Source organism: Aythya fuligula, chromosome 1, assembly GCF_009819795.1.
Source record: "Aythya fuligula isolate bAytFul2 chromosome 1, bAytFul2.pri, whole genome shotgun sequence".
NCBI classification, from domain to species: domain Eukaryota; kingdom Metazoa; phylum Chordata; class Aves; order Anseriformes; family Anatidae; genus Aythya; species Aythya fuligula.
In genome coordinates, this window is record NC_045559.1 from 100952407 (window position 1) to 101024495 (window position 72089).

Consider the following 72089-nt stretch of genomic DNA (forward strand, 5'->3'; position numbering starts at 1 on the left):
ATTAAGTTCCGACTGCTCTGAACTTTTTTGGCTTAGACGGCTGGCAGGATAGAAACCAACACCTTATAGAAGCAAATCACCAGGGAAAATTTCCAGCCAGACCATAAATAAAGATTTATTGACTTGACAAAATAAATTGGAACATGACAAAAACAGTTTGATCAGCACAGATAATGAAAAATTACCAGCAGTAAAGTTCAGATTCAGTTGTGGTCATACATATGTGTAGATGGTGTTAAATGAGGAATTAACTGAAAGTTTTAAAAGCCTGAAAAAAAATTGGCCAGCATCACGTCAAATCTGCAACTTATCAATAAGTAGCATAAATACTTGTTTCATATTAGTACAAAGAGTCGCAGGCTAAATTTGAATTCCAGGGAAAGGGAGAAGCAGGGATCTGTTACCAAAACAAACAAAGAGAAAGAAAAAGAAAAAGAAAAAGAAAAAGAAAAAGAAAAAGAAAAAGAAAAAGAAAAAGAAAAAGAAAAAGAAAAAGAAAAAGAAAAAAAGAAAAAAGAAAAGGAAAAAGAAAAAAAAGAAAAAAGAAAAGGAAAAAGAAAAGGAAAAAGAAGAGGAAGAAGAAGAAGAAGAAGAAGAAGAAGAAGAAGAAGAAGAAGAAGAAGAAGAAGAGAAAAAAGGAAAAGAAAAAGAAAAAGAGAAAGAAAAAGAAAAAGAAAAAGAAAAAGAAAAAGAAAAAGAAAAAGAAAAAGAAAAAGAAAAAGAAAAAGAAAAAGAAAAAGAAAAAAAGAAAAAAGAAAAGGAAAAAGAAGAGGAAGAAGAAGAAGAAGAAGAAGAAGAGAAAAAAGGAAAAGAAAAAGAAAAAGAAAAAGAAAAAGAAAAAGAAAAAGAAAAAGAAAAAGAAAAAGAAAAAGAAAAAGAAAAAGAAAAAGAAAAAGAAAAAGAAAAAGAAAAAGAAAAAGAAAAAGAATAAATCCTTTTTTCTTTGTAAGCATTAAAAAAAAAAAAAAAAAAAAAAAAGAAAAAATAACATGAATTAATTCTTTTGGTTGAAAAGATAATTCATAATGTTTTTTCCAGTGAGGTAAAAATGGCCCAGTGAAACTGCTTGCTGAAATACTGTATGTAATATAATAAAAGTCAGAAAATTGTGGAAAAAAAACAACCATCAGTAGACTTATAATTGGTTTTAAATAGTTGATGTTCTGGCACTACATTTAAACCTAGAAATAAATAGAACACATTAGTTTACATTTTCAAATAAGCCCTAAGAGCTGTGTGTGTGGCAGGCACAATTTATGACATTCATAAATCCTTTTGTGGAATGTTTTGAAAAATTGACCTCTTTGGGGCTAATGGTGACAAAAAACAATTTAATGCAGATATATGAATAGTTCTGATAACTTTGATGAGTATCAAAGGTTTTTAACACATCGTGCAGTATGAGAAATGAGAAGAAAAAGAGCAAAGTTAAGCAGGAGTGTGTATTTGTGAGTCTGTCATCATGTGTTCACATGGATGAAAATGTCAGCAGTGGGTGATTCCTAATGGACTTACCTCAACTTAAAAAGACAACTTTGACAAGCCTTTAGCAAACACGATTATTAAACAAAAATAATATTTAGTGAATAAAAAGTGATAAAACAATGTAAAAGCTTCATAAATAGAGAAAACTATCATAATGAACTAGAATAAATGACCAGTCAGCTAGAAGAGCTATGAAGAATATAAGAACGTGAAAAAGGGATATAATAGGGTTAATAGGGTTTTACTATTACTAACTATTACTAAGGAATTATCAAAACTATTATTTGAAAAATAATTTCTCTTTGATGGAAAGTACTCCATATGCCTAGAATCATATAATCACAGAATATCCCAAATTGTGAGGGACCCACAAGGATTATTGGGCCTCAAATCCTGGGTCCACACAGGACAACCCAAAAATTAAACCATACATCTAAGAGCATTATCAAATAACAGATTACTGATGCCATAGCCTTTGGAGAAAGCACCATAAAGTCCAGCTCAACTTCAGTAGAATCACGTTGTAGAATCATATCATAGAATCATATCATATGGATTTTTCTTAATGACCACGAATGTTCACTCCTGAACTACATGAATTTCATAAGCAGTATGTTGTGTAGTTGAAGCAGCAGTGACACTTAATTGTTTTAAATGCTGAAGCTAGGGTTCTCTGGAAGTACGACTATGAAAAGAGATTAATCTTAAATCAATCTTAGTGAAGCTAAAGGTCAGTCTAACAAACTGACATTAAAAAAATAATAATAATAAATAAAGTAAACAGTCTAGAGACTTGGAGACTTAAAGTAGTATTTTAAAGTAAAATATTAAATATTTTAAATATTATTAAAATAATAACTAAATATTAAAATAATAATTAAATATTATTAAAATCATCGATTAAATACTATTAAAAATTTTAAATATTATTTAAAATATAATTTTAAATTAAAGTTTTAATTTAGTAAAAACCTACTTTCACTCTACACTATAGTTATGAACTCAGTTAAAGCTTATTGCAGTAAATAGTTGTTTTCACCTTGTTTACACATATGCACCCAGTAAGCAAATACAGAATTTGATCTATTGGACTTAGCAGAAATTAGGGGGGAAAAAAAAAAAAAAGTAAGTAAAAAAAAAAGTGAGATTATGTGGTTCAAATTCCAAAACCGTTACTGGCACCAGACAGGAATCTGATCAGTTCTGCTTTCAGTGAGATAGTGAACTCCTATCCCATAACTCGTAATGAAAATTCTCCCCTAATTCTTGTAACAAATTTCATAGGCCTCCCTTTATGTTTTAATCTATCCTATTCCTAGGTCCAAAATACAATCTCCACCATTTTTTTTTTCCAGCTGTGATGTTATATTTTACTATTTTGCACTTCATTTGGGGTTTTCTTTTCTAATTATCACACTAAGTAGATCCGTCTCTCTTTCTCACAGCTTGATCACTTTTTTTCATGTGTGATACCATCTGTCTAATAGGCTTTCTTATCTGGCTTAAGGGGGGACTGCTATTGTAGATTCTGCTGTATATCCCCAGAGGTCTTAATCCATGTTTTCTTATCACTAAAAGAAAAATCCATTCTCATTTTATAGCTGATTTCAGCAAGAAGTATTTTAGCCTCATGTAACAGAATATGCCTTTCTAAAGCATACACATACAAAGCTCATAACAATGTTCCTTACACAAGACTATAGACAGTTACAAACTTTTTTATCCAAACGTGTACCTCCAAGAATTAGTCAACATATGCATGTCCCAAAATAAACGTATTTCCTTTATTTTGTCTACTAGCAGGGCAAAAATATCACCTGGCAGAAATCAGTGTAGATCTGATTGATTTTAGAGATTTTAATAATGAGAGCATGCTGAATAATTTTACGGTGATTGTTTCTGTTAGACAAATTAATAATAGAAATGTTCCAAGGAATTAAATACTCAGCTGCCAGTAGGGAGTGTGGGTGCCTGGGGCTGAATTGAGATGAGCCTGTGTAATTTTGTATCCCTTTTGGAGGAAAGATTCCACTCTTTGTGTTCAACATTTTCTGTAGTGTAAGAGCCAGAATATCACCATCTAATTTACTTACTGTATGATTCATTGATTAATCATTTCTTTGCATTCAATGATACAGAATACTATACAGAAGGAATCCGAGAAAATATTTGCTAGACAGACAATAATTGATTTGATTGGCAAATAACTTGTTCTACAAATTTTACTTTCAGAAGGGATTTCTTTGTGTTTGATCTTGTGAAGGATATTATAACTGATACTTGGAGGTAAAGCAGAATATAATTAAATCCACAATAGGAAATGGGAAAATAAAGATGCGGTGTCCTTACTTTCTGAGGCTGCCATCAAAGATTAACACAGAAAATATTATTTTACTTTTACTCACACTTTATGAACCCTGACCCTCCCCCCCCCCCCCCCCCCCCCCCCCCCCCCCCCCCCAAATGTCATGGAAAAGCACATCTTGATTTCTAGAGAGCAAGAATTCTACCTATATTGTGCCACTGATATGTTGAAATCTGTGTTTTCAATGACATTATGCTTATATTTAAACTGTGTTAAGAATATGGGTGCTATCATCTAACTTCAAACTGTTGAGCCCTTATCTTTTTGTCTCTGATGTTCTATTTGTTGTTAAATCATAAAAGCTAAAAAGCTACAGGTCAAAACACTAGGTTAGCAAGTAACTTGAAATTCCAGTGACTACTCTGACTTTATCTCAGCAAGGTTAGGCCCAATTTGTTGGGTCATATCAAAACACATAGCCAAGGAAATGGAACAACTTAGAAAAATACCAATTTATCACATCAATGGACAAGCAGCAAAAGAAGAATGACGGAAGCCTTCTCTGTCATTCTGATGGATCAGATCTGATGGATCAGATAAGGCGTCTGTAATTGTTGAAATTTCAGTCGTGTGGCAAGCATCTCACAGATGCTTGCTTTGATTAAGTTCATAACATAGGTTAATATTAACTCCTTACCCTTGACTAGTAGGTACGTGTAGAATAATAATTTTCTGTTTAGATCAATGCTTTCACATTCAAAGAAATCCACGTAACACACTAAACACAGAGTTTTTGCCATCATTGCTATTTCAGCTGAAATCAGCCACTTTGAATAGAGTCATACCTAATGATAGACAGGATGATCTGATCCAAACAGCACAGGGCAGTTGTAGGGACTGCACAAGTATTCGATGAAACTACTCATTTCTTTTCTTTTGGTTCACCTTAAGTGGAAACACAGCTTTGCTGCAGCCAATTGAGTGCACTGCTGCTTGAGCTGAAATATGCTCCACTGCATGACATAATTATTCTGCCATCTGCACAATGCCAGTACATCTAATGCACAGGGAATTTAGATATGGCCACAAATACATTAATTGCAGTAGTAAACCTTTTTCACAAATCAATACAGTCTCAGCAGCTCCTCTATCCTACCCTGAACGCAATACAATAGAAACTGGTAAATCTCAGTTATTCATTAATTCTGTCATCAAAGGTCCCCTACATACCTCCATTTTCATTATTGTTGCTTTATTTGATATCTCTGTGGATTCTGAATAGACTCTCCTGAGTACTCTGGTACACTCTACTGAATTGTTTGATCCATGTTTCTTAAGAGATTCTAGTTTGACAATATCTATTGCCTGTAGCTTAGCTTGAGCACCTGTGAAAGATATTCCTTCATTTGGGTTTGACTGAGGAGCCAGTTAATTTTAAAAGAACTGCACTGTGAGTAGGACATCTGGAAAGATACATCACAGTCATTTCCGTGATTTGAAATACCGACCTTCTATATGTATAATACATGATGGTTAGGTCCATCCCATTATTTAATTGATCCATCATTTTCCAAAATATTTCACACAATAAAAAAAAAAAGAAAAGGTTTGTTTTGTTTGTTTGTTTGTTTTTCTGTCTCATCAGGAAGAATGGTTTGCCAAAAACTTATAGATTGGAGAGGCTAAAATAGGCAGAGATAAAATAAAATTATAAAGAAAGCATAAGAGAGAGGAAAAAAAAAAAAAAAAAGGATATCTTAACAATAAAACAATAATAATGTTAATAATAATAAAGGAATGAGGGACAATAGAGAAGAGAAAGAAAAAGATAAGAGAGAGGTTACCAGCTTCTGTAAAAATAAAATGGTTCAAATGACATTGAATAAGTTTATTATTATATATATAATAATAGGTTATTATTTATAGGTTATTATTAAAAGGTTATTATTATATATATATATATTTTTTTTTTTTAAATAGGGAGGGGAAGGGGAGGGGGGGGGGAACCATATGGGGAGATTCTACTCATTCTACTACCCTACATGAAAATACTACTCCCTCTCTCAATATTTAATATCAGTACTACTTTGTAGGGTAGAAGTAAAGTTTTCCTAGGAATGTCTTAATTTTAAAAGCCCTTACAATTTAAAGAATGATACTAGTAAGTATGGTATTAGCAATAACAACTAAAATGAAAAGAAAAAGATAAAATAGCTTTTTTCTTCCACAGTTTCCTGTCTAGTTTACCTACAAAATACTCTGTTTTATTTCCTCTCCTTCTCTGCTTTGATATACAAGTAAATGTTGGAGACAATGACAGCTACAAAATGGATGCCTGTTTAACTAATGACTGCTTTTTAAGTACAGGATTTTTGATTTTTTTTTTTTTTTTCCTTGATAGACTTCCTGAATTGTCTGATTGGTTTCATGTACAGAAGCAACTATCACCTACTCCAAACAGGGAGAAGGTCAGATAAAAATGCATCTTCTGAACCTGAAGAAAGCTATTTATTGTGAGAAGCTGCAGTCATTTTATCTCCAATGCAGAACAGTTACATCAAGGTCTCAGATCTTGGAAGATTATCAGATTAAAAGCTGATAATTATTAGCTTTTGAACCTACAGTTGAGAAAAGTTTCCTTAGGTCCTTACCTAGCTCAGAGAAAGATGGCTATATGATTCATATGACTCAGTCTTAGAGACCTGAAACACCTGAGATTAAACCTAAATCATCAGTTAAAATATTTCTAAGGATCTTAATGAAGATGAACGTGAAAGGAAAAAATAATCAAAGACATTATATCTTTATGATATCTATTTATAATATATTCAAAGCTAAAACAAATGTTTGATTTTCAGCATGATTTTTGCTGGAGGAAACTGCAGAACTTTTTAATGTTTACTCATGCAAGTTAATAACCTGTCCAATCTAAGGGAATCCTAGAATCAAATCTCCAACAGCAATATAAAAGAAAAAATGCATAAGGCTGACAGTAGGCACCATGCTAACAACTTAGACCCTGAAGTCAGTGCTTAGCAAGAATAACAACTACCTGGAATGAATGAGTACTGCCAGACATGTTGACATTCCCTGCACCAACCCAGACTGAGCAATCCAGTATCTACTGCTGACAACCAAGATCCAGAAGTGTTCCTCTGAAAATGACCTTTCTCAGGAAAGCACCTCTTAGCGAATCAGAGCACTTCACATACACACACCAAAAATTGTAACCAAGGATGTATGTGTCTTTGATATCAAAGACCACAACATATCATAATTAACCTAACCTAACAATTCAAACACTAGAAACAGAAGTTAATGTAATGTGTTGTTTTTTTTTTGTTTGGCTGTTGGTTGGTTGGTTGGGGTTTTTTTTAAGGGTTTTATGATTTTTTTTTTGGTGGGTTTTCTGGGAATTTAAAAAAGAACTCACTAGTTCCAATAGACAGCATCCAGATTAAGAGGGTGGTCTGGAATGGAAGCGTTTCCTCCTTTCCCATTAAAGCTCTTTTTTAAGCTGTGGAGAGAGAGAAAGGCCTAATTGAGCCAAAGACAGGCATTGTGGTTTGGTGTGACCAAGGAGATAGTGGTCCCCTGGGCTGCTCTATGCCATTTATCATCAGAGTGTCTTTTGATACTGCATAGACTATCATTAAAAAGGAGGGGGGTTTGAGGGAGTGGGGAGGGAGAGGCAGAGAGAGAGAGAGTGTCAAAACTACTCCCCATAAGCCTCTTCAACATTGCACATGGTAGTCACATACCTACATTCTTCCTAAATCCCTAACTTGAGACTCCCCTATGTCATGGGTATTTTGCCATCAAAATATATGTAAAGAAAAATAAAGCAATTATAAAATGTAAGAACCAAAATGAAATCTGTTAGCCTAATGGATTTTTGTCCAGCAGAAAGAAAGAGCACACATAGTTATGTGATAGATACTCAAGTAATTTCCTAGTAAAAATATATTAATCAACATATATGTACCAAGAAAAAATGTCAAAAAATCTGCCTTTTTTTTTTTTTTTTTTTTTTTCCCAAGGGAGACTAGTTTTCTAAGCATCCTAATTTTTACTATGTACCTTGGGCAAAATTGTAACATCTCTACCTGCCTGTAACATCTGTAACATCTCTACCTGCCTGTAACATCTCTATCTGCTCAAGGCCTTCCCAGCAGAGATTGTCTTTTAGTAATTATATAGCTAGGTCATCTGTGACTTTTTTTTTTTTTGGAGGGGGGGGGGGATTGCGGGGGATGTACAAAGTAGAAGGAGCAGGGGGGAAGGGAGAAGGGTTTTTGCAGCAAATTGCATTCAGCCTCAAAAATTTGGATTAACTAATTTTTTCATTCCCTGCACCTCTGAAAGAGTTCATTCCTGTATCAAACAGCCAACAACTCTTCACTTCTCCTCTGTGTGGTGTTCTGACATATTTCTCAGTATTTATGGATGAACTTTTAAAACATTTTAAAATCTGACAAACTCTGGAACACAGAACTAATTATAGTTCTGGCATTATTTATAAGATTATAGTCTCTCTTCCAGGTGGAATTCTTCCATTACCAGTTAGTCAGGCATTTGAAAAGATTTCACTGGTAAGTGCAGAACAGAAGTGCTGTCATCCAAGACCAGAAGTGCTGAGAACAAATTTATTATTTAAAATAGGGGAAAAAAAACATATATAGTTTAATTATTTTATTATTTGACTGTATTAAAGTAAACTGTTAATAGATAGATTAGATAGGTAGACAAATAGATAGGTAGGTAGGTAGATGCTGTTCTGATTCCATTTAGTTTAAGGACTAAATGGAGTAGTCATTGCTATTAAGTTTCTTCAAATCATTCTATGTATTATATGTATTATAGATCAGATAAATGGGCCCACTTCCTGGATTCCCCATCACACACAAATGGTAGATGTGTCGTGTTACCATAGTAATGGAACTGCAACACAGAAAGAGCCATATAATCATATCTGTGTCTTGAATGAAGACACACATAACTATGCATAAGAAACTGGCATGCTGGGATTGCTTCCTAAAATTATGATGGGATTGCCTCTAAAATAGCTGCTTGTGATATCTGCAGTGTTTACAGTGGCTGATTTGAAAGCAGAGTACAAAGAGGAAACAAAAGAAAACCTTCAGTAAGAGTAAAGACTTATACAAAGTATAAGCATGGGGGAGATAGGAAAATGCAGTATATGTAAATGTAACAAACAATATGCGCTAGATTCAGCAAAAGAGATGAAGAAAAAAAAGTAATTAGAGAATGAGAATCTGAAGAAATTGTAAGACTGGAAAGAAACAGCAACAAAAAAAGCAGAAGAAAAAAACAAACGTCAGAAAGGGAAACAGGAAAATGAGAGGCAGGGCATGAAAGTGAATTAAAAAAATAATAAAAAATAAAAATAAAAAGGTAGGGATGAGAATAACAAGGAGAAAATCCCTAGGAGAAAATGTATGGAAAACAAAGTAGTAAGAAGAAAAGCAGAGGAGGAAATGTCAAGATTTGAAAGGAATTTTAGCACAGGCATAGTAAATAAATAAATAAATAAATAAATATCATAGTTTGAAGGCATAAACCACAGATATTTATATTTTTTCTTAATGTTGATAACAAAGCAATATTGAATCTCAGAGTAGTACTTTTTCAACGTTCACTAACATTAAAAGATAGAATAAGCAGAGATCATGAAATTTAGTAACGTTTTTAATTTCTGGAAAAAAATCATCTAAGTTTTACATAAGAATTGTTCGTGTCCTTTAATTCCATTAATTTCGTTTGCAGGTATTTCAGCACTTAAAAGCAAACAAATTAAAAACAAACAAACAAACAAAAAAGATTTAAAAACCAAAAGCAAATTAAAAAACAACAACAAAAAATTCTAAAACCTCATTCAGATACTAGGTACTTGGCTGGCTTTTCAAATATTCAAAGGACTCTCATAGCAGTTGACAACAAGAACAGCACTTCTGAAATCCTGATTGTTTATTTTACATTTTACATTTTACATTTTATTTACATTTACATTTTATTCACATATGTAGATAAGATACATGGTGTACTTTTTTTTTTTTTTTTTTTTTTTTCCCTTTAGTCTCACATGGACAGTTCAAAAACACAGAAACATTTTCACATAAGTAAATAAATAGTAAATTAAGAACTAGTATGCCATTAAACTTTATTCTTATTACAATTTATACCCTACTCTCAAACTTTGGAAAATGATGTGGTTCTGATTTTTTTAGTTTTTCTTTTATAAATTGTCTGTGTTTGGTGGTGGAAGAGAATGTTACAGTTAATTCACTTTTAGTTTAGTGAGACTCTCAGATTTTTAGCCATAAAGGAGAATTATTCAATCTGTTTTAGAAGTTTTTTTTACCTTTTAAATGTGTGTCTTGATGAAATATGTCATCATAAGAGGACATTTTTAAAGAACATAATCTGAAATTATATGTTATGTAAATTTATAAACATTTTAAAAAATAGTATCAAGAACTAAATTAACAATCGGCAACTTACACAATTTTATTTAATCCAGCTCACTTAGTTAGCAAGCTCAAAAATATACATGTATGACATTAAATGACCATACATATAAATGCTTTAATTCTACAAAAGTGATCATGTTATATCATTCTTACAAAAATGTATTTCCGCTTCCTTATAATAATTTAGTCTTGTTTTGACATAGAGTAGTATGGAAATTAAGTCTGGAATATCAAACAATGACAAATTCAGGATTAAAGTATATATACCTGAAGGCCTGACAAATGATAAATTAGAAAGGGAACCAATCTGCTAACTTCTCCCATGTTACACTCAGGGACAAATCTCTGAAGGCACTTCCACTATTGTCAAAGTTTCATTAAGACACAACATCCTTCCTAGGCTTCTTTAGGTGCCAGTTTGATGGATGTGTACTAAGCAATGCGTGTTGGGCACTGAAGGAGGTTGAAATACCTGCTATACAGCTGTCAGGTTCTTATTAACTTCAGCGCTTAAACAAAAACGGCCATGTAAATACAGAACAAAAATGCAGAGTAAACAAAGGCTTAAACTGCAAAGGAGAAACAACACCTGGAGAAGCCCTAAGTCTGGAGAATTAAGGCTTCTGTATGAAAAATCAATTTTCTGTTTCCACTATATTCTTAAGACTTTCAAAAACAGAGTTTGCAACAATTCAGTTTTTAGAAAACAGAATTCATTTGCAGTCCAAACTTAATACTCAAAAGCCTGAATTGACCATTGCTCCATTTTTATCCTGTTATAGGCTTGTTATGAAAACAAAAATATGTGTAACAAAAGGTGCTAAAATATTAAGCATAAGTTACCAGTCATTTTCCACAGCGTCAGGTTCAAAAATAAAGTAACAGAAGAAAAATCAGGCTAACAATACATAAATCTCTTTGTAATGTTAATTACCTTACTAGTAATATAGTCTCTCAATTTCTTCAAAAAATACAGTGATAATGAGGTTTTGACCTTCTCTTATATAACCAAATATCTAAAAACAATATTCTTTTCCTCCCTCGCCTATTATTTAAAGGCTTATAATTGAAAATACATTTGGTCATTTAAATAACATGGTTTCATTATTGAAGGTTGAATGAAAAATCTTATAAAAGACAGTACATCAGTAATATAGTTGTCATCAAAATTCCCTGTGAATAAAATTAATTGCAATGCATAAATTAATTTGTAACTACTGTAATCAACAACATCCCAGTGAAATCACAAATATATTGGGTAAAATTAGCAACTCTGAAATATATAGGATTATATTAGTATCCATGTTATTCAATTAACATGTAGGGTGAAATGAAGTGAATATTTAGCCTATATATAACTATTTATAAGATCTTAACTTTTACTTGTAACAACCTGTAAGAATAAAATTCACTCCAACTTAACATGTGAATAACAGGTTTAAAGAATGCATATTATTCTGAAAAACCTTTGAACTTTTAAAGGTTTAAATAGGTACCCATGGCATATTAAAAAAAAAAAAAAAAAGTTTACAGAACATGCTAGTAATCTCTACAGATGAAATATGTCTATTGGTACCACATAAAATGTTTTGTTTATTATCTATTTATATGTTTGGTGGTTAAAGCTACACAGTAGATATAAATGCATATACTTCAACTTTTTGGAAAGCAAATACAGACACTTTTGCTGAAATTAAACTTTAGCTGAGTTAAACACTCATTTCCATTTTATTTAGCTGAAATATTCTGCTGCAAGTTCAGAATCAAGAAAATGGAAAACAGGCTGAAAGGGACCTTCTCCTGCTTTAGGGGAGTACATCAAACAGTTCTTCTGCAGTCTTGCAACACAATTCATATTGAAGACAGTTAAATTCACACTACCTATTTTATCCTGTCTCATTGGTCAGAGGGTTTGAAAGCTGCTTTTAATTTCTAGCATAAATTCATATATGCTGAGGTTATCTCAATTTGTCCTTTGACAAATGTTATCCTTTAGCTGAGAAGAATTTCCCTTTTCTCCATGCTTGTCTTTTATACATTTAAACACAGCTTTTATTTTGCTAGGTCTTTTCATTGCCCCTATAAGCAAGGCTCCCAGTTCCTAAATTCATTTTTTTACACTTTCACTTAATCTTTCTGAACACAGGCAACAAGAATTGCACGCGGTGCTGGAACTGATATCTCTTCTGTCTTCTGTATGAAAGAGTAAGAATGCTTTATTTATGCTGGAAATGGCTCATTCACTGCATCTCCCATAATGTCAATCCTATCAGGGGAAACAACCTCCCCTTGCTGCCAGTGGCTTCAATTCAGAGATAAGGATCATGAAGGTCTCAAAATGCTGTGCAAAACAATCCCAATGACCTCATAAGGTTTTGTACTAGCCCCTGAATTATTAGCTCTGTCTGCAAGTATTTTCTTCCTCTCTGCTTGTCTTCTGTCTTCTTGAAATTGCCCTATGAAACATCAATGTATTTCTTCTACATACAGGTTTTTAATCCTGTCACACAGTACTTTGCTGCTGGTGCAGCCTCCCTATTCATGGTGAATGCCTGCATGCTATTTCTATGCTTCTTCCATGTGTCTCATATCATGTTAATTACTGTGATTAATATATCTGACTTCCAACCTCTTCAGTTCTCAGGCGGTTTTAATATATATATAAAATATAAATTAAATTGTGTATAAATTAAAATAAAATTGATGTTCCAAAAGTCAGCAAAATATTACGTTTACCTTATTTTTTATGTGTTAATTCTGTACTCTTATACTGCTGTAAGTGTTCCTTCTTCAGCAGATAACCAACAAATCTGATGGGACATTTGTGTGTATTTTATTATCATGTAGTCTTGAGTCATTTTTGGAATATCTGTTCATCTTGCAAGCTTTATGCTTTTACATGTGAGATGACTTTAACCGTAAGAAACTCTCTTCTTAAAGAATTACATTTAGAGAAATTTCTTCAAATGCCTATGCTGCTACATGGACCCAGTTAATTAAGAATTCTGAGCTCAACAAATTATATCACAATATTCACATGAGAAATATAAGACAACCTGAGCAAAATAATCTGTATTTTTCACTATTTACATGTATATATATACACGTGTGTGCATGCATGTACAAATATTTGACTCTTCAATTTTAGTTCGGAAGCTTTTAGCTTTGCTATTTCTTCATAATGATATCAGTTAAGGAAGACTTCTTCAGGAAACTGAAATTATTCTGTCATGTTTATTTTTACCTTGAAAGACTAAAACTGGATATGTTTTAAACTGTCTACAGTATTCATATTTGTATCACACTACTTACTGAAATTAAAAGTAAATCCTAAATCTTATACTGCTCATTAGAATCCACTATAATCATTCACTGGAAAATATTTATTGGGAGGAATCACACTTTCCTCTCAGGAAATCTACTTGCAACACCTGAATTCGTGATTCAACTTCTGTAACACAAAAGGATGTGTTATGTGGTAGGGCTGGGAAAGGGGGAAATCTCATTAGTCAGTGCAAAGCACATGGTTTTTAGTCACTGGCATCCCCAAATCCATCCCCTCAATTACATTGATCACTGGCTGAAAATCATGTTTGAGTTGACAAAACTCTTCCTAGCACCAGAGGGGAGGAGATAGGGAATGCTCCCATTCCTCCAGTCCTCCTGCACTCTGTGCTTACTAGAACAACTTTGAAACTAAAATTAGATCAGGGAAGATCCAGGATAATAAAAACTTTTCCACTTTTGAGCAAATCCTCTAATCACTACAGAATTAGATAAGGTTTTCTTTACATGTATAAAATATGTATGCTTATAACCACTCCCATCATATTTTTTTAGCAGTGGTCTCATTTTAAAGGGAAATGCGTTACATGCTTATAGCTGTGGATATGAAATGCAGAGGGTTAGGATCCATTTTGGCTTGGGTGCCTGGGTAAGAGGATATGTACACTTAGAATATATATATATATATATCCTCTCTCTCTATATATAATATATTTAGATTTAGATATTACCTACATCTATCTATCTATCTATATAGATATAGATATAATTATAGATTATATAAATATAGATAGATATAGATTATTATAGATATATTATGGATTATTATGGATATATTTTATATATCTATCTATATTATCTATCTGTCTAACTATTAATGGCCTTTCTCAGCTTGTAGGAATGGCAGAGCTAGGCCATATACGAGCAAATAACAGCTCTGGCCATTAATAGTGTCTCTGACTAACATCATTCCCTCATCCGCTCTAGATTCCCATTTCCAGAACCGAGCAGGTGTGGCACTAAAGGTGCCAGCTGACTGTGGTGCCCAAGACATGCTCATGGACGTGCCTGCCATATATCTGTCTGGACTCTGTTTTGGCATTTTATCCTCAACTTCAGCACCATTAAGGCCAAATACTGAGAAGATACATGTTGATACATACCAAGTAGATGCCTGAATCTTTAATTTTCTTTAGCCCTGGGATGTGTGTGGTTGGGGATATTTTACCCCTAACAAGTCTTCACATACAAAAATGATCTATGCTTCATGAAACAGTTTCTTCCTTATGAAAGCAAAAAAGCTGCAGGGCAAAAAATGTTCTATTTCTTTGAGAACTTACAAAGTGTGATTTTCTGCAGGTGATAATTTTTGGCAGAGCTGTAGCCACTGCATACCCTGAAGAAATAAATCCCCAGCCAAAGCTCATGCTTTATACTGTGTGAATGAAAATCTATTTTGCCTTCTTTATCCTTTACCCAAAACAAAATTTTAAAGGTGCCTTAACTCAAATACTTAAACATGCCTTATGCATACATCTAAAATTCCCCAGTAAGATGCTCTTCAGAGAGTCTCATTAGCCAGTAGAAAACAGAATTCCATACATCAAATTTTAAAGAAAATCTAAATTTCCTTTACATTTTTCCCTGAGAGAAGGACAGTTTGACATTGGTATTAAAATTATGCCTGTCTATTTTTCATAATGATTAGTCAACACAAAAAATGTTCATAGGCTGAATTGCAACTGGTCTTTCCCTTCTATACTCCCATTTCAATGTAAGCATAAGGATAATGGTTTTGGAAAGTAAAATATCTGTGGCATTTCTCCATGACTCTTCTACTGTTTATTTTCAAGCCATTGTACATTTACTATAAAATAATAAAATTAAAAATATAGTAAACCCTGCTTTGAAAGACCATTCTCATAGCTTTCTGAATAAATAATCTGAATCAGATGCAGTATTTTACAATTCAGTAAGAGAGGAAGAGCAATAAAATTGATAAGAAAACTAAGAAATGTGGGAATATTTTGTCCTGTTACAAACTCATCACAGTGGTTCTTTGCATGTTGATGTTACCAAGTTTTAAGGAAGTGACATTTCTATTCAGGCAATAAAGCAGAGTCGATTTATGCCAGCAGGTTTTTCTGCCTTAAACAAGGATGAACGTTTGAATTCAAATCCTGACTTAAGTATATCAAACACAACACACTGCAGATTGAGTCAGCTGCGGGAAATTAGAAGACCTAAATCATGACAAAAACGTGATTAATTTCACTCGTTATGGAGAAGAAAAGTTACTTTCTGAAACAAACAAACAAAACTAAACAAACAGAAAAAGGACAAGAAATCACCCCGTGAATTACTTTCTTTCTGAAACTATCACTGGAGCCTTGGATAAGAGTTGGCAGTACAATCCAAAGAGTGGTCCACAGCAGTTTTCAGCTTTACTTTAGCTTTACAGACACTTTTGCTTCATGTTCTACAATTCTATATATGGAAATCAAAGGCAAAAAAAGAGAGAGAAAGAGAGAGGAGAGAGAGATTAAAATAATGTGATGTTGTGTATGTTCTATAAAAAAAAAAAAAATGTAAATTGCTTGAAAATGTTACTTTCACTCCTTTTTTTTTTTTTTTTTTTTTTCTATATATATATTTAAATAAAGTAGTTATTTTTTTTTATTATGTTTTGGAGTATGCTTTAATAAGATATTAGTTAATAAAACTGTACTTGAAAGAGAATGGCAACATAACACTCCCTTTGGTTTTCCTGTAGATGTGCCCTTCCCCAAGACTGAGACTGCAGACCACTGTAAATTTGCTTAAAAATTTACAAATGATAATGCAAGGAACTATTCAAATGGAAGGAATGAGATGTGAATATGATAGGAATATTAGCCTATTTATAGAATATTTTTATGCAAAACAAGAAAGTTAAGAAATAGTGATAGAATCAAATGTTTTATTTTGATATTAGCTTTTCCTCAATTTTTATTGAAAACCAAACACACCTTTAAATATATATTTAATTAAATACAGATTTAACTACATAAAATATGAAATGAAAGATTTTTGGAACTATGTGTTTATAATGTAAATGGGAATAAAAAATTGAATGGACTTAACTCTGTGTTTGCAATATTAGATTTGATGACGATCTGATTTAGCACACAAAAATTAAAGGAAGAGAAGATTTTTTTAAAATTATGAATTCATTTGTAAGTACGTAAATAAAATAGATTTATAACTAAATATATAAATATAGATAAATAGATAAATAATGTATATAATAAATTATAAATATATAAAAATTATAAATATAATTCTTATTTTAATCCTCACATCTATAATATCATCACTATCATAAACTTTGCTTGGAAAATATTGAATGTGTGAAGGCAAACATATAGTAGCACTCATAGGGAAAATACATGGAGTTCTAGATCCTTTCAAATATATATTTGCATATATACATATATATACACACAATGTATATAAATGATTATACCTGTATGGCATTCAAGGTCCTGCTTAAAAATTGGTTCAAGAATTACCTCTAGACTATCTTTTTGAAGACTTAAGCCCATGTTTCAGATGGGTCTGATTTGAGCTGTGACCAGAGAAACAGAAGCCACCCTCTGCACTGGAAAACAAATCCGATGCTCATTTGCAGTGGCTTGTAGTAGCCCATAAAAACCTGTTCCTTTATCATTAAATTACAACAAATATAGACATTAACTCAAGATTCAGCATTGTTATTTCTGTTCCACTACTGTGAGATCATTATCTTCACTCTCAGTTTCTTCATTCCCATCTCCCAGGCTTTTTTACTGCTGAGCCTCATGGATTTTCCTATAAGGGTGAAGGAGCAGAGCAGCACCACTTTTCTATGTCAACCTCCTATATTCTATTCTTCTATATTCTATTGTTGATCAGCCTTCCCAGGTCAGTGAGGATTAATAACAGAATTCAAATCACTCCACATCCAAGTCTCAAGCTATGGCATATGTCAGAACAAAACCAGTAAATATTAATATTAAACTGCCTGATAATTCAATGTGTCTGTTCATAAATGAATTATTAATAAATAAAATATATAAAATTAAATGGGTAACAGTACAAAGTTATTAATTATAGTATTCATAACCATTTAAAAATCATCTGGAAAAAATATATATTTTAATTATGTTCGGGGGCTAGAAAACTAAATATAATGATTTTATAATAGAAGAGAATAATCCAAGAAATTAAAAAAAAATAACATTAAAAATAAAAATAAAACAAAAATAAAAATTCTTGTTTACAGAAAAATCCTGATGGTTGTTTGAATAGACAAATTAAGAACATGGTCTAAAGCATAAAAGTTCGATAAATAAGTGAAGAAACCATTAAAAGAATGCTAGTATATGAACCACAGAAAGCTACAGTAGGTGTCTGAAGGAGTTGATGATGTTCAAAAGAACAAAGAGAATGTGAGGGTCCATTAATAAGTCTTTCAAGAGAGCTGGACTTGAGCCACATAGTGCTTGGTCTGCAAATACTATGTTTAAAAATCAATCCTTTGCTTCACAGGAAGCCAATGTACTTTTGTCAAAATTAGAGCTATGTGAACATCTTGTCTTGGAGCCAGTTAACTATCTCACTGCTTGTACTTTTCTATTTTATTCTTTACCCCCATAAGAGGGGTAAAATTAAACTTCCACAGAAACCCAAAGATTAGTACATTTCCTGTGGTATGTCTGTACTCCATGAACACACAGTGATAGAAAATTCAGTGCAAAACAGGACTCAGGACACCATGTTTCAAAGCAGTAACTAAAGCCTGAACAAAGTTAGAAGCAATTAAAATATTGAGAATAAATGAGAAATTAGAAGCATGGGCTATTATTTCATGCCTTCAAAAGTTACATTTTAAAATATTTCAAGTATGTTTATTAGGAAGTACTGACTAACAAAACGTTGATGATAGAATATAACTGACATTCTCCAGTTTCAGTTAGATTTTCTTCCAAAGCAGGGTTTGAGAAAAAGCATTTTGTTGTTGCTTTTTTTCAAAATATAAATTTAACATTGTCAGAAGGGTGAAAGGGAAAAGGGGAAGGGGAAAAGAAAACTGGGATTCCTACCAGGAATACTTTTTACTTTTAATATATTTCTGTGCATAGTCATCACTACCCAAAGGATTAAATGACTACTGCTGCAACCACTGCTGAACACTCTCTTTTGGGAGAAACATGCATGCGGATGCAGGTGCTTTGTACAAGGAAGCAGAATAAGGCTCAGCTTTGCCTTCTGAATTCTGCCCTGGGGACCACCTGGCTGAATACTTGCATCATTTGGCTGTCATTCTGACCCTGCTACCTTCCAAAGGGCAGGATTTTGCCCTAGCTCCTTATAGAGTCCTTTTGATGCCTTGTAAAATATCTGATTATAGTGTCATTTAGTAGAGAGACATGCAAGTGAAACATTCCTCCAGCAAAGCTGTCACACTGGGAACTGGAAGGTTGCGCCCTGAGCCTCACTCTGGTAACAAGTCTTGAAACCCTGCAGCAAGCTGCAGATTAAATACCTCAGTCTCAGAAGAGCAGACACATCACGGATATTGTGTGACCCGCTGGATATCCAAAAGGAAGAGATGAGATGCTACATCCTCAAAACACATCAAATTCTTATGCAACACTGCCTGGCACAAACTAAAGTTTGCAATAGGCACTGCCACTTCTGCCAAAGGCATGCTAGTTCCCATTTCCTCAGCCCTGGTAAACCACAGATACTTACACACCTGGGAAAGTATCTGTCAGGAACCATTCAGTGCACTCTTATAGGGCAGATTTCATCTTGTGTTATTGGCTACAATAAATAATATTTCAAGCTCTTAAAAGAAAATTACCATATCTTAAGAATAAAGTACTATATAGGAAAAGGGGAAGGGGAAGGGGAAGGGGAAGGAGAAGAGAAATAAAGCCTTAACACAGAAGAAACAGCTATTGGCTGACTGTCTCAACTGGCCCTTGAAGCTAAAAGAAGGTAAAAGAACTTCACGGACATTTAAACTCAAGATTAATCTAATGATCATTTTCAACATCATTTTCTGTTTGCTGCTAGTAAGCAGTTGAAATTTTGGTCTTTTTCAAGCCTATGCAAAGAATAATAGGACTGAATGGGGATTTTGGTAGTTTGCACAGACCTTTTCTCTTCCTCAAGGGACTGAATACCAAACAACACACTAAAAGTCATCAAGCTCCATTTTTCCCCATGCATACATGCTGAAGAAACCTTTGCAGTACACTGATCATCAGATTATCTCATGTGGAAATAAGTTTATGCTCCCGTTCCTGTACACAAACTCTTCTCAGGTAATAAAGACAGACAGGAGGAAGCTGAAAATAAGGACTCCTTGGCTGCTTTAGCACAATTGTGCTGTTTTATGGTAAGGAATAATATTTCCATTTCTTTCCTTGGTGATAGTTCATTAATCATTTTAAAGTAATCTTTGTAAGTTAAAATTCAGTTATATCACACTTTGTATGAGAGTCCCAGAACTCTAGAACTTGGTGAAGTAAAAGTCAATAGTAAGTTTTATTATTTTTTCCTTTACACTTCACACAAATAAAAGGCACTTTAATAATTAGAGAAAGCAATAAACAAGATTGAAAGAAATGTGATTATGACAAATTGTCATAGGATATGGAATACTGTTACATTGATATAATTAAGGACCAGAGATAAGGATACATCAAAATAGCTTATGCTAATTATTTCATTTGAGATTTGAGAAATATTGCATATGTATCTAGATCCATATTTGTATCCTTATTTACATATTTATAGCATTTTAACTATACTAGGACAATGGCTATTTCCATTCTGCTCCTTACAGAGCCTCCCTGCAGTGCTAATCAAATCCTGACGTCTGACTCTAACACTAAGAGTTTTAAGATAATTAAGCACTTTAACCTAATGAACTTGCATTTTAATCCACTGTATTTGTTTAGGGAGGACCCAGGAGACTAGTAATGGGATATGGAATTTTACACACATTTAGACTGAATGTTCAGATTAAGCCCAGGTCAGGACCAAGACAGATCTGCAATTTCATCTTGCAGGCAAAGCAAAACAAAGTGATGGCAGAGTACATTACATGAAATTAGATTTTTCTTGATGAAATAAAAATGTATTAGTTGTTTCAATGCTTTTCTTGCTTATGGATCCCCAAAATATCCCCCCACTGCAATCAACTTTAATTGATGCTCTCAGCAGGCCAAATATTGAATGGAAATGGAGCCTGTGCGAGGATTTTATGACTGTGACTGTGAAAGGAAAAGGATAAAGCATGCAGTTGAAACAGCAAAAGGAAGTTTGCAACTGCCTATGCTGTGGCTTTGGGTATCATCCCCAAAGTCTGTTTCATCAGCATTGCATTCCTTTACACAAAATGATATTGCCCAGAGCTAGGGGCAGGCCTCCAGTGTGCTCAAATCCATGGTAGCAGACAGAGTTATCAGGTATAGAGCTCCACAGGGAAATGAATTATCCACCTATTCACAGCAAACCTTACCAACAAGAGGGAATATGAGGTGGCCATGTTTTCTCAGCTTAATAAAGGTTTACCTCTCCGTGAAGAGAAAGAGATCCAGGAAAGAGATTCATTTGCCGTCTCTGCCTAGCTTTTTATTCCTTACCCCACAAGTTTTAAAATTCATATATTCTTTTGTTGCTCTGAAGGAAACCAATTCTATTGAAAAGGAAGATAAGAGATTCTCTCCTTTCCAACTACTGCTCTGTGTATGATTCAGAGAGAGGAGTTCAACCTTAATCTACATCTTGGAGGCATCGCATAGCCTACAAAACTTATTTATTCCAGCACAAACACTTTGGAGATTTCTTCTTTGGAGCTGTTCTTTCCTTGTAATAAATCACTTTTCATCATCATGGACTCTGTAGCCCAGCAACACAGTAATGCATAGGAGACTAAAGCTGAAGTCATTGCAGCAGCAAGGTGGGATGATTCCTGCGGGACAAACCGTGACATCTACTTTGCTGAACACCCAACAGCATGACAACTAGAGTACTCCCCTGGGCTACAGAAGACAGCTTTAAGTTACTGTTCTGCTTCAGCATATGCTTTTTTGGCAGCTGATGTGCCACTGATAGCATGGAAAGAAAGACACCAAATTATAATGCATAGCAATACAGCTTCTAACCATTCAGAAATAATGAGCTATTCCTTTCTCCCTAAATATCCTTGTTATCTCTCATGGTTTTCTTATTTCTTGATTTTTAAGGTAACATTTTCAAAACATTCACCACAACCATGAATAGTGGAAGATATGGGAATTTCTGCATTTGTCAGCTAAAGAAGTCAAGCAATACCTTGATTTTCCTGGATAGACTTTTATAAAGTCTCCTATTGTTTTAGAGTCTCTAAAGAAAATAAAGACAGAAATGTGAACTGGCAACACTGAACACAGAGTTTCTCCTCCAGCAGCATACCACATACATGTCACGTGTGGGAAGAAATACAACACAGAAGCAATCTTACCAAGGGATGACCATGTGGTCAACAACCCTAGAGAAAATCCAGCTCATCTGGGGTGTGGTTCTGGTTACATTCAAATTCAATAAATTGACAATACAATATGATTTTCTCATTCATTTACTGTGGTACAATTTCCTTTATTAATTTTTGGATGAAAACCGCATAATAATAAAAATGTTTTTGATGGGATAACAGTCAAAAGAATTTTTCCCATTCTGTTCTGATAGATCACAGAAAATTAATAAAATAAAATGAACATTTAAGATTGTTTTAGTATTGTTTTAGTATTAATTAGTATTAAGATTGTTTTAGTATTAATTTTCTTTACAGTTATGAGATTAATTTTACTGTTCATTTTTGAAATTCCTTTGTTTTTCTGAAAGATTAAAATACAGTATATATCACTTTCAATTCTTTGTGCTCAATACTTCACATGATACCAGTTTGTTTTGTTTCTTTAAGTCTGTCTTTCACAGCTAAGCCTAGGTACAAGTCTGCCGCTGAACAGTCCCATAGTTAAAGATCCACAATGGTAATCATAAAAGTAACCACAGCAGTGGTAAATTGTCCATCAAAAATTAAGTATTTGTACATGTAACTTGTTAAGCCAATGTTAATTGTTTTTCTCACTGTTAATGTGATCACTGAGTTTTTGGTAGAACTGTAGCCTACTGAGATCACTACAAAGAGCTAAGAGCTTCTGATAAGAGCACTTACGTGGATTTTTAGCTCAACCATTTTTAGCTGAACCAGATAGTTTAATAGAAATATAGTCAAAGGACTCTCCTGCCTGAGTTGCTTAGAGATTTAAACTGTGTTCTTTTGTTTTGTTTTGTTTTGTTTTGTTTTGTTTTGTTTTTCCCCCTGCTTCAAAATCATATTTTTTTCTGATGAAATCATAGAAATCTGGTCTGTTTCCAGATTACTGTCCACCATCACCCCATCACCACTGCCACCAGCTTGCAAGGTTAACTCAGACATGCACATGATCTCCAATTTAATGTTTATGTGGAAAAAGTACTTTAAGAAGCACACATCAATACATGTTTCCATAAAACATGCATTAATTTTAGAAAAAAAAAAAAAATCAAATTATAATTCCTCTGTTCAAAAACTCAAGATCCCACAACATATTTTTCCTTACATTTCTTATGAGAGATAAGGTGATTTAGTGCTAAATAAGAAAAACTGGATTCAATTTAATGTATATATTAAAATTATAGATGTGAATTTACAAAGTGGTTGTTACATATATACACATATTTGTACACTTGATGTAGTTTTAGAAGTCATTTGTCTTCTCTAGTCAAAATCCACAGATAAAAGTTGTTTTTCATTAAATTTGTAACACTTCCATTTTTGCAACAAAATATTGTACTAATAAAACTATGTTATCTTTTATTGACTTTTACATTAAACATCAAATTAAGACAAGTCAATGCTATATATGAACAGATTAGTACTCACTATTTTCAGACAAACTGTAGAGAAGATATTTATCTTTCCTCTAGAGCAGAGGAAAGTATTTCATTAACTTCATATAGATTAATGATGTGGCAAACAGTTGTTTGTTTCTGTTTGATGGTGATCCCATGAAACTGTTAGAGGTCCAGCTCCAGCTATTAGTCACAATTCAGTGGCAACTGAACTCCAGAAAATCCAAATGCAACACATCTCTGTGTCATGCTGATGAAATATTAATCACTCAGGCACCACATGCAAAATGTAACAAAAAAAAAAGGAAATCAGAACAAGAAAAAAAGCACAGCAGGGGTGCTGTATATTAGCATCAACAAGACACTTTTAAAAGCTAAAGCAAAATGCAGCAACCCTAGTCCCACATGTTTGTAATTTTAAAACTCTTGTCATAGCTAAGCAATAACATGGCCACAGCAGGATGCACCAAAATTAAAGGTAAAAGCTCTCCTAAGGGGTGAAGAGAAGAGGTAATAGTGCTAGTGGTCACTGAAAAAGCCATTTATCTTTTTTTTTTTTTTTTTTTTTTTTTTTTTTTGAGAGGGAGAGAAGGAGGGAGAGAGGGAGAAAGCAATTGAGAGAAAGCTCAAGGAAGAAGTACTAGATTCATTACAAAGATTCATTTAGTAAGAAATAGATGAGAATAGATGAGACTCTTACACTTACAACAAAATTCATTATAGGTAGAGGAAAGGAGAGAGCTTGTTTTTGTTTTTGTTTTTGTTTTTTGTTTGTTTTTAGCTATAAATCTAAATGTCTGAATTTCACTGACCACTAATTCTTTCCTTCTCATAATTTTGTTGATTTTGTTTGTTTGTTTTATTATTAAATCAGACTAGGATTTTCAAATGTGCAGAAAAAAAAAATGAAAAAAGAAAGAAACAAGACAGTTAAATAACAGGGTTTCATATCTTTCCCATTGTGTGGCATCAGTGCGGGAATCCAGTGTGTAATACAGGAAGTGTAAGAGCAGAGGCGCATCACAGCTGGACAAGTAATATTTGAGGAGCGTGCTGAAAAATCAAGTTAAATTGAAGACAACAGTCTTCAACTGAAAATTGAAATCCCAATTTTTCTCTGATACCAGGCTTCCTGTTTTGTAATCACTGATTATGAAGCCTTGCTGCATCTCATACTGGATTGATTTTTATGCCACATGTGTGAATTAAACGGAAGCTTTCAAAAGAGGGAAAGGATATCAACCAGAGATCAGCAAAAAAATCATTTAAATCCCCTTTTTCTCTAAATTGAAACTCTGCTACACAAGGCACACTAAAGGCCCTTGCCATTTGACCTCCACCCTCTCTGTCAATACTGAAACATTTAGATATTAAGCCAAAGCCCAGAGATTTTGCAGGCACCTCATAGCCCAGTAAATACAACTCTTTTACACTTACTAAGAAAAGGTCCCAGACTTTTTACTGAGCTGGCAGGTTGGGGCCTTAGGAATTGCATGGGCTCACTCTGGGTTACCTGGCTGTGGGGCCACAGCCACTGCAGCTTTTGCTTCTAGCAGAGTTGAGGGCAGGGCTCTGGAAGACAAGGCAGTGTGGAAGAGAGCAGACCCAGGAGGATGCCAGTATCCCCACCTGCAAATACAGAGAACAAGCCATTATGAAGAAAGTGCATCCCCATCAGTCAGGTAAAAGCAATTTTAAGAATAACTAAAACCAAAAAGTGATCATAAAGTAGAACTGGGTAACAATGGGGAAAATGCAGGTTGTGCCAAGGAGAACTACAAAATAATCCCAGTGCTGGAGGAGGAGGAAACCCCAGCACATACACCATACTACACCTGGAAAACGGCTCAGGATGCCGATAGCTTGCCGAAACCCCATGTCCCCATCCCGATGAAACTTTGCCCTCAGGGACGAGGAGGACATTGCAAGGGTGACCACAGCCCCAGGGTAAAAGATGCAGATATTAGAAAAGTTTTGTATAAAAATTTAAGCTGCATTATCAAAGAGGTTTTTATATATGAGGAAGAAGATTTGGCTGCAGTTGTTGGTATCATTGCAGGCAGAATGAAAGTAACTGTTTGGATTTTTTTTATTAATCAAGTTGTTAAGATTTTAATTAAACTTATATCCACGTATAAGCTGTGTTCTCTTTTGTCATAGCAAGACTGTGAATTTTACATCCCTTCCCACTTTTCATTTTTACATGATAGGGTAATGTACCATCATTTACTGTTTTGCTACTCTGTCCTCCCTTTCATTTCGCAAATGTCACTTGTCAGCTCTGCTTTTAAGATTGAGATAGCATATCTCCTCTAACAGACCATACAGGAGAATTGTCCTTTTAGTGCCTATAAAAATTAAATGGTTATTATTATTAGTGGAGGTAACTTTAAAAAAAATAATAATAATTTATGTGCTTTTACATTGATGTGAATTTCTTCCAAGTTCTTTGGGTTTCATTTTAATTTTTTTTTTTTTTTTTTTTTTTTTTCTTCTTGATGAAAACATGGTCCCATACTTTTGAGGGAGACATTTATACCAAGAGATTAACTGCAATGACACCTATTTTATAAACAAAGAAAAGGTTACTAAACATGCTAGCCTCCAAACTAGAGCTTGCAGGAAAAATCTTTTTTTTCAAATTGCTGTCAGCAAAGACAATAGAAATAACAGTTCTAGAATTTATCCAGAAATTGAGTCTTTTTTTTTTTTTTTAACATTTGAGTAGTAAAACATACCAAACAAAACAATAAGCTACTTATAAACTTATCACAGATCATTGTGTAAATGGTGAATGAGATTCTGTAATGTGTTAATCCTACAGGTAGTTCAGACCTTCCCACATGGAGTCTGAGCATTCTGAAACATCATAGATTCAGTGGCATCAAAATTGACTGTTTTTCTGTGGCAAAGATTTTAGATCTCTCTCTCTTTTTTTTTTTTTTTTCCAATTTCATCATAAAATAACAGCAACTTACAAAGTAAAATGCATCTTTATAACCAAAAATTACCTCAATTCCTCTTTTTCTTAGTATACACTAAGTTAATCTATCATGCTCCTCATATTAAAATTACATACATATCTATGAATACCTGCAAATGAATTATTTACTTTATAAAGTTCAATTATTTACTTTATAAAGTTTATAAATTTCTTTATAAAGAACTCTATGAACAACTGAAAATGGTACATAAATTCTTACAGGTGCTCCTTTATATACTGATTCACACTACATTCAAGTACAAGCTTAAACATGTGCTGTACATACTATTATTTAATAATAGTTTTGCATCTAGATAGTTGTTTACTATATTAATAACCCCTTTACATGATTTTGTGATTGGTTTCAAAGTACCATTCTCCTGATGAAGACTGAAAAATTCTAATCACAGCAGTAAGAAATCTATTGACATGGAACTCTCTCCACCAGGAATATGGGAAATCTCACAAATTATTTTGTTAGATGAATCAAGGCTATGTAGCCTACAGTGCTGGGCAATGGTGCAATTAACCACTAAGACAGATAAGAGATATATTACTAGGAGATAACGAATGCCTTATATAGCTGGCAAATTCTGAAACTGGGAATAAGCAAAAGAATGTAAAATCACTGCTATGTTCCATAGATTCAAGGTTACGTTAAGAAAAACAGTAATTCAGCATTTTTTTTTTTTTTTTTTTTTTACTTAAGGCAAACACTTAGTTTTTTCCAATGTAAAAAAAATTAAAATAAACAAATAATACATTTGAAGATCTGTAAATGCAGGTTCATCTAACTTTATATTTTTACTAACATTGTCATGAGAAAACAAATGAAGAGTATGAAAAGTGTTGTTTTCATTTTAACTCATAAAACCTATAATATCTTTGGCTTTGTTCACTAGCTAATTGTTAAAATATAGATTAAAACACTCAGCCTGGAGTAAGTCACTGTACTTTAAGAGTAATCAAGACAACATCTTTTAGTTGTGAATTGTCACATTGGGGAATCATGAGTTATATTTTTGAGGTCTATCAAAGTTTATTTTTATTTTTATTCTTCCCAGCCCCTCAAAAATATGTCCTCAATTTCAGTTATCAGCTGGAAATGGACATTTCCATAAATTAAGTACATTTTATTTTATCAATGAATGGGCTCATCTTGAAAGATAATAATTATTTTGTAACATCAAAAGAAGCTTTTAGTGCAGAAGATGTATGTGGTAACTGTGTCTTAAAACATGCACCCTGATGTTGCAGCTCAGGTTGTGCAGTCTTACCTGGGAGTCTCAGGAAGCTTCCAACACAGTATATAGGATATTTCAATCTGAGTAATCATGATCACAACATTACCTGCCCACTCATCCCAACTCCAGACACGGAATGCCATCACTAGTCAGTACTCTCTATTTGCACAAGGACCAGTAAATAAATCTAAGAAAGAACATCATAGAAAGTAGTAGTCCGGATATCTCCAGTAACTAATCACACATAAATCCATATCAAGTTTACAGGTATTCCACTGGTACAGATTGATTTCTTGAAACTGGGTCCCTGTACACATTTTCCACCACTTCCCTTCATCATTGTGGCATTTCAGACACTAATAGTGCTTGATGCTGCCTTATATTGCTTTTATGTACACATCTATTAAAATGTGTTAATGAAAGTAAACTTCTCATAACTTGTACTTTATGTAAGGAGTACACAGTGATGCCTGCTTTCTAGGTGTTTAGGCAGTGACCTACATTGAAAATATTCCTGAATAGGATATCTTTAGATGACTTTTTATGCTAAACTACGATTTATCTTACATTGTATTCAGCTAAAATGGAATTGAAAATACAACCCCAAGATTTTATCACATGAAGAAAGCTGTTCCTAAAATGAGAACTTCTGTTTTGACTCATGTTCTACTTTTCACATCACATTCCTTCTTTCTTTAATACTTTATTGCACATAAACAGAGATTGGTCTGGATGAAAACTTCATTTTCTTTTTAAAATAAGTCATTAACTCTTTGTCCCAGTGCATTATGCATGAGCAAAAACAGCAGAAATGTGTAGTTGCTTTCATACACAGGACACACTGGCTAATAAAAGTAGGCATGGGATTGCAGTCTCAGTCACCCATTGGAATAAACAGATCTCTGCCAAGCTCTGTGATGGAGGGATTGATGGCAAAACATCCTGTGGGTCAAATTGAAGGTGAATAAGCAGAAAACAGATGCACTTCTTTCTTTGAAATCCTATGCAATTCAGTTTACTATTTGTTTGTTTATTTAGGTAATTTGGATTTTTTTTTTCCAAATGTTCTCTTCTCATGTTAAAACACAAAAAGACTCATCATCTTGAGACAATATATACATGAAGCAGTTTGTAGTGTTATTTTAATAATTGATTCTTGGGTGTGCAAAGGGAAGCCATACTTTACAAGTTTCTTCTCTTGTATAGCTGTCAACAAAAAACAGGTAATGTTACAAGTCAGGAAGAACAACTGTTGGAATGGTTCTCTTAAGCAATAAACCCAGTCTTTCTTATTGTTTACATAAGAAATTTACCTGGATTGCAGCAAGCCAAGCCCAGCTGAACAAAAGTACATCTGCAAACAGACCTAAGTGGTTGGTGGGTCCCCAGTGTCAAATCATACACTGAGCTGCTGATGGGATCTGTGCCACCAGATGCAGAACAGGCACCATCAACAGGCACCTCTTTTTCATTTCAGAGCCAGCGATCAGGGCAGCCTGTGGGCACCTTGGGACCTCTTGGTTCTCCCTAACCCATGGAAAAAGGACAGATGCTAGCCCAAATACCTGCTGGGGCAGCTATTACTGCTGGCTCTGAAGTTTGGAGCAACTCCAAAGAGCATGTGGATATAAGCTCTAACAGGAGATTGCAACCTACAGCATTCCTCATAACTGTTGCAGCTAATCCACTCTAAAACCTATTCCCCATGGGGCAGAAAAAGGGGAACACAATGAAACACAAGAGACTTTTCATTCTTGTTTCCTAGGTAGGCAGACTGTTGTTGGATGTATTTAGGATATATCTATCAGGAGGTAAGAGAAAAAAAAAAAAAAAAAAAAAGAGAAACATCTGTAGCTTTTATTGCAGTAGTTCACAGCTCTGCTGAATGTGGTAAATACGGAATTTTAAAAGAAAGACTAATAAGCAGAAAGGCCAGTGATATAAAAAAGAACAGTTTATTGGCACAGCTTCCTCTTATGAGTCTTGGCTCTATCCTGACAATAGCAAGAAACCATTAAGAAATGCAAAATGCAGTCTATAACATCTGAGATCATAGTCAAAAACATTTACAGAGAAATGTTCAATTTTTAAACATATAGATCCTAGGTTATTAAATATATATATTTTAATGGCAACAAATAAAATTAACAGATAGGGTATAAAAATGACCATTACAGGGAACGTCTCTCTCTAGAAATTGATATGTAGTGGTGACTAAGAAATAGCTTTTCATACCAGTACTTTACAGCTCATCAGAGATCTTTATTATTATCAGCTATAAAATATCTAATTTTTTATGTATATTCACATAAACTTTCTAGTCAAATTTTTATTCCCTATAAAAGTCATGCCTTTCTTACAACTATCTTAGATTACTGGGAATCTTTAAATGGCAATGAGAACTATAAATGCTAGAAGCACAGGAAAATGAATCTAAGTGACAGTGTATAAAAAACAAAACAAACAAAAAAAAACCTACAAAACAAACAAACAAAAACAAAGGCATCAAATACAATCAGTATGTGCAGAAAACAAATAAACTGCAGACAAAGAAATATTTGGGACCCAGGATAAAGCACAGTGCAGTCTATAAAAAACTTCCCTTGACTTCAGTGGTCTCTCAGGCGCCCAATAGTGAGAGTAATGGGAATCTTATTCTGAATATATTATTCAAAACAATTTAACTGAATTGAAAGAGAGCAAAATCACAAGAAAGTATTATCTGATAAGAAAAATCTATTTTGTTTAAGATACACAAAGCTTTTCTTAAACTCTCAAATATTTTAGCCATTAAAAATTATACTTAAAGTTATTTAATAATGAATAGACCAATTAAGCTGCCTGACCTTTTATAGAAAACAGATTGTTTGCAAGATCTACAAGTATGGCCTACACCATGGACTTTTGCCAGTGGAGAAACTGCAGAAGAATTCCAGTTTGTACCAAATGAAGTAATATTTGGTAAATTTGTTCTTGATTTACTACAAAACTTAATTCCACATTTGTTTGTTTGTTTGTTTTCCAATTCAGCAGTTGTAAGCTATAAAAATACAGCTTAAAAGTACATGCAGATTAAATATGAAGCCTGCTATTTATAAATAAATAAATAATAACTGCATTAGTCATACAAAAATGCCAGTAGTATTAATTTGAATAACTTGTAAGCCACTGAGACTTGGTGAGTTTTCCTGCTGAACAGGGGGAGCAAAAGCAGATGTACAGTCATCAAGGGACCTGAGCCTAAGATCAAGGGTCCAAGATCTGGGGATTCTTGAGGAATGATGTTTTGACCTGTTCAGTTCCAGTAACTGAAACAGAGAAAGTTAACCTATTTAGTTGTAACATTCAAAATCAAAGGGAGATGAAAGTCTAAGATGAAGGGGTTTTAATATTTTGATATATATATATTTTTTCTACACCTAAATGATTCCTATTTAAATTCACAGATCAAATCTGAATTTAAAGGCTTCCCGTCAACCACACCAATCATACCCTCCAATGGGCCAGCAAGCTGAGGAATAAGTGCTTGTTGCATCCAGGTTTCCAAGGATAGGACGTTGTAAATCTTCAACTTCAAGGTAGATATAATACTTAAAAGAGAATATCAAGTGAGATCAGATTTAGGGGATCCTGCTTTAGGGAAAAAGCAATTGTCCTTAATACAAATGTCCTTATGTCCTGACAAATTAAATAAATACACAAATAAAGATATCTGCTTTTTGATAATGAAAAGTGCTGTGAAATTAATAGCTCCATTTTCCACAGATATTTGGGAACCAACCAGGAATTAAATACAAAAGGAGAGGGCAGAATAATGTCAGCAGAGAATGAAAGTATTTGCTCCTACAAGTACCAACTCACAAGGAAATAATTTGCTCATCAGTGCTTATGGGGACTGAGAACTTCTGGGCAAGCAGCTGCAATAGCAGGAGATTATTTTAAGTTCTATTTCTCTGGGCTGGCTCTAACTTTCTAACATTTAAAAATGTTAGATTAACCCATGGTTGAATAACCCATGCAAAATACCATCTTGTCAAATTTGTCATACAGTTGATACAGATCCTTTGCCTTCACTATTCTTCTCATGTACATCTATAAAGTCTGCTCTTGGTCTGCCATACAATGGTGTTTCCAGTAACAAGGCCAGACCCCAAGTGCCTTTGCTATTACAAACTCCGTACTTTAAGGAGACACAAGTAAACCATCCTGCACACATATCAGTCTTTTAGACATGGTGGCTGGTCCAGGTAGCATATCAGACCAGACACTACAGTTGGAGAGATCACAGTAATAATTGTAATGCAGATTAAAATATTAAGATTTCAGCCTTGGCCCTGAAGTTTTTCACAGAGCTTCTGCACACAGCATTCCCACCAGCTTTCCCAGGGGCTGTGACAGGGCCAGGGCCAGAATCACCTTCTCTCTTGGTACATCTTTCTAACTTTTGCAGTGAAACTGCCTTGGCTGCAACAGCTAACTTCTATTTTGCAGAATGTGGCTCATCGATTATACCATCATAATGCCCAGGAAACTATAGCAAACTTTTTTTTTTTTTTTTTTTTTAATTAAAAGGGCTTTTGCAAAAATACACAGTCCCCAATCTTCAGACAGTACGTCAAAACTGCACTGCCATAACAATTCTTAATTAAAGATAGGCTTTCCAAGTTATGTATTGTGGCTTTGAGAGATAGCTGATACGCTTTCAAAAAAAAGAACAATTCTACAAAATAATGTGTACCTTCTTAACTGTAATGAAGCTTATTTCCCCTTATAACAACAACATGAAGCAGCTACAGAAAAATAGACAAGGAAATTAAATTCAAAAGTTATGTTAGACATAATTAGCATTGTGACATAATCTGACAAAAGCCGGGAAATTGAAAGCTAAGTCTGACACTCTATCTATAATGCTCTCTGCTTTTCCATGATATGACTTAAAGCCTGAGTTACTGCCTTAACTTTAAATTTCCTGTCTTTTGTCAGTTTGTGTCACAACCTTCATGTTATGTAAACATCGGTTATGTGCATTTAATTCTTTATTACCCCTTTTACTGCTGATTCACATTCAATAAATCAGAACATTCTAAAAATTCTAAAAATAGTTTGGGAAAGGAAAAAAAAAAAAAAAAAAAAACAACAAACAAAACACTGTATGAGTTTGAAGTTGTCCAAGTCTTGCATTTGACCTTCACTACATATTTTTTCCAAATTAAAGTTGGCAGAAAACTAACATTTGGTGTCAAACACTGCTATTTCATTTATAAACTGCCTATGATCAAAATAAATCCTTAAGAGTAAATAACATATTCTATATTCAGTGGAAAAACAAACCAAAAGATTTTTCTTTATCACAATTGTTATTTAATGCATCTGAAGATACATCTCATATTAATAACTTTATTTTGTGGGGTATAGTAAAAAGATGATAGTAACTGTCTCCATGGAGTTCAACATATGAATGTAAATGTTCTGAATGTCCTCAGACATCTTGTATAAACAAAATATTGAATTCCAAGGCAAAAATATTACTATTGCCCCATTTTGAAGGTATAAAATTGCTTGTAAATGCGTTAGTAGTTTCAAAGCACTACAAAAACTCAAGAATATTTACAATGTATTCTGCTGACTTTATAGGAGAAGAATTATTTTGATCTGCAGGACCAAATTAATTCCCAATGTACATCTTGCTGCTAGTAACTTAATATTTTATTCCAAAAGCTTGTATTTCCAACTCATGCAGATTAGGTCAACACAGAGATGATAATTTAGAAGATAAAGAATATATATATATATTCTGCTACAGTACAGACTTCATTTAAAATAGATAGGAACAGGTGTATATATTTTCTAACAAAAACTCATAAACACTTTAAGAGAGACAACCAAATCTCATTTATTGTCAAAGCATTTCACAGTTTTAAAAGTAGTGTAAAGAAAAAAGGTAATAATGTTGGTTGTGTAACTTTAGGCATTGTATTAGTTCTAATTCATCCAGTGAGTAGACAGGAAATAGCATACTAGGAATCTTTCTGCAAACCAGTAACATCACATTTGAGGAAACTAGGTTATTTTATATCTGAGCATGTGCTTAACACAGTGAATTCATTGCAATTACACCAAGAATCTTCCTTTGGGAATAATTTTACCTGGAGGTGCAGATCTTTCTCTGGTAAAAATCCCCTAAGCTACTTTGACTTGATTTATGATAGCTAGGAATGAGGCTGGTTGAGCCTAAAGAGCAAAAGTTTTGTTCCTCAAGAACTGCTAAGATGAAAAGTAAAGCATTCTTAATTGTAGCACACAATAAATACATATTTTCCTTACATTTATTTGTATAGTCAATTCTTTTTAATTAACATTTTCTAAAGACCAAATGTTTACAGATTTTAAAATAGAGTTTCAGATATAATATAGCTATAGACTTTTAGATACAATATAGTGTAATAAATTAATGTATTTCCTGATCAAAAATCTCCTTGACATCAAAGCAAATTCATTCACATCAAATCTCTTCATAACCCAAAAGACATGTCCACATGTGGTGTTTAATGAGATTGTCCAAGGTATACACACCCGGTTCCTACCCAAAGATGTAACTGTTTATATCTCATCCCATTATGAAAGTGAACATACAAACCATTTGGCTCAGGGCTGAATTCCAGGGCATTTTGCACTCTTTGAGGAGGATCATGTGTCCAGTAAACAAATAAATTCAGCAAACAAATTGCACAGGTTATCAGTCTTACTAAAATCCTAAAACTGGTGGCTCCACTCTTGATTTAAAAACACTAAAAAGTTCCAAGCTCAGAAAGAGATGATACAAGATAATACTCAAGCATATTGAAACTGTACTTCTTTCATTTGAAAGTAATGTAAAATCAAACATGTAGAGTTTTTTTGACTGTTTATCTCCTTTTTCTGTTTTATCTTTAAAGACCTAGTCATTATGGATAACATAGGTAGACTGACTTCAGACCTGTTCCTCCATGGAATTTTACATACTACAACTGTAGAATGTGGTACAAGAATGGACTTAGCGAATGGTTCATTTGAAAGAAAAGCTGCATAGAAGAAAAGCTGCATTGAAAGAAAAGTATGTAATGCATACTTTCTGCAGTCTGGAGAATACCTTTGAATTTACATTAAGGACATAACTGATTTATATGTAAAATCTACACTTCTCTCTATAGGCCACTTTTGGATAACTTGTTCCTTTACCATTTTTGCAAGTCTTGCATGTGTACTAAAGATTTTTTTTTGGCAGTAGTTTACAGACCTCCTCCCCCACATTTTCTTATGAACTCCATCTGGCCAGAGTGAAAGAATCTAAGTTGAACAGTACATCAAATCCCCAAGTGATATACTCTTAAATACATTGTTTCTCATAATGTTTTAAAGAATTATGTTTGAGTAAGGAAATTGAGGACTTAGTAGTATATTGATAATTAACACAGCAGATGTTGTGCAAGTCTTGGCTGCAAAAGCATTTCTTTCTGAAAAGAAAATAAGTAAATTAGGCAACATGAAAGAATTTCAGGGGAGTTGTTTTAGTTTGATTTTTAAAACAGTTTAGCCTTATAAATGTCTTATTTTATGACTTTAAATATTCTGCAGTCCTTAAAACCTGCTTTTTCTCTGTATGTGCCTTTTTTCATTTAAGCTCAAAATGAATCCATATTGCCTGTGATTTATTGGGTAACATTGTAAGAGAGGCAAGACAGTAACCTCAGGCAAACCATATGTAGTGAACAGGTTCCAGAGACACTTTATTGCTTTCTACCAGTGGTAGGTTAGCACTGGCAGTATTCCTTCTGAATAGGTTACAACTGCTATCAGATACATCTGTTCAGCATTTTACTGCAAAGAGAATGTAATGCCAAAACAATGCTAAACTTGGATTGCCCATTTGCTGAGATTACTGCTCTCAAAAAGTTCACATAAAGTTTTCTGCTCTGTAATTTTAACATCTGACAAACAAAATCTGAAGCAGTATTTTAATTTCATACATTATCCATAAACTTCTTCAGAAAATATAACTATAATTAGTATAATCACTGTCATCTGCCAGCATAGAAAATAGATTCCAGAAATAATTTATGCTGTTTAATTTTGTTTTGTTGTTTTTGTTTTATTTGAATGAAGAAAGTCTGCTTTGCTATGCTCTCACCTTTCTTGTTGGAACTTTCTAGGATATTATTTATCTTTTTTTTTTTTTTTTTTTCTTTTTAATGCAAAGATAGCTTGGATTTTATATCATACAATTTAGCTATTTCAACACCATTTCAGAAAGAGATTTTACTTTAAAATTGGTAATCTTAATGGAGCCTTTCTACTGTTTGTGTAACATAAGCTCATACAGCCTTGTAACATGCACCTCAGACAGTCCTCAGGCACTGAAAAAAAAAAAAAACAACAACAAATAAACAAACAAACAAAACCACTCACTACATTTATCTTCTAAAATGTCGATGTCTTTCCATCTATGTAGAAGATTAAGACAAGAAAGGACTAATCTAGGGCACAATGAGGGTTGAAGCCTGTAACTTAATGTAAGGAAAAAAGTCAGTTCTGGAACATCTCATTTCATGGGCTTTTCCTTACTGTCTTTCTGCAGTGTAAGTGGTGTAAATGAAATGTATTTGTTCCTGTAGTCATAGATCAAATAACTAATGCCTAGCACCCACATTCACTTTCCCAAAACTGGTTTTGTGAAGCTAAGGTAAATGGTTCTCTAAATTATGTGGGTAAGGACAGGCTGGACCAATGGGCTGAGGTCAACTGCATGAAGTTCAACAAGGCCAAGTGTCGGGTCCTGCACATGGGATGCAATAACCCCAAGCAGAGCTACAGGCTGGGAGAGGAATGGTTGGAGAGCTGCCAGGCAGAGAAGGACCTGGGAGTGATGGTGGATAGTCGGCTGAATATGAGCCAGCAGTGTGCTCAGGTGGCCAAGAAGGCCAACAGCATCCTGGCTTGCATAAGAAGCAGTGTGGCCAGCAGGGCTAGGGAGGTGATCGTCCCCCTGTACTCAGCTCTGGTGAGGCCACACCTCGAGTACTGTGTTCAGTTTTGGGCCCCTCGCTACAAGAAGGACATGGAGGTGCTTGAGCGGGTGCAGAGAAGGGCGACGAAGCTGGTGAGAGGCCTGGAGAACAAGTCCTACGAGGAGCGGCTGAGGGAGCTGGGCTTGTTCAGCCTGGAGAAAAGGAGGCTCAGGGGCGACGTTATTACTCTCTACAGATACCTTAAAGGAGGCTGTAGCGAGGTGGGGGTTGGTCTGTTCTCCCACATGCCTGGTGACAGGACGAGGGGGAAAGGAATAAAGTTGCGCCAGGGGAGTTTTAGGTTGGATGTTAGGAAGAACTTCTTTACCGAAAGGGTTGTGAGACATTGGAACAGGCTGCCCAGGGAAGTGGTGGAGTCACGATCCCTGGAAGTCTTTAAAAGATGTTTAGATGTAGAGCTTAGGGATATGGTTTAGTGGGGACCGTTAGCGTTAGGTCAGAGGTTGGACTCGATGATCTTGAGGTCTCTTCCAATCTAGAAACTCTGTGATTCTGTGATTCTGTGATACTTAGAGTTGTGGTACAGTCTAATCCACATGGTCAGATCCATTTCATAATAAAGGAGTACATTGCCAGGCAAAACTTTCACCACCAGTGAAGCATCTTCTTTTTCAGCTGCTCTGGACACGTGGGAGATATCAGACCTTCAAGAGGTTTTTCAGGACAAGCCTGGTATTTCCCCTCCCATCTGCTCCCGCACACTCTTGTAGCACAAACTATATGAGTCTTTTAAGGCAGCATGAGGCAACATTGCACTATACACTATGCACTTTGCACTATGCACTTTGTGGGAATAAATTTGTGGGAATATATGAAATTTATGAGATGCCTATGGGAATAATGAAAGACTTAGAAAGGGAGGGGGTCCGGGTTGATCAGGGAGGCACAAGGATGAGAAAATAGAGGAAAGAGGTGCTAAAAGTAAACGGTTACTTTTAAACTGGTGGCAGGTTGGTACATTCATCTAATCACAGCACTTGTTAATGCAGTCAGTCCTACATTCTTGCAAAATCCTGTCTAACTGTATTCTGTGGGGAATGCAGACCATCCTCTGATCCTCTGCATTCAAAAGCTAGCAAAGGTCAAGCCCGGTAAACTGGTGAGTAGCAGAAGAGGTCAAGCCCATCTCCTGCAGCAAGGGGCTGTGGACTAGAGGAGCTCGTAGGGTGTGTGCATGTGTCCGTGTCCATACACAACATGGAGCAACACGTTGCTCAGCTTCACTGCTGACTGGGGCTGGAGCATGGAGCCGGGGCAGCTTGCATCCACCAGGGCAGGAAGACACCCATGGTGCAGCTACAGGGAAAGCCTTGCACAAGGCAAAATATAAGATGAAATTTCACCACCTGACTTTTCCAGACTCCATAGCTGACTTCAGTCTTGGTGTTATTTTTGACATACGTATAGGCAGTGCTACAACATTGTGTCCAAAATGCAAGATAGCCAACAAAAAATAGTCGAAGAAGGATCAGAGCTATGGTTTTATTTTTATTATTTTCCTGTCTTAATCCTATGGCCAAACATAAATGAACTGGTGACCAAAGTAGACAGAAAATTACTTCAAGAAAGGTAAAACTATGTTATTTTTCAAGACACAATGTTTTAGAAGTGTTTCCAGTGCTAAATGTAACATTGGAAAACAAGAACTTACACTTTTTTTTTTTTTTTTTTTTTTTTTTTTTTTGTTAAAAGATGAGAGAAGATTTTTATATTCCTAGCTTTGTCAGTGATTTAACATGGTGCTTTGATTTTTTCTCTTTTGTTGTTCCTCAGTACCAGATTTTCCTGGAAGGGTGGGAAATATATGACTTGGCATGAAATACTAAATGTATACATTATTATATATATTTCTTTATACAACCATATTTATTAGTCAAGAACATGATGTTTAGTCCAGGTTTCAACTGAGATTGAGTTAATTTTCTTCATAGAGGCTGGTATATGGCTGTGTTTCAGATTTAGGAGAAAAATAATGTGCTTACACAAGGACATCTCTGCTTCTCATCCCTGCCAGCAAGGAGACTGGAGGTACATGAGGAGCTAGGAGGGGACACAGACAGGACAGCTGGCCCCAGCTGGCCAAAGGGGTGTCCCATGCCACGTGGTGTCATGCTGAACAATAAAACTGTTGGGTTGGCCAAAGGGCAGATGGCTGCTGCTTTGGGATGGGCTGGATATCAGTCAGCAGGTGGTGAGCAATTGAATTATGCATTACTTGTTTTGCTATTTTATATATATATATATATATATATATATATATATATATATAAACAGTTATTATTATTGTTATTTTCCCTTCCTTTTATATCCTATTAAATAGTCTTTATCTCAGCCCACGATTTTTACCTTTTTTTTTTCTGATTCTCTGCCCATTTCTGATTCTCCCCCCATTGATGGGGGGAGTGAGCAAAGAGCTATGTGGTGCTTAGCTACCTGCAGGATTAAACCACAGTGGGTTTCAGGAAGGCAATTTCTGCAGACTATTCAGAGATATAAGAATAATTATATAGCTATTGCTACTGTAAATGCAGTGAATTTTGTAGTTGTTTTATTGTTATGATTATTATTTTAATTTTCTATGAAAACTTCATCTATTTCATATGAATTTTATTTTTATTTTATTTTATTTTTAGTAATCCAAAGATTTCAAAGTTCTATACTAAGCACAAACACTTATAAAAAATATACTTCCAGCCCAGACGTGTGTGTGATGACATATCTGTTGGAGCAGCTAACAAAGTTTCCATAATGCTTAGAGATGAAGCTTGCAGTCTACAACCCCTCTCATTCAAGGAAGCCGTGAGACAACCAATTTAACTTACACCTGAAATCAAAAAGGAATGAAAGGAAGCCTTCTCTTTTCTGACTACATTTTGCCGATGGGAAGCCCAGTAAGTTTTTTCTAAATTATATTGCCTTCTCAACGTATGACTTGACTACCTTGTACTACAAAGAGAATATCCAGAATACATGTAAAAAGAAGACTCACTTTTATAAGAAGTTATTCTTTTGTTGTTGTTGTTGTTGTTTGTTTGTTTGTTATCAGAACTAATACCATTTTTGTTCTAGATAAGTTTTATATTTCCGTAGCCCCCATGAAAAGCAGAATAGTAAAATACTACATGATACATTTAGCATGAAGTTCTAATAATAGCGCTCAGTGAACTAAGAAAAGCACAGCAATCTGGAAAGTTACTAAGACTACACTGACAAAAGCATCCAATTGTTCTCTTTACTGAAATAAATATGTTTAAAATTAGTGTGTATTACTCTAGTTTGATAAAGAAGCTGAAATTAGCTTTTGTTTAAAATTAGTCTCTTACGTAGTTCCAAAATGTGTTTTTTGTTTTGTTTTGTTTTGTTTTTTTGGTGAATTGAAATTTTAAACTTGACTTGGTTCACACATTTGTCAGTACCATTGCATCTGGTCCATGTGAAACAAAGTTGTAGAATATCTTCCTGAAAGTAGATTTCTAAAGAATTATCATGCATTGACTGATGTCTGAGCAAACTTTGTTACTTGTATTTGTTTATCACTGTGACTACATTTCACCTCTGAGTCTACCCATCCAATCAAATCTATAGCTATATTTTTATCACTCCTTTATAAATACTAGTCCTTGAATTATAGATGTCAATAGAAATTTTACCACTGTCCCTGAAATGCTCAGGTTTAGACTACTGCTATTACAGTTGAACAAACATCTAGGAAGGATTCCTTGCTTTCCTGCAAGTATATCAGAGAATCATAGACTATTCTCACAAACTGTCCAACATTATAATTTCTAAGCCAATATCAAAATCATGCAAGACCACTGACACCCTCAGCTTCATCCCAGTGCAACTCAAAATCTGTATTCGGGGGTGCATTTTAAGCATGAATTTAAATAATAAAGAAATCAGAAATATTAAAACATATTCTTTCAAAGTTCATCTGAAAGGCTTCACTTGCTGTGCCCTCAGAATTTGGTTGGGTCAGGACTTGCAAGAATTTCACGGACACTATTTGCACAGTTGCATGCAAATCAGTGTCACTCAGCTATGTTCTAGTCCACAGTGGTTCACACTTGTAAAGCTGGGATAAAAAGCAGGCCATGCTCCATTCTGAGTTAACATACATGTAGTTGATCATAAGTGAATGAGCAGTGACACTGTTCTGCAGCCACACATGAAATCTTAGTAGTAGGACAGAGAGCAACTATGCTGAATAGTTGCAATACCTCTGGAGCCCCAAATAGTGTTTCAGGCACACCCTCCCTAAGCAGGAAGGTTTTACTCATTACTATTGAATTTTCAAGGCAATACAGTAACTAAAATCTGAAAGAAACTAACCTAAACAGTTTCAAGATGCAACACAAGAGGATACCGGTGTGGATGAAATTACATTATTAACTCCTGTGTTACTGTACATTGATTTGCACTAAGAAATATGTGGGTGATCTATACCAACTGGACAATTCAAAATATGTACATTTTTATTTTTCAGTGGGAAATTAAGAACAGGTTAAATCTTTTATAGCATTGACTGCAATGCTTTCTACAGCAGCAAAAAACTATTTGGCAGCTGTTTTGATAGGAAAAATGTGGACAAATTACATATTTATATTAAAAAACAACATTGAGAAGCCTAAAACAAAAGCAAACATTAATTTTTAGGTTTAAATACCAGAAGTGTTGAAAGTTTGTTTTGTGTGTTAATACTGGAAGAAGGAAACAATAAATTCTGTCTATGATCAGGCATGGACCTAGTATACTATAGGTCAGCCTGATTTATTACAAATATTTATGATTTTCTTTTCTCCATAAACAATGATTAGCTTAATATTAAGCAGATCACTCCATGAGTGAAACGCATCAAGCAGTGTGAGACAAGTCTTATCTCAGCCACTGGACAAGCTGTTAATAGACACTCAAATCTCAGCACAGTTACATTTACTTCTTCCTGTTAAGTAGAAAGGTGTTTGTTATTCAGCTGGTGTTACTAGAATGATGCTAATGATACAGTTTATCTCCTCCTCACTCTTGCATAGCTCAAGCCCTATATTTAAACCAGTGGTGTCAAAAAAGAGAATGATATAATATAACCCAATTTTAAAAGTTAATCTCCACTTCTGGCATCACCCACGTGAATGTGGTAAAATATTCTTTCCTTTGGCAGGTGAAATTGCTGTCATAAACACAGCAATATATGCCTCCTTAACCACTGATATTTACTCTGCAATGAAAATGCTTCTGTTTGTGCAAATAAGTGTGTTTTTGTTTTGTTCCCCCTTCCATCCCTTAAAACTGGACTGTGGCCTTACAAAGCATATTATTTAAACTACTTTGATTTTCATTAGTAATTCAAACAACTTTGAAACTTCTCTTGAACTCTGGGACCATTGGGAATTTGTTGAATCATGCCTTTCTGTTGCTTCCAGTTTTCTTACTGTCAGTCTTCTCTATCCTCTAAAAATTGAACACCTGTGTTATTGCCCTATCACAGACAGGGATCTTCCTGCAACACAATCTCTCTCTGACATCTCAACCAGCTTTACACCATGAAATGACAAATTCATCATTTTTTTTTTTCTTGGCATCATAACAGATTTTTTCTGTTCATTTTGGTGATATATAGAATGCTTTCAGTAATGCAGTTAAAGTTGTTTTCTTTCATTCAGCCAAATAAATGCCAAAGTGGAAGTTTGTTGGCATATGGAAAGCTATTATATCTAGCTGGAAAAAAAAAAAAAAAAAAAAAAAAAAAAGTGGATTTTTTCCTGTGCATTTTTGTTTTCTTTTCCTTCTTAATATATAGTTAAAGTCTTTCTTGATTTATTGCACTTTATTTTTTGACAAGTTATTCCATATTTTATCTTTAGATATGGAATATCTAATTAATCCATATTCCTTTTAGCTTCATCAGAATATCATCACTGCAGAATAAGGCAAAAAGGATCAATAAAGACCTGATTATTTATATGTCAGACTCTTTACCATGTGAAAAAAAGTGCTCAAATTTTAGAACTTATAATTTCTCAACCTTACCTGCCATATGCCACTACGGGTTCAGGACACCACAGAGTTTAATACATAGGAGCACATGCTCAGAAGTGCAGGATGGAGGACTGGGATTCACAACCAGAAACTTGCTCCACTCCAAATCACACTAAACTCAACACTGAAACCAAAATCTACCTTTAAACACTGTTACTTCTACACCCTGGTCAAGTTATTGAGTTGGTATCCAATAAATAAATAAATAAATAAATAAATAAATAAATAAATAAATAAGAGTATGGTTATCGATCCAAATCAAGTTTATGGATTTACAATAGCCTAAAAAATCTCCAGATGCATGCTTTTTGCAGGAATTCCAGCAAGGCTTTTGGATAATTTCCTTTATATATATATGTATGTATACATACATAGTATAGAAGTTATGATGCAAGAATACAACAGAAACAAGAATCCCAGAGACAGGTTAGACAGCCAATTAATAGAGAAACCTAGTCTGTTCCTAGGATCCAAAGTAATGTGCTGCATTATGTAGGCATCAACCTTCTCAGAGCCAACTCATTATGGTTATAAAAATATAATATATTTATTATATTTCTCTACACTGTGTACTCCAGGTATAATGTTACACCACTCAAATCATCAGCAATCCTCTTGTCTGTGAAATCCATTCAAACATTCAAACATCTCCTAGTCATAGACCTTGCACTCAAAATCACTGAGGTATCTAACATACCACTGCACCACTTTTATGAAATAACCTTAAATAAAACAATTTTGATTTAAAAAAAAAAAAATCCCACAAATTGTTATTAAAGCTCTTAAGTTATTTCTCTAGGATACATGTATCTATTCTATCTAAATTCCTTGTTAGGCCACTCAAGCAGCTAACATTACTATTATTCACACCTACAACACTTAAATATATACATATATATATTGTAATCCCTATGCAATCTATTTCAGCTCTATTTCAGTTTCAATGCTCGTTACATCCCCAACACATAAGCAACCTATACAGCTACAAAATAATTTATTTACAAAGATAAACGTGCAACACTATGTATTTATTTTTAACAGTTGGGAAACTTTTGCTTATGGAACTTACTGAAATGAATAATATTTTGTAATGCAGAGAATAAAAATTACTAATTCACTATGATGATTGATTAAAGTGAAAATAAAACAGGCAAATAGACATTTGCATCTGGGCTCGTAAATTTTCATGACTATTTTGCAAAGCTTTAATATTAAGTAATATTAAAACACTTGGCAATAAATCATTTTTCCACTATTTTCATTGGATTAAAGTTGGTTGAAGCTAAATATTTGCACGATTTGCACTTACTGAAATCACAAGGATTTTCTCTCTCTCTATATATATGTATATATATATATACACATATATTCACTATTTATCCACAATATGTATTTAATTGTTTCCAAAGGCATTTACCCTTAAACTACATTAATAAACAAACAAACAAACAAACAAACAAATCAGATGCTGATAATAAGCCACAAAGAGAAAAGGAAACGAAAATCCATGTGTTGGCTAGAAAGATCTACTCAAGTAAACTTGGTGGAGACAATTTTTCTAGTGCTAATCTATAGTTATATTATAATTATATAAATATAAAGATATATATTATATTTATATTAATATTATATATTTGTTTATATAAATATATATATATATATTAGTTATATTGCTAATTAATAGTTCTTGCTGTCCATCTTTCAGGTATCCAACTCTTTTCTAGATTGCAATACAACACCACTTTTAGTGTAATTTTTTTTGTTTCTTCTAGCAAATGAGAAAGATTACTTTTGCTCCACTTCAAATTTCTTTTTCTGAAAGGTCTGGTGTTTCTATATTGAAAGGCTTCTTTAAAAAGCTTTTTTAAATGTCCATAATTTTACTCCCCCACTAAAATGGTAAAAGTTCAACTTGAGAAATTCCATGGGAAATACCAACATATAACAAATAAAATAATAAAAAAAAATACAAATTTATATACAGATGTAGAGTATCAAATAGTGTATCACACAAAAATGTGTCCTTTGAATGATATTTGGTGTCTGGGATTCCAGCCAAAAATAAAAAGCTTTTAGGTTATATTGTTTCCTGATTAAAAGATTTTTTATTATTTATTTATTTTTATAATCTATGAATGAAGAGGCAACAGACTTACAGTATGTTGTCTTTCGTCCTTCTAGCCTTCAAAATAACACTATGTAGGAAGACAATGAGAACTGTCTGAAAAAATGTGTAACATAATAAGTACATTAGAGATATCCAGACATTTTATAATATTGATCTTACTGAATTGCAGCTTATCAGATAAGTAAATAGGTAGATCAAAAGCATAGTGTTTCTTTGGTAAGTGATATTCAGGTATATATAAATATTCAAATATTCAGACATCATTAGGAGTGCTATTGCAGCTATTTATAAGGGGGATAATTAATTTTATGTGGTACAACTTTGTTCCATCTTAAAAATAGCAAGAAAGATAATAACAGTAGTTTGTATGGGTAAAAATCAGGTCTATTGTTGTGCCTTTTTTTTAAGTTTGATTTCTATGTGCTTTGTAATTTAGGGCATGTGGTGATGCTCGATGAAAACACAATTGGAATTTAACACCCTAATTCTGCCTTATGCTTTTCAGATAACTTAGCTATCTATGTCAGCATAAGTAAATGAGGACCTTATGATCTTTCTGAGCCTGTCTGAACACAGCATTTGTTCCTTAGTGGACTGGTTAATACTCTTTTCAAGGCTTACATTTCCTCACCTAGCCTTGATATATATATATCTGGGCTAAATTCAACATACTGCCAGGTCACAGTTTGACATCAGAGTTATCATCAGCTAGCAAGCTCCAACAGTTTTCTAGATTTTATAGACATATCAGCAAGGTCAAGAAAAGTCCTGGCCTTGAAACTTAAAAAATGTTATACTAGTAGTGGACTAGTAACATTTTTTATGCTTGTCAAAACAATACTAACAAGACTAGAAAGGGAAAATTGAAACCTCTAAAACAAGTAACTTTTTTATATATCAGTACACATGTTATTGCAGTGTTAAATCTCATCTTTTGCTGGTTAATTAAATTTTGTTCTCAAAGAGATAGAGGTGAATTTGTTAGCCAAAAGATATGTTGGTCACTTATATGTTTGTTGACAAGTCTGAAGGGATGAAGCTGAGAATTAGGAATAGGATAAGGTAGAAGAGCAGGACTTAAAAAAAAAAAAAAAAAAAAAAAAGAGAATTGGCTGTGGCCAGTTTCCATTGCTTCTAATCTTGAATAATCATCTATATTGCATAGAGCAGGTATATACAGTTACTATATCATGGCCGAAATGTTGAGCTGCTGAAGTAAAAATGATACAAGGTGATCCTTACTGCTTTGCAGTTTGGGCAAACCTTTTAATTGTGGTAGAGCAGCATGAAGCACAGCTTTTCTTGTTTGATAGGACTTTAAGATCTCAGTTTCAAGAAGTAAATGATGGCATAAAGCAGTGGACTAGGACATGCTGACTCTTTCACAGACTTTTCTGTTTCTACATTACACCTCTCTCTTCTGACTGAGGTCCCCTGGGATCAGGATGATAGTATCTTCTATACTTAGAATGTATATCGAACACTAATGAGCCATAATGATACATATTTTGTATACTTTCCTTGGATTTATTTCTTATGCATGCTTTTATATTTTAAAATAAGATGCTGACATGAAAAATAAGTTCACGTTGACGGTAATTATGAGAGGTTTTAAAACTTTAATCCTACACAGACAGATTCAAAAGAGATTTCTCTCTGCAGAATTGTCTTTACCTAGAGTACAGGCACTAACTTTTCATGTACTAATGTCATTTATGTTAATGAAATCTCTTCCTGCATTTTTCTGCCCTGAATAGAGATGCAGTAAAAAAAGAAACCAGTAAAATACCTGCAATCTTAATTCAATTGTACAGATTAGCTCCTTTGAGCTAGATGATGATATCAAGTCAGTCTATCTTGTTTACCCCAAGCTTTGTTTACCCCAAGTCTGGGATGTCAAAAAACTTACGTTGGACTTCAGGGTAAATTTCTTAAAGTTCCTTCAGTTAGGTAATTAAGAATCCAAATTAAGAAGAAGAAGAAAAATTCTGAATTGAACGCATGCTCAGGACTATGATTCCAGAATGCCTGAAGTTGTCAAAGCTAAGGTTTGCAAAAATCAACCCCATGTTAAAAATATGTACTACAGCTATCAGACCTTTGGCAACCAGTCTCTCAAATGTGTTGGAGCAAAAGCAGTCTCTGTGAAAAACTATACAGTGTTTGCTGTACATTTTTAGGTTAGGAATCTGAGAGTGAAAGGAAATGAACTGCAGACTTAGTGTGTTGGGGGACAACTGAGAAGTATTAAAATGCTTGGATTCTTCTCAAAGCCCCTCTACATTCTTTGATAACTGTCCACACATAGGAGATCACATGACATGATAGACTATAGAGAATAAATGGCTTTTTGTGAAAGACATCTGCCATGTTAACAGAAGACATATATCAGCTGATTTATTTAGGCAAGGCGGGGAAACTTGAACGAGAAAACATCATTAAAAATCACTTTATGCCATTTCATAGTTCTTTTAAATTAAATTTTATTATCCAACAATTCTATTCTCTACTGGTGAGAGAGAGAGAGAGAGAGAGAGAGAAAGGAAGGAAGGAAGGAAGGAAGGAAGGAAGGAAGGAAGGAAGGAAGGAAGGAAGGAAGGAAGGAAGGAAGGAAGGAAGGAAGGAAGAATAATTATTAAAGCCTTTTCAGATCCTGTTAGGTTCTTTAAGGTTCTTTAAAATGCCACTGTAAAGGATAAAAGTCTAGCAATGTTTTTGACTACTGAACGTAGACTAACAGTTACCATTCCTACCATAGCTACATTCACTATAGACTCATAATATAGGATTGATAATACATGTATACTGACTGGAGCTAAAAATATCTACCGCTTGAATCAGAAAACCACTCTGCTCTTTGTTGTTGTATACAAGTGAAAGCTTCCAAAGCTATTAGTAGTAGTAAAATAGGTAGCAGGTTTTTTTTTTTTTTTTTTTTTTTTTTTTTCTATTCTGCCTATGAATGTGGGAAATTCCTCCTCACATTGAAAAAATAGTCACAGTCTTAAAAAATAGTTCAGATGCATAGCACTAAAAATGTCAGTTTTTCCACAGGAAATTTTTTGTTCTATTTCTGATTTAATTTTTAATAGTGCACTGTGTATTTTTAGTGTTGTAGACTAAAATATAAAAAATAGGACCAGTAGGAATTCTTTGAAATTTGCCTCTACAAGACATTAACTAACACATACAAAAAGTTTCACAGTTAGTATGGGAATTCCATAGTAGTGACTAGCCTAATAGGTCTTCTTTCTGTCCTATTACACTAACCTACTGCTTTTTATTCCTTTTTTTTTTTTTCTCCTTAATTTTCCCCCCAGAGGTGTAAGACATCCAAACTATTGGTAGTGTGTCCACCTTTCCAGAAGGTATCAAATATACAAGATGGACATATCCGTGATATGTTAATGTCTAGGTCTAAAGCCCATAAGACAAATTGTATTGGTTGGGTGTTTAAAATTCCAATATAACTATATATATAAAGCAGATGTGCAGTGTTTGATGTTAACTGCACACCAAATTAAATCAGAGATTTTCTTTTTTAGAGTGAAATTGATACAGACCAAGCAACCGGGAAGGATCCTTTCTCAGTTAGAGTCTGTCTCTGCTTCTCAGCAGAGACAAGGCAAGAGAAACATCTGTGAAGGAGCTCTGAAATGTATGATCTAGAACATGATGTATGAACAGTAGCTGGAGAGGAGGAGACTACGTGCTATGGATTACAGAAGAAGCACTCAAAGACATCTCTTTAAATCTCAAAATGCAGGACCAATTTAAGAAAGTAATGGTCTGGACAAACAAACAACAACAACAAAACGTGAAAGCTGATTTCATTTATAAAGATTTGAAACCTCAGTTTTGAAGAGATGGCAGGTTAAGGTTTGACATCCTCTGTCTGAAAACAACTAATTCTTTCTTTTCAGCCTTCTTGATGGCCAAGATAGAATTCTTTAACCAAAATAAATAAATAAACAAATAAAATATTAAAATAAAATAAAAAGAAGACTGCCATAGTTTATCTTTTGACAGTTCAGCTGGGATTTTCTCTATTAGGTGATGAAAGTCGATTTCTAACATTCTACCCTAAGTTTTAAATCTAATGGATAACCTGCATAAGAAAAAAACAGGTTAATAGTAAATTTCTCTGGCTACAGTACTTGGGCAAGTGTTTTTCTCTCTATCCAGAGAGATTCCTTTTTGGTTTGTTTTATTTATTTACTAAGTTTTTGTCCTAAAATAATTATCAAGGCAACAAAGGGCAAAAGGAGAAATCTTTAAAAGACAATTTTTAATCTGAGTAATGCAATAGAATTAAATTCTTTGTTTCTGTTGGCACAAGCCCCAGTGGTAGAAATAACACTATTCATTGAAGTGTCCTTTCTCCATTTTACAGAAATATTGTGAAAGGGGAAGGAAGGGAAACACACTTCTTTAGAGAAAATAGCACAGTGAAAAAAAAAATAAATAAATACCAACACCAAATAAATAAACAAAAACAAACAAAACAAAAACACACACAAAAACAAACAAACAAAATATATCTCCAGAGTAGCAACTTCCTCTTGCTATTTGTTAAAAAACCTGAACAGCTACACAATGTCAAAAAAATGTAGTAGAAAGGGATTTACTATTTCTACATATAGAATTGGATATTTAAGTTCAAGGTCTAGATTTTTTTTTCATATATATCTGCAGTACTTCTGATAAAGAAAACAACCTGTTCTTTTTTACAGTTTATATGACCATGAACATACTGTTACATTTCAATAAACTAGTGTTTACAAGCAGACAGTAAAATATTGAGAAAACCATGTTAATAACTGTCCAGATATCAGGTTCAGTATTAAATCTTCAATTATTACAGCTTGCTGTGGAAACACAGTGGTTTAAGTGCTGAGTATTAAACAGTTTGTGGTGGGCTATAAATTTCAGTTGCATTTATGTTATATAGTACTGTGCAAATCATAATCTTAAAGTCAGTTTCATTTTTGCAATGTGTGCTTTAATAGAAAAAACAGTTCAAGCATGTGTGCTTTCCATTTTTACCAAGATTTTAAAGGATTATTTAAGTTGAAGGAAAAGCAGTTTCTAATGAAATTTGAGCTATAGCATGAAGAAAAGATCACAAGAAATACTTGAATGGGCTAAGCTTTTAGTAAAACTCTAACGTTCTCTGTTTCATGACCAATTTAAATGTGTTCTTTAACATTGTGGGGCAAGGGGGCAAAGTCAAAAGTACCTTATGAGATACTTTGAGCAATCATACCATGCAAATTACTTAACCTGTACCAGTGTTAAGGGATTTGATTCCAGCCAACTCTCAATGACTGATTATTTCAATACACAATTACTTTAACAAGCAATGTAGCCTCATTTCCTTGTGCCACAAGAACTGTCTTCCTTAGTTTTGTCCACAAATGAAAACCAGTGGGTAATCTGGAATGAGAAGAGAAAGAGCAAAGGGAAGAGAACATTTGCTTAATTGCTTGCTCTTTGCTTCTCTAGAAATCCTGCAGTCACTAAAAATGAGAGTGGATCCAGCAAAAAGCTATGCTCTGCAGGAAGCACACAGAAAACAAAATACTGTGCAGTTGTGGTTGAATGTTAAGGGAGCTCCAAAAAGCACTTTAGGAATTGCTCTGCCTCATGCAGAGGCAGACTACAAAGTGAAGGGAGGAAGGGAGGAAGGGAGGAAGGGAGGAAGGAAGGAAGGAAGAGAGGAAGGAAGGGGGGAAGGAAAGGAGGAAGGGAGGAGGGAAGGGAGGAAGGAAGGAAAAAAATACTGGGGAAAAATAACAGGAAACAGAGGAAAGAAGAAAAAAAAAACAGGAAAGTAGGAAAAAGGGGGAAAGGAGGAAAAAGGAAACAAACAAAAAAAAAAACAACATACAGAAGAATCAGGAAAAAAAAAAAAAAAAACACACACATACCATGTGTGATATTTTTTCTCCTTAGGGCATCAAGACCCCATAAACCAATGGTAGATGAAACAGAAATTGACAGCTCTGCACAAATTTGTTTATTTATTTATTTATTTATTGTGGCATAAGAGTAACTATGTAAATTGCTCAGTTTAAGTCCTTAGGCGATAACCAAACTGTTGACTTAGTTTAAACATATTCAGTAATCTCTTGAATTAATATTTAGCAAGCTATAGGGTAAACAGGATAACAGAGAAGTGATGGTTCTGGAGTAAACTCCCCAGAGATAGCAATCTACTGGTCTGTGCAGAATGTGTGAGTATAAAATGTTCCCAGTCACAGAGATGTGAAGGAACATAAAGGTAGCTCTCAGAATCAGTGGTCAGGCAGTTGGACTTTATGATCTTTCCACATCCCTTTCAATTGGACTATTGGATTATTCTATTCTATTCTGTTCTGTTCTGTTCTGTTCTGTTCTGTTCTATTCTATTCTATTCAAATAGAACATTATAATAATTCTATTCTATTCTATTCTGTTCTATTCTATTCTATTCTATTCTATTCTATTCTATTCTATTCTATTCTATTCCATTCCATTCCATTCCATTCCATTCCATTCCTATCCTATCCTATCCTATCCTATCCTATCCTATCCTATCCAAGGTGGGACCAGCCAGAGATGAATAGTGTTAGAGACTGCACCAATTGATTGACTGTGGGAGAATTTATTTCACCCACCCTTTTCTTCTCCTCCAGGCCACCCTAACACACCAGCTGGGATACGGGGGTGGCCAACATAAGGTTGTGCAGGCCTAAGCAAGCTGGAAAAATTTAGCAGTTTGGGAGCGCCTGTCATAGTTTATGTTACTGTGTTGCTAAAGTTTACCAGAGCTATATACTGGCAAACATATTCACTGTAACTCTATGTGACATGACTGTGCTTGAGCAATTGCAGTTGTACCTTGCAAGGCTTATGCCATTAAAGGATCACTGCCATATGTACGTTTACCTAATCACAGTCTTTTTCTTCACTGGATAATACTATTCTTGTGTGCATTTTTGCCAAAAGCCATTTGTATCAGAAGTTCTTCAGATAGTAATTTCAAGGCAAAAGAAACTGATTTATATGCCTTATCTTTACTATTTTGTAAAAGGACCTTCTTTCACACAGATCCCGAAGGTTGCCTCAGTTAGACAATCTGGCCAAAAGAATAGGATCTTAAATAAAATATAGACTGGCAAACTTTAGAGGGAAGATGGTTTATTTATTTTTAAGTAGTTTGCAGGCTCTTAATGAGAAAGAATAACACAGCACTAATAGTAGAGACCGGCCTGACTGTTAGATCTGAACCAGAACACAGAAATATTTCTTTTATCCTGTACAAGACCTCTAATCTTTTGGGATTAACAGATAAATTCTAGCAAACCATGAAGTAGAAATTAACACTCTCCCCATGTTCTTTGCCAGAGCTTATCATTATCACAAGGGAGTCAGAAGAAACTATCAGTGACAGAGAATTCAAACTGAGATGATATGTTTCCTCCTGCTAACATTGCTGAGAGACAGTATGCTCTTGGGGCAGAATGCAAATTGGGGTTAAAAAACCCAAACTACTACAGCAGAAGTTGCCAGTGGTTGTAAATGAGTGAACACATTGGTTCAAGTGTCATTCTGTAATAGTGTATAAGTGTTAAATATATTGTTTGTTAATCCAAATATACTGCATTAATTTAATGGAGGGTTAGTTCCCATGAGCAGAAAAGAATGCAATGCTTTCAGATAACTACCCATCTAGCAACACTTGATACAATGGCTGACCCCTTGTTGAACTCACCAGACCAGGTTGTCAAAAAGGAAAGTCACAGAGAAAATGAGAAGTCAAAGGATTTCAAGCTGGTTAAAAAAGTAGACTTTTCTTAAGGGAACAAAAGCAGTAACTCTTCAGAAATTGTACTCAGATAAAGACCACTGCTACAGTTTATAAAGAAGTCCATATTCCTAGGTTCCAAGAAAAGGGAGAAATACACAAGTGAAATAACCATAAATGTAGATGTTACAAACTTCCCTTTGTTAGTGTATTGTGGTCCCACAGTTAAATACTTTGAGAAACCTGTCTGGTCACCATTCTTGTTGTTGGTCATGAAGCAGCTGCAGGTGTTTGAACTGATCCAGGGATTTCACACACCAAATTGCCTTAAGAATTACAAGTAGAATTACATTCCACTTAGGGATCAGTGATAGCTCAGAGCTGATCCCTACTGGGGTATGATCACAAAAACAACAAAAGATAAAATAACCCTGTAGTTAGAATGACAATGCAGTAAATATTGTTTTGATAGTACTTTTCTTCCTGAAGGACCATCTTTGTTAATAATATTGTAGTTCTTATTCTTAAATTAGCCCTGTTTATTTAAGGCTTGCTTTTTTACCTTGTATACTTCCAGCTAGAAAAAAATTACTTGTCAGAATAGCCTGTGCTACTCATGGCAAAATTATTCATCAACACCACTGACCTTCTTTTGTTATCCTAATAATACATTCTCAAGCAAGTCTGTTCTAGCCTGAAGATTAGGGCTGCTGATGGTCTTCATACTGGAGTTATAATTGCTCTGTGTACTTTGGGGGATACACAGTATCACATCTTTCCATTATGTACTTGGCACATTATTCTCTGAAAAGCATCTTAAAAGTGTAAAATGATTCCTGTGTTCCCAAGCAAATTTATCACTTCAGTAATGGTAGATAACAAGTGGCTCAGGGAGTCCAATTTTAGTTGGATTCAAACTTCTAATTATTTATGTATTATTTTCTTGACAAGGAACCACTCAAAGTAGTCAAGATCCTCAAAATCTTAAAGTCAAACTAAGGTATTTGAAATCAAATTTCACCAAATCCCAAGCATATTTGTCACTACTGATCAATAAGAAATTCTACTCTAATCTCATTCAGTCTTAATTTAGCAGTCACCTTTTATGTTAGATTTATTTTAGATGTTTTTATATGGGTAACAAACATCTGAAAGTAGCCTTTACTTTGATTTGGACTAAGTCATAGTATCTTTTTCCTGCAATAAAAGGTTACATGATATAGTATGCCAAGGAAGGGATATCTACATTGAACATTGGGTACAATAGATTTTCATGTCATGAAGTTATATATACACTGGCTCTGTTCTTAGAGAAATTCTCTTTCTGGATGCCTGTGTTTTAGAGTCTTTCTGATAGCTAATACACTGTGACAGGCCAGGAAAATGAGGCCAAAGTTAAAGAAATATCATCAAAATGTTTGGTGTTTAAAATGGCTAGGCCAGATAACAAAAAGGCTCCTTACCAGACTACAGAAAAACAAGAGTAGACAGACTTTTTATTTTTATTTTTTCTCTCATCCAATGGCAATCTAATTCCCAGAACTCAGTGTACCCAGCAGAGAATCTCAAAAGCTGTTTTTTAGGGGAAGGCCTGGTCGAAAGCCCATGAAAGTCAGTGAAGATCTGGTCACTGCCTCTCCTATGCATGGCTCGTTCAATAATTTAATGTCAGATAGGGTTCTTTTTTGTTGTTGTTGTTCTTATTGTATATTGTTATATCTATAAATATTCATATGCCTAAATATATCTGGAAACATATACACATTCTCATCACTGTCATATTAACAGGAAATGTTATGATATATCTTACACCTTACATGCAAAGACTTGATTGCTACCACACATTAATGAGGGAAGATGTTTGGAAACTGCATCTCCTTGCAGGAGGAGACAGAACTGCTCTGAAAGATCTGGTAGTCTCCTGAGGTTACAGAACCAAGTTCACAGGAGAAGAAAACATGGCATTAAATGAGGAAGAAACCTCTCTTAGTTCTATTTCAGCCATAGTTTGTCCATCAAGAAAATAGCAGCATAACACAACAGGAACAGAGATATCCACCTTTCTATTTGAATTTTCCTCCTCCTAGGAGAGCACATGAAGTCACGCCCTGGGCCTAGAACTTGAGGGATCTCCTGAAAAGAGAGGAAGGGAGAGAACGTGAATGCCAGCACTGAATCTGTCTTTCAGTTGCACCAGGGGAGGTTTAGGTTGGAAATGAGGAGAAAATTCTTTTCAGAGAGATTAGTCAGGCATTGAAATGGGTTGCCCAGGGAGGTGGTGGAGTCACTGTTCCTAGAGATGTTCAAGGAGAGGTTGGTCATGGTGCTTAGGGACATGGTTTAGTGGGAGATATTGGTGGTAGGGGGATTGTTGGAACAGATGATCTTAAAGGTCTTTTCCAACCTAATGATTCTATGAAAATACAGATGACTACAGTAAGATTATTTTATGACTTTGCTTTGTGAAGAACCCAGACATAGACACATTTATTATTCTCTGAACACATCTCTTGGATTGGGTCTGTTGATAACCTTAGACAGTGATAAGCTTGCTTTCTGAATCCCAAGTACTAAGATCCCTTACCTGAAAAGAACCAGTATTATTGAAGAAATTGTTCAATGAAACTGAGATTTTTGATGACTTGATGAAACAGAAAGGGTTGTTCCAGCTGGCTGTAGGATAGAAAAAATCCTGTTGCACTTATGCTATTCATTGTAACAGTGTTGATCCAGCATTAAACTTATAAATAAAACTGAGTCAATTTTAATTAATATCAGTTCATTTAAAATATTGACTCTCACCACTATATTGGTGGCTATACAGGTATTATCAAATGAAAATGAACTGAAATATCAGCAAAAAATATTATTTCCTACCAGAATCTCTGGTTTATAGGTTCTCTAGGCTTAGATTTGGACCTCAGCCATGTTACTGAAGACCTGTTTACAGCAGAACAGATTTTGAATGTTTTTCCAGACAATTAAAAAGATAAACAGAGTTTCAGTCATAAATCAAACCTCATCCTTAGTAACAGAACTATAGGATAATTTTAGCGTTCAAGTTCTTAAAACTTAATTAACTCTTAAGCAAACTCCCATCTGTAAAAATACAACCAATTTTTAACTGATTTCTAAATAATCTCCTGTCTTCAATACCGGGTTCATATTTGTGTTTTCACTTGGGACTGAAAACACTGATGAAACAGTATAGAGCTCTAAATGAAAACAGCCACACACCTGGGCAACAGGACTGAGTCTGCAGCTCGCTGTGGGCAAAACTGAAGTGCTGTAATGCTGATGTACGCATCCCTGACTCATCCCATTTAAAAATAATACTCAGTGTTCTGGCAGACCTTTTGCAGCAGCTTCCAATGGTTATTACAATATAAAGGTGAGCAACTGCCTAACACAGAACCCAATTGCTGACAGCTGATAGGAATAATTGTTCAAGCAAATCTTTGAATAGTGAGTCTTAGAATATAAACTGTCGTGCCTGATTTCATTGACTGACAGTTTTTAGTATTTGAGTAGGTAAAGAGCTGTGAAAATTCTTCACTTCATAAGCATTTTGAAAGTGATTTCTGACATATAAACTTTTGGCAGCAATTTTCAAGGGGGTCATCTAAAATGACTGATACAGTAGTTAGTGTGATGCGGGCATAGCACGTTTAACAGTCACTGAGCTTCGAATATGACACAGTATGATCCTAATTGCAGCACTGCAAGCAAGGCATAAAGGAGTTGCTCATGGTGCTTGACATATATTTTATGATTATGAAAAAAGAAAGACTTCAACTGGTAAAATCAAGACATGGCACAATACCTCTGCTTTATTATACAGATAAGAAAATGGCATTTAGTGGCAAGGTCAGGACCATTTAAAAAAAAAAAAAAAAAAAAAAAAGAAGAAAATAAGATAAATCCCACTTGTGTTATTTTTTTAGATCCTAAGTTATATACATTCTATTCACAAATGTCACAAAATGATTACGGCATATTGAAGTTTAGGTTTTCCTACATGTTAAGAAAATATGGAAGCTGAAGCATCAAGATTTGGATTCTGGGACCAACTCCAATGCCAAAATGCAGTGGTGTGAAGAATTGCTTCTGTTACATGTTGTTTTATTATAGCAATGCACGTGATTTATACCAGAAGAGCCCTTGGCTCTATGGTTTTAATTCAGTTCCACTGATGATTTTTCATTTGAACTGCTCAATGCACATGAACTCAGTGAGCTATTTTTGTGAATAGTTTTTGCAGCTACAAAAAGGCAAATTGGATAGCACTGTAGAGTTATTCCTGGAGATATTCTTTCTGAAAGGAATCTGATGAGTCTTTTTATCATGTTTTGTATAGGTATGCAGTCTGAGATCCAGAAAAACTACCTTTGGCATAAAATCAATAGAAAATATTTCAGATCTGACCTTCTCTTCCCTGACAAACATATTCCAATCAGGTTTCCACACAATTTCTATATTTTTGAAAATTGATAGTGTATTTTCTGATGTGTAATTAAAATTATTAGAAGTCAAATACTTGTCCAGAACAGATTTTCATTTAGATTTCTTTCTCTCTCTCCTTCCTGTTGAATTTACTATTTAAAATTCTGGCTTTTATTGTGTTTTTCTATTCTTCATCTTTTAGAGAAAGCAGTACTTCACACCCTAGATTCATGAATACTTTTGAGGTCTACAGCTGTTTTAAAGTCAGGTGGAGACTTGAAGAAATTCATGGTGATCTGCAAAGTACAGGGCTTGTATCTTTCTGTTTTATCTTATTTCTTCATGCTTATGTTTGCATTTGTTCAAGGCTCAGTGAAGCTGTAAGTAATCCTCTCCTTTTCTCTGTCACCTATATTTTTTTAAACTGCTTTTTTTTTTTGTGTGCTAAACTTCCTCTCTGCTACTGGGTTGGCCCAATCATTTCATATATAGAGAGAATGTGGTTATTTTAAAACAGAAGTACTGATGTGAAAAAGCAGCCCCAATCTTCATTCTTTTGTATGAATATTTCTGTTTGCTCTGCAAGTAATCTCAAGGGTGCTGCCTAGTGCTTGCTGTTCTACATGAACTGCATGTAGGCAGAATGTGTATGTCCATGTAGTACATCTCTGTGGGCTGGCCTAAGGGTCAGGGAGCAAGACTCTATTCACATTGATAAAGTAGCAACAGATCAGAGCAGCATTTGAGTGTTGATATGACTTCAGTTTGCTAGTAGGGGATTAAAGTCTTGCCCAGTGAGCAACTAAATGCAGCAATAGAGTAAGGTCAAGTATGAACTGCATCATGAACAGGTAACAGAAGAGTTTTCCAGCCTAATGAAAACCAGTAGCTCAATTGAGAAATATATGGTACTGGTGTTGATTTCTAAATAATATCTGAAGTCTTTGGGAAGATTCATTCATTCTAAGCCTGAAATGAATATTTACCAGAGACCCATATCTGCTGCATCCTGGTGCCCTGCCAGGGCAAGAACCATTTTAGAACAAGTCACTCGACATACACCTCAATTCCTACAAAATAAAATAAAGAGATAAGCCAATAAAATAGACAGAGGATGAACAAGAGACTAGAGAAAAAGGAATCAGGACACTAAAGCATGCCCCAACAAGCTGTGGCATGAGACCAGGCTTGGGCTATGCCCTCAGTTGTTAGGAAGATTTCCCACCACACCACTGAGGCAGGAGCAATCTGTCCTGAGGTGGGCAGTGAAAGCAGAGGCTAAGGAACAGTCCCTCTTTCCTGCAGATATTAGGAAATTGTACATTGCCTTTGTTCTGGAAAGGTGACATCTACATCCTTGCTAAATGGCAAGGGAACTCATCAGCCATGTAAGCAACATCATTGTGTGTCTTAATGAAGAACATCCAAAGAAGTATATGAGGTGCCAGGGGCTCTGGACTTGCTTGGCTCTGAGGTGCCTCCTGCCCGTAGATAGGCTTCAACAACTGAAATCTAGGCTCAGATGAATCAAAAGGTGGTTTCACCTGTCAGACAACATAAATATACTTACATGTGCTTTATCACAGTATGTGCTTCAAATTTTATTTAATTCATTTATACATTTAGTGACCAAGGTATTAACAGATGAAAACTGGGAAACTTCACAATAAATATTTTTCTATTGATGATTCAATTTCAAACCAAACCTATTTGTGCAACAATAGCAACAAGGAGTCCCAACCAACTGTCTGGCCTCTGCGCAGACCAGTGTGCAAACAAAACACAAAAAGATGGCCCTTCCCCCAGATTAAATCCCAAATGAAATTGCAGAAAGTCAAAACTGTGAGTTTTAGGGAATAACATGTCAAACACAGCATACATACTGTCTTGACTTATATAAAAATGTATATAATGTAGAAGTTGTTAAAAAAAAATCTCTGTCCATTTTCAATTTTCAAAAGGAATATTATATATATATATATATATATATATATATATATTCCTTTTTTATATATATATAGGGTGATCCATGAGGTTAAGCTGTATTTTAATGATCTGATTTACCCAGAGTATCTGAAACATCATGAGGACATGCCATGCATTCTATTAGGCCTGGGATCCAATGTGAGCATGCAGAAGCACATGGATAAGCAAATCAAATGAAAGCTGTGCCAGTTGCACAGAAGCTGCGTGAATGAGATCTGTGTATCTGTAGAGCTCATGGGAAGGATAAATTATTTCAAGTTTGATTTAATGCAAAGATACAAGCTGAATGATTTTTTTGATTTCCAGTTCTCTAAAATGAGGGACAATGTTTACCCATGATTTTTCCTAAAGTGATAAACACAGGGAGAAAAGTGAAAAAATTAACTAAGATAAATTAAAAAAAAAAAAAAAAAAAAAAAACACAACAACCACCACCACCAACAACAACAACTATTATGTGTACAGAGGAACAGAGGAATTGTAGATGGATGATATTTTAATTTTCAGCATTTGCACTTAACTTTTGTTACTACTGGCAAGAGTAACAGCTTAGTCATAATTTAAACTTAAATAATAAAAGTGGTTTAGTTATTTGACTTTATTTTCATTTTGAAAAACATATAGATGTATATAAATTTTATGGAAGGTAAGTGCAAGAAAATTAAATACAGATATTGAAACTGTTCTGGTGCCAAAAATAGTAAAAAGCATGGGACATATACCAGAAATATTTGTATCAGTATGTTTATCTCACTGATCTATGAAGATTTGCAGTATAGAGAGTCTCTAAGATTCATCAGAAGATGGCCTGAGAAGTTATCATTGACATAAGAGAAAGATGACAGTTAGGCTGCAGCAAACAGAATTAAATTGTGATTTTATTTGAAAACAAAGCATGAGCCTACGCGAATGAGAGCATACCTGTTTCAACTTTCACAAATCTCTCAGAAAAGCCTCAAGTCTCATTTTATAACACAATTCAATAATAAAACTTTTTAAGTTTTCAAATGTATTCTGATATACTATTTGGTTCATAACTTACGGATGAAAAAAGTGAGAAAGTCAGCCTTTTGCAAATTCTGGGAGAACAGACCCTGATGGAAAATAGAACAGAATTTAATACAGATACAAACAAAAAGAAAAATCTTTCCAGTTGAGATTGACTTAATCAAGATCAATCCTGTTTTCAGGTACTCATTACTACACAAACCTGCCTTCTAATATTTTTTCTCCTTTCTTTTTTTTTTTTTAATACTTAAGATTAATAAATAAATAAATAAATAAATAAAATAAAAAAGAACATCAGCATCTACTTTGAATACATTGGAAACAATCCATAAATCTCATTATAAGCACTTCATGTGTACTTTTGTGTGCTCTTATAATACAATTGGTGGCTATTTCTTCATGAGAGTTCCTACTTGCTCTTCTTTCCCAATTTTTTTTTCTTTTCTCCATGAAACAGACAACAAACCATTTATTTTGTGGAAATACTTCTTTCTTTCTGGATTTTTGATTGTTTCCGCTATAGACACAGAATTTTACTTAACCCAGAAATATGCGTTTATCCTACTGAAGGTAAGTTATCAATAAAAATGCACAGTGTTAATTTTCAGACTGTACTGATGTTACTAAATATTTTAAAACAAAAATTTGCATTTTTTACACATTTTTTCTTAATATTTTGTTAAACTAAATATAGTTTATTGACTTCTTGTACCTACAAAAGAAAGCGATTTCAATTTAAAAACTGTAATATCTGTAAAATAACTGTAAAAGAATCACCATTATTGCAAACTGTCTTTGGACACCAACATCAACAAATCCAGGCCATCAAACCAAGCCAAAACCTGAAGACAAACACCCTCAAGGTGGTGGCAGAATTGTGACTTCCATCTTGGAGCAAGCTGAATTCTTCTGGCTAGTTTTCTTTCCAGAACACAACCCTGGCAGAACCCAGGCACCAGCAGCATTGTGCCCCAAGTCACCATGCAGGGCCAATTGTTCCTTATGGGTACCATAGGGTGCCAGCAGCCAGCCACACCACCTGCCTGCTCATCAGCCCTGCTGAGGGTTGTGGTGTGGGTCTACAAATCACAGGAATGCCTAGCACAAAAAAGCATCAGGCCCAATCCTACCCCCAGATAGAAACTGATGGCAGGTGTGGTCTTTGTAGTGAGGGCTCACATAAAGGCTCTCATCTAGAACTGCAGCCTAAGAGCAACATATATTAACCAAATCATTTATTTCAAGTATTGAACATAAAAAAAAAAAATAAAGCCTGTCTTTCAGTATGCCATCTGTCAGTAAAACAAAATCTATTTTCTTGATACCTTCATTATTCTCAATTAAAATATTGCTTTATGGCTTTAGGCTCACCTTAATTTATATGTAAGGAGAATGAGAGATTTGTCATATAATCATCCTTTCTGGGCCCGGTCAACCAGATACTTATTTGATTCCTTTCCTCATTTAACTGGAAAAAGATCAGTCTGAGGGCTTATGGCATTAACTTTCTCTATTACTGACTAACCTGCCAAAAAGGAAACTATGTCATATCACATCAGTACATTAGTAACAATTTCTTTAGAGAAAACCAGATTTCCAGACCCACAAAATTACCTCAGGGGAGTTCACTTACCAGATGGCACTTTTTTCCAAGAGCTTCAACAAAAGTCATAACACAGTCCATTTTTATCTAAAGTATTTCAGCAATTTCAAAATTCTTATTGATTTATTGGATTTCTACTTTCATAATAATGAAAGTTGTCATTAAAACAGGTTTATAACACTTAGGTTACTAGTTTATACACTATATTAGTATTTGCATCTTTGCTGAGCAAAGCAGTTTGTGTTCTTAGTTTTTGTTTGTTTTTCTGTTTTTGCAAAATTCCTTTCATGCACTGCAGAGGCAAGCCAATAGATATAAGCACAGACACACAATAATTATCTAGCATTTCATCCTGCTATTGATTTGTCCTCCTATTGATATGCAAGATCAAGCACATCTTTTCCAGATGGGATTTTTCACGACTAACCCCTTAAAATTTCACAGTGCTATATATAATGGCACCACTTACCACCTTAAATGTAAAAGCAATAGTGCAATTTAACTGTGTACTCAGATTTGTTGATCAAATCTTCAACAAGATTTCCTGTGCCCAGGAAAGAATGATGCAAGATTCTAGTGCATGATTATATACAATATCCTCTCCCCATCCTAACACATCCAGAAGCATTATCAAGCAGTGTCTACCCCACATGACAACTGGTGACATTGGCCTGATTCACCAAAACAAAGGAATATTTTATTTCTATGCCTATTTACTTTGTCTGCCTGTCAGCCTGTCAAACAGAAACCATCTGTGATTGTAAGCAAAACCAGTCCCCTGATCAAAACACTGAAATACAGTGAGAAGAGTAGTAACAACAAAGTGATGATTATGAAGGTCCCCATAATCTAACACAAACCACCTGTGAATTTTCTGGATTGAAATGAGAGTAGGAGTAGTTCAGCAGGTGCCTTTAGGCTGAAAGACCAGTACAGCTGAAAAAATAATTGGTCCCTTTGAGTTCAAATCTTCTTTTTAAGCAGCGCTGTCTTTTTTTCAGTGTGTTCCGCTACAGGTACAAAGGCTAGCCTTCTTTTTAGGTTGTTCTGCTACTGGTATGTTGTGGTGACTGCAATCCCTTGATACTATTGTTTGTTAGATCCCAAAGCTACCAGAGGAGGAAAGAGAAAAAAGCTCTTCCACTTACCCATATGTTTCTGCTGTGTACAGAACACAATTTGTGTTAAAACAAAAAAGCTTCCTATACCCGTGTGCCAAATTATCTTTCTTAGGATATTGGTATTTTTCAATAGTATTACCAGGTGAAGACTTAGTAACTGAGATTATCCCAGCCCTGTTTACATTTCCTTCTGTAGCCTTCCTCTCATCCTTTCCGAGAAATATCCTTTCCAGATACCCTCTTAGCATGCTTTGGTTCCTCATGACCCATGCTGGCAGTAAAAAACACAAAAACTTATTTCAATACATCACAATTAGCTTAAGTATAAACTGCGTACCATTGATAGCAAAAATACATCTACATCCCACTGATGTTTTTGAGACCCATGAAGAGAGAAAGAGGCACTCTGGGGTGCAGTTCCCTACCATATGATCATTTTTGACTGCAATGCAGTTGTTTACATTGCCTGCATGTACCCAGCAAGAACACTTCAGACTGAAGTCTTGCTGTTCACTGTTCTGCTCCAAAGGAAGAGCCAGGCCACAAGAAAACCAAACAAGAAATGCAGTTCCAAGGCCAGGGTCAGTTTCTGCTTAGGAAAAATGAATCACACTTCTGAGACTCCATCTATAGAAACCTGAGAGAATTGATTCCTCTTTCCCATCACCTGCAAATGTTCCAACATGACAATGTCTTTTGATCTACCAGTTGTCTGTATGGCACCAGTAGATTAATGCCATACGTTTATCGGAGTGATCTCTGTGGGCCCACATATTTTCCTAGGAGGGAGAATCCACAGCCCTCTTGGAAAATCTATTTAATAGTTATATTCTTCATCACTAGACTTGAGAGTTCCTCTGCTGAACTGTAGCCACACCCCTTTTGGCATATCTACATATATTTAGGGTCTGTGCAATGGAGCATCACAAATAGAGTAGGTACACAGATTGGAGGAGACTTGAACATGTTAAAAACACACAGGCCAATGAAGGTTCAGCTGCGTGAATTTGGAAACAGTACAACATATATCAGTGTAGGATTAGCTGTGTAATTCCAAGACTCAGTCTACCTTGCAGAGACAGTCCAGCACATTCAGTTTTGAGGACAGCTGAGGTTTCTCTTCTATCTCTGCTTATACACAAACTCCCTGCATCTGAAGAAAAATAAATATTTAGTACTAATACTTTGAAAATCTGTAACACTGACAACCTGTAAAAAATAAAATAAAACAAAACAAAACAAAACAAAACAAAACAAAATAAAATAAAATAAAATAAAATAAAATAAAATAAATAAGTCCTTTCAAGTCCTTTTCATTTTATTCAGCCTTACCAACTTCTCTTAAGCCCACAGGACTAAGCGCATCATCACTGACACCAGTGGAAAGAGATCCACTCACAGTTACTAACGATATTTGGTTCAACAAATAAACTGGAATTTTCTGACAGATACTATTATGACTCTTACTTAATCTACACTGATATACTTAATACTGTAAGCAATAACCACTTCTAAACTGTTTTTATTATTTTTATTATTTTTTAACTGCATGTGTGAACCTAACAATAATGTTGTGTAAAGTACAACCTTCATACTTGTGTAAAGTACTGACTTGTCCCAGGGAAAAAAGAAAAGAAAAGAAAAGAAAAGAAAAGAAAAGAAAAGAAAAGAAAAGAAAAGAAAAGAAAAGAAAAGAAAAGAAAAGAAAAGAAAAGAAAAGAAAAGAAAAGAAAAGAAAAGAAAAGAAAAGAAAAGAAAAGAAAAGAAAAGAAGAAAGAAAAAGAAAAAAAAGCTCTGAAAGACATAATATGGGGATAATAAACAAACATTGAGTGTTTTGTTTGTTTGTTTGTTTTTCCTGAGCCAAAGACCCTGGAAAAGCCTCTTTTTCATCAATTTTCTAAACAGCAATTTTACCACGTTCCAATATTGCTCTACCTAGTTTCTAGTTTTCAGCTGCACAAAATCAGAATTGTTTTCCTGGTTTTTATATTTTCCTTTCAAAACTGAGATTTTATCTTGAAGAAGGCCCTAGGATCTTTCAGAGTCTGAACTGTCTTCCATATTTAAAAATGTGTTCATTCTAAAGTCAAGATTAAGGTCTTAGGCAGGGAAGGATTCAGAGGATTCAGTGGCTGCATATCACTCTGGGTTGGTTTTGTACCACAGATAAAATTTTATTTGCCATGAAGACAGCAGATTTTTGTAGGCAGAACACACAGACGGAAAAGACAAGAGAGTAAATTGAACTTCTTAAATGGTTTTGCTAGGATAAAAAAAAAAATTGATGTGGTTACGCCCATATGATATTGTGCAAAATGAAATATAAAGAAAATATAATTTAAATGCATCTTTCATTAATATAGTAGTAATTAAATCAAAGTTCATTTTTACAAATCTTAATAATCTTCAGGAAGTTTTCTTTCCAGAAATATCCCTGTATATATATATGTATATATATATATATCTGTAAGTCAAAATCATACTCATGGATACTAGTGACATACTATTTCACCTTTGTATGAAAATTATTACCTCTCATCCATAAGACCTTTTTAACCAACACAAATCATTTCTGCTCTCAGCAGTGACATGGAAACAAGAGGCTAAAAGCACTGGAATAAGAAACAGCCTGTGTTAGCAAATGGCTGTGAAACTCATATGAGTGGAGAGTGCTCCCAAATGCAAACTACCACATCAGAATTGCGTGCTACACTATTAACAGCCCTGACCAGTGTTCACTGTGGCTCTGCTCTAAGGTGCAAACCTCATGTGGCAAGGCAAACAGTGCCCTGAAGACTTCATAACACAAATAGGTCAACTGATCAGCACAGCATTAAAGGATATCTAGTAAGTTACAAATACAGAGCAGTATTTGCAAAACACAATTGTGTGTTGTTTCCTCAAACCTTTATTTTAGCAGAGACACTTTAAAGTAATGCAAAGGCAATTGAAAGCCAAAATAATCAAGAGATCGCCCTGTTAATCTTGAGGTAAAATCACTGTTTCCAATTACTTTCCTCCAGGGAAATATGGTGGCTAAGAGGGGAGAGGGGAGGGGTGCACAGGGTTTCTTTACCAAACCTGCTGTTTAATACAGTCTTGGTAGGGGGAGTTACTGGAAGATCAGCACATACAAAACCAAAGGCTGAAGAAGGGCCAAGTAACCTTTTCTGATGAACTGTCCTGTATAATCCTCAACTGCAAGCTGAAATTACAGCCCTGTAGTCTCAATTCCAGTATGTACCAACATTATCTTTGCTTTACACCAACAGTTAATTTTCTCTCTTTTCCCTTGTGTTTTGAACTCACTTTCAGGTTACAGTCAGCATACTGCCAAGTTTCTGGGTGTCTGAGAGGAATAAGTTTGTGTGATGCCAAGAAGAGAGAAGTTTAGAGCAGCCATGGTAGAGCTGAACCAGTAAGCAGGACCAGACTGCAGTCTCTGTTTACATGATCCCCAAGGCCACTGCTCCGTCACTGCTGAACCTCAGAAGATCCATGTTATTGCCATCCCAACAGGGTTTTTTAATTCCTTTTCATAGAAGGGAATTGACTGTAACTCCATCTAAAGTTAAGCTGCTTCAGGAAGAAGTACCAAAAGCAAACAAACAACACTGGGCAGGACTTTGCAGTGGAAGCAGAGGCAGGCTGTAGAATGGCTTCACAGAAAGCAGATATTGAAGGTGATGCACTGTGGTTATCAGTACACTTAAGGATAGGCATAAAAACACAGAAATGGCTGAAATCATTTGAAATCAAAATTTTTCTTTAAAAAAGGAAAGAGGAACTATGAGGCAGTTTTATATCTATGTATTACCCTAATAAGTTCTAATGGATAGAAAGAAAGAAAGAAAGAAAGAAAGAAAGAAAGAAAGAAAGAAAGAAAGAAAGAAAGAAAGAAAGAAAGAAAGAAAGAAAGAAAGAAAGAAAGAAAGAAAGAAAGAAAGAAAGAAAGAAAGAAAAAGATTAACATGCAATTCTACTTGGAATGTATGCATATAGTAGGGTGAAATAAAAGTCACACTAAAATTAATAAGAAACACTAAGATCAGTACGAGCAGTATTTCATACTGTGTGTGCTAAACAGATTACATATCCAGAGACCAAATATGTTTGTGAATTCATGATGAATTCTTACATATTAACTTTAAGGTTTTATCCTTTTTTTTTTTTTTTTTTCAAAAGATCATGTTGTTTCTTGTTACCAGCACTTTGTGTAGTTTTATAGATTTGAATTAAAACCTAATAAAAAGAAATAAATAGAATGCAGCAGATAGCATGTGAGGGAAGCTGAAGGGTTATAGAAACCAGGCTACAAGTAAAACTGGGCTTCATTATTTCTCCTGCTTTGTATGCTGATAAGGTGATTGACTTATCCAGTGCTGAAATACTATAACTGGTTGACAAAGACAGGCAATAATTAAAGAGTTCCATTTACTTAGGAAGGGACAAAGAATATGTTCATCTGTTATACGCAACATGTCAATGTTATATCTTTCAAATAATATTGGTTGTATCTTTTTTTTGTGTCAATATTTGTACCTTTCTTATAGCAATGACTTCACTAGACAACTATATTCTATTATCTTATTGCAGTTTCTAAAGATTTACAAACTCTCATATGCTCAGGTCCTTCAACATTATTGTGTTGGTTTTTTTTTGTTTGTTTTTTTTTTTTGCCACATGCCTTCTATCCAGTACACACAGGTTCAGTGTTGTTTACCTATATGTGCCATTTCAGCACCTGCAAAACAAACAAAACAAAAAGAAAGAAGCCTTGAAAAAATCTGATAAAAAATACAGAAAAAACTGCTTTATACCAAGTATACTTTTGCTAGTGGGTGATTAAACTGTATGAGATATTATTAGCTGCATAAGAAAATATTTATCTTACAATTTCATATGTATATTCACATCTAATTTTAATTTCCAAATGACTAGGCAAAAGACTTCTGTCACCGACATTAATTATTTACCTGTTAGTAACTGAAACACTACAATTGCCCATTCATTAGGTCACATAGGTGCAACATCTGTCACCAGTTTGTCCACATAAATGAATTATATCTTTTAATATTATTTCACATTTTGCTTTCACACCCACAGCTGAATGAAAGCCAGGAAAGGGCCCCAATATCTCCCTACCCTGGAGCATGCAAACAAATTGAGAAGGGTCTCATCTGCACGTGTTACTGCAGCAGCCTTCCTTTTGTTGTCAAACTCGACTCGGATTCATTCCAAAATATCCAAGTCCAAACCTAATTTCTGGCAGGACCTGCAGGATCAAATATGTCTCCTTGGCATTAACTTGCTGTGAAAAAGCCTCAAAAGGACAATGAATGACAGCCAAACTGATTATCAGTTTCAGTGAGTGAAGGTCAGCAAGTGTAACATCTGCCTTGCTGGTGTTTGCCTACATATTCATGCACAACTTCCTGGTTATCCAGAGGTCACAAAAACTCACAGAATGAACAAGATCCCACAGGAACCCTCTGCTTCCATATACATAGAGACAGACTGTTTTCTTATTCATTTGGTAATATATATATATATATATATATATATATATATGTTTTGTAAATATGGAATATGACTGACTGAAGTAGCCGTGTGGGTCACAACCACTCGTTAGATTTTTTTTATTTGATTATACAAAGATCAGGAGGGGGGAGATGACCAACAAGGAATATTTCTTCTGTCTTTTATAACACATGCTGATTCACTGAGCTAAGAAAAATTGTTATAATTTCCTTAGTGCCTTTCCCTTGAAAAAAAAAAAAAAAAAAAGTGGGGAGGAAAAGAAAAAAAGCTGTCTCATCATGTCATATAAATTAATATAGCTCTGTCTGAATAATGTTGAGTACCCATCCCCTTCTGCTTATAAAAAACACGTCTTCAGAATGTCATCCATACAATAGGGTAATTTCCATAACAAATCTGAAATGCTGTTGAAAGAGCACTCTGCCATGATCTAGAAGAATGACCTAAACATACCACAAACAACTTTAAGAAATGCATTTGGAATGCAATTTTTAAAGTTTTATCAAATATTGCACTATTTGTATGAGTCCGTGGCTAAATTTTACAACCTTCTCAGGTTGTATCTTCTCAGATAATTTAAATACCCTCTGTTTCAGAGGTCAAACTTTTTGCTCTGGAAATTTGGAAACTTGGAAGCTAGTAGGTAAGAAATCATTAAGGAAAAAAAATAGATATTTCTGCAACTGAAACCCATTGGATTTATGTTTTGATCATTTTAGTTTCAAAAACTAATTTTGTTTAGTTTGGGACAATATTTCTGAAGTTTTCTAAATAATATTCCCTTTAATAAACTGTATGAAAGTCATTCAGTGCATCTGACTCCAAGTAACCTGGAGTAAATAAAGTTTCAAGATACAACAGACCTGACATGAATTTCCACACAGCAGCAGTGGAGTTAAAGTGGCTGCTCAACAACAGGTACATTTTCCATCACACAGTTGGAAAGCCATTGGGTACTTCCACAGTCCCCTCAGCACCCCAACAGTGACAAAAAGTCCTTTAACACTATGAAAGGTGATCATCGTTAAAAACAAGAAAGACTACAGATATCTCACTATATGTAGTTTTTTCTAATAGCCTTCTTTTTTCTTGAGTTATTATCACATGTTCTCCTCTTATTTTATTTTTTATTTTTTTTCTCCATGCTTCTCCAGTATTTATACTGAACAGGAAAACTACAGAAAATTTTGGTCATCAACACAGGAAATAGAATTTTTTAAGCTCTGGATGAGGATTTTAAAAGGGATGAGACAAAGTCATGTTTGTTAGCTAAAACTGAGTGTTTAGGAGCTAGAAATTTTTCATATTTCAATTTGACATTTTAGTGAAAAATGGGAGTATTCATAAGTGCAATTACAGTATTATAAAAACAAACTGTGAAAGGTATAAACAAAAGAAGGCATTAGTTGCTATGTAAAGTAACTCTACTAGGTAGGTTGGGAAAATTGGTTTCATAGACATGAATGTAACTTAATTTGAGAAGTGCCTAAGGCAACAACAAAAAAGGTTAAACTCCCATCCTCAATCAAATTTTATATTCTTGCAAGATGATAATATTTCATATTATTGTATTATATTAGTTAAACACAATAGAACCAGGAGGCATCAAGATGACGATAAAGTCACATCTCTACTTGCTGTACACAGAGCACAAAACACATAGTAAGAGATGCTTGTTCCATGAGGTTAGAGTATGCAAACCAGAAAACAATACTTTTTCTTTCTTACCTAGTGCAATTTCATGTATACACATGAAATTACACATGCAGCTTGTAAGTGTTCTGACTGAATTAAACTATGAACATCATTCATTAAACACACATGTAACTTTCCACTCATTAGGTTTTTATACTCTGTGAAGTTTTATGAAAACTTTAATTGCAAGGGAAGATATTTTTGATCTTCATTTACAGCAAATTACATGAGCGGCGTGTTCCTTTAATCTTTATCCTTTGAATAAATTAGTGAGCAGTTTTTTATTAATTAATAAATACTAAGTGTTTGTTATTAATGATCATTCTGTTGTCATTGTCCTGGATTATAAAAAGTGTTTATTAAATTTAAAAATAAAATAATAAAAAAAAAGTCATCATTAATAGTTATGTTTATTAGGGTAAATTCTAATTAGTCTATAGATAGCATGCTCCACTATTATAACTGCATATATAAACACAGCAAAAGAGAAAGACATGTAACATAAATAAACTGGGGAATGCAATTGCAGGAGCTGTCGTGGCTCCACAATATTTCAGGAAAGCACTATTTAACGAGGATTAGCCAGCTGGAAAAGCAGCAAAAGAAAAGAGGATGACTATACAAGAGGAAAGAGAAGAAGAAGGGGAGCAAAATTTTGTAAAGTACAGCTGAAGAAAAGTCTGGTAAGACAGGAAGGAGACATCTGCAAGACACAGAAAAATTTTACACAGCAGAAGAAAATGTCCGAAGCTGTTACTCTGTCTTCCAGTTAACATCCACATGTCTATAGCTGGCCTGCTACACTTCTGTCTGATGACTTCTACTTTTTCCAGTCCCAAATATAGTGGAGTTTGGGAGCTGGAAACAAGTTGTCATATGAGATGACCACATGAGATTTATGGGTGCAGAGGGAAGATCTTACATGTGGCCCCATGTCATTAGTCATTTTTAAGATAGGAAAATTATAACTTCAGCTTAATTCTACTGTACCACTTTACTGTGTAGAAAAGCACATGCTGACTTAGGGTGACAGCTAACCTTCTACAAAGCCAAGACAGTTTCAAGCTCTAATATCCAAGAAAAAATATTGCATACATAAAATAATTCAGCACAGCTTAATTATAGGCATAGGTAACACAGCTGGTAAGAAAGCTCTCCACAAATTCTCACAGAGAAAAAATATGTTTTCAACAAGCCTCTTAAAATGTAATTTTTTTATTATTATTATTTTTTTATCAGTGATAGTTCATTTAGGGGAAAAAAGACATTATATCTATGTTAATATAAATCTTAATTTTTCAATATTGCTGAAAATGTGTAACTTCTGAACACCATGAGTAAAAGCATGCAAAATGTGCTCTTGAGCAATGGTCCATTGATAAATGAAAAATTAGATGAGATCACTACTGTGTTAAATGAGGAAACACTCTCCCTCGCTGCCTGAGAGAAATTGAACAGTCATAGTCATTTGGCAACTTTCAAAAAACAGCCCACTTTCATTATGTGAAATTGGATTATTAAGTGTTTCTCTCCAGAATCATAACTTCAGAGACCAATCTCTTTATACATAGGATTTAAGATTTTATCTAGCTGCTACTTTTCCTTTAAAGAAAACTAAAAATATGCATTTAGTCACATTTTTCTAGGATGGGAAATTTTATCTTAATAACCTTAATTTATAAAATTTTTATAGCCTTTTTTGTATAGTCCCACCATTATTTTTGTCATTGAAATGTATGGGGAGCATAGCTGTTTGCCTGGTATAGGTAGGAAGGTCTTGTGTTCTCAGCTTTTTGAACTAGGTATGCTTGCCTGTAATGTTTGCCAAGCAAAATACCAAGTCTCATCTAAGCAAAATTTTTGTTCTGATCCAGCAAGAACCGCATTCACATGCTTACTTTTTTGC